This window comes from Prosopis cineraria, unplaced genomic scaffold, assembly GCF_029017545.1.
Source record: "Prosopis cineraria cultivar Desert tree isolate PC_DT_omini unplaced genomic scaffold, ASM2901754v1 PC8, whole genome shotgun sequence".
In the NCBI taxonomy this organism is placed as follows: domain Eukaryota; kingdom Viridiplantae; phylum Streptophyta; class Magnoliopsida; order Fabales; family Fabaceae; genus Prosopis; species Prosopis cineraria.
The window spans coordinates 33,291,307-33,363,395 of record NW_026555339.1 but is presented as its reverse complement, the minus strand read 5'-3'; the positions used below and the strand labels follow the sequence as shown (position 1 = coordinate 33,363,395).

The following is a 72,089-nucleotide window of genomic DNA, read 5'->3' as shown; positions in this document are numbered from 1 at the left end:
CTTATCATTGTGTTCATTGGCCATGCCAACCATCTGGAGGTTTTCAAGGAAAAGGTTCACTGTTCAGTATGTTATCATGAAACATTCTGACTGCCCAGTAGTTGTTTGTCCAGCTTTTGATTCACATAGGTGATATGTTATGCACAAACAGATTGACTCAGTTGTGACTTGTAAGTTGAATGAACCTATTATGTCGGATCACTGATGATGTCATTTGTTTTAGGATGGAGAAGCTTATGCATATTTGCTTAATGCTCTCGCTCCGGAGCATTCAGGTCCAGCAGCCTTGGCCACAAAAGATCCAACTGAAAGAGCAAACATGGTTCTTGAGCAGGCAGAGAAATTAGATTGCAAGAGATATCTCACTCCTAATGACATTGTGGAGGGGTCACCTAACCTTAATCTTGCATTTGTTGCTCAAATTTTTCAGCATAGGTGTGTTTTATTTTAGAAGCTTGTTAATGTTGTTTTACTCTATAGTTACAGTACAAGCGTTTTAAGGTTTATGTTCTGTAGATTCTCGGGCTATTTTCTGCCTTTTTCTTCACATGATGTTGCTATGGGGTGCAATGGTTTAGCTTTCTATGATGGAAAGTGAGATAATCACATCATAATTTGTATTTTCTTATATTTCATGATTAATTTGTCAAAGATATGACAGTGTAATGTAGTGTAGTAGATTCATAATATTTATATCATAACATGTGAATTTATAACAAAATCTTTCACTTATCTAAATCCAACAAATGGTTTGTACTTTTGTAGAAATGGCCTTGCAGTTGATAGCAAAAAAGTGTCCTTTGCTGAGATGATGACTGATGATGCACTGACGTCTCGTGAAGAAAGATGCTTCAGATTATGGATAAACAGTCTTGGAATTGCTACTTATGTCAATAATGTTTTTGAGGATGTCAGAAATGGGTAAGTTTACACTCCTTTATTTCTTTTGCTTCGCCCAATTCCATGTCATATTTTTTTCTCCAGTTATTTCTTGTCATTTTTTTAATTTTTCAAATCTCCATTATTGGTTATTTTTCTCAATTTCCTTTTACGTAGATGGGTTTTGTTAGAAGTTCTTGATAAGGTTTCACCTGGATCAGTAAATTGGAAGCAGGCAACGAAGCCTCCTATAAAGATGCCATTTCGAAAAGTTGAGAATTGCAACCAAGTTATAAAGATTGGGAAGGACCTAAAGTTATCCCTAGTGAATGTTGCTGGTACTGATATTGTTCAAGGGAATAAGAAGCTCATAATATGTACGTTTAACATTTATTTTTGGAACTGTTATGCTGTTTTACTACTGGAAAAAATGGTTTTTGTAATTTTTGTTGTTAGAGATAGATTGATGACAGTTTTACATGTCTTCTTTCACTCTTATTACTGGCAAATAGGTTAAAAATATGACATTTCTGCTTCAGCTATAGAGTTGACAATCCTGTCATTAGTTGGTGATTCTATTTACTTAGTTGAGACTTGAGACAGTACATGTACTCTGATACAGAACTGTTATTTTGAATTTCATGCTTGTTTGGTTTAGCTTGCTCTATGCCCATGTTCAGGCTGGTCGTATGCTTTTATGGGAGGTCTTTGATTCCTCTAGTCCAGTGACAGAATGATGTTGTGCTGGGGTTTTTGGTGAGTTAAAGGTAGTTGGAATAGATATCAAGGTCTTGGATTGTGTAAATGATATTGAAGAAACCAGTTTCCTCCATCACTGCAAACTTTTAAACTTCTTAGAAATCAACCCAACCAGCTTGGAATAGTGGGAGTAGCTTAGATGCTTATTCTTAAAATATATAATTTTTAATGAAGACCGTGATATCTGTTTATCCTGTAAAAAATATGTATTATTGATGAGCGCTAATAAAGTAAACAACCAAATCATGTTTAATTTTGATAAAAGAAATCCAAGGTTTAGGAGGTCTTCTTTTATCTTCTGATTTTGTCTTCTCTCTCATCCACTTTGAGTTGACTATAGCTTCTTGAATTTAGTTCTTGTGATTCCTATATCCATGATGATAATTATATTTCTCATGTTTCGTGAGAAGACAGTACATATGGGTACTTTTTTAATCTTTTTCTTTACGTGATTTTTGTTTTTTTAAATCACCTGGATACTCTAGTATATCGAACTAGGATATCCAATAATGATAAGTTTCTTACTTGTTGTTTGTCTGAAAGGATCTATTTAGTAGGGATGTATTTTTAGGGTAGACTATAGAGGAAGCCTTTTTGTGGGTTGAAGATGAAGAATGATGTCTTGTGACTTACATTTTAGGGAAAGCATGGTTCTTGGCCCCTAGAGTTTGGTCAACCTGGGTCAAGATCCTTATAGTTTTTTAATGGAGAAATTAATCCTTAGAATTATTGTCAACTTTGGTCAAGGTCCTTGGAGAAGACATATCACTAATGTGGCGGTGATGTTTAGTAACGCTAGGGACTTTGACTAAAGTTGACTACAATTTCAAGGATTGATTTTTTTTTAATGAAGAAACTAGAGGGACTTTGACGGTTTGACCCATATTGACCACAACTCTAGTGACCAAAAACTATGTTTTCCTGCATTTTGACGTGGACAAACTGCAGACTAGTACTCACTCGTGGTCATGAATGACTTTTTGGAATAAGTAATTCACTATTTAAAACAATTAAAACGTTTAGATGCCTGCTGACTTTATTACTATGTGGATATATATATATATATATATATAATTCTACTTTGTCCATATTGGGAAAACTCATCACAAATTCTTCTTCCTCCCACACAGCATATTTGTGGCAACTAATGAGGTTTAGCATGCTTCAACTTCTGAAAAACCTAAGATCACACTCCCAAGGTAAAGAGATCACCGATGCTGATATTCTAAACTGGGCGAACACTAAAGTGAAGAAAGCAGGAAGAACTTCCCAAATGGAGAATTTCAAGGTAACTAAGAACATGCTGTAATGGTTATTAATATTTTAATACTAAGTTCTTAATTTTCTACCTATCATATTTGTAATAATTCCAGTACTTGATTGATCATATTAGTCATCCATGAAAATAAGTTAACTTTACACTTATTTAAAAACAAGATTTCTTCTGAACTAAAAATTACCTGTGCATTTAGTGGTTAGATTTGCATTAAACCTGGTCCAAGTTTCATGCTATCTTATAACAATACAAAATTGTAATTTGTAGAAGCTTTTCGGTTGTGGAATTTTCCATTAAATATGAAGGCCAATTCAGAATTAAGTAAATGATATCTCCAATTCCGTGAGCTTTACACTTTTTGCCGCCTCAGAATTAAGGAAATATTGGCTACAGCAAATGGCAAGTGACATTGATTAGTTGAAACTGGGCAAATCATATGTTTCTGTGTTTCATTTTCCTTTTTATTTATGTATACAATTTCTACTCTTTAAGTTTTAATTGATCTAAAAAATTGCCCATCTTGATTCTTGGTTTGAGCACTTCAGATGCAAAGAGGTCATTTTAAGCTTTAGACGAATGAAACTGTTCAAGGTATATGCAGGCAAAACTTTGTGGCTTAAATCAGGCTCCAATGTATTTGTTTATGGAAAACTTAATTTTAAAATTGAGATATGCTTATTAATGCATTTTTCTTTTTTTTCTTTTTTTATTTTTATGGAAACATTATTGAGACACCGGTGTTGCATTATTATGGATTTGAAGAAGAGTTCTAATTATTTTTTCTTTTTCTTCATCAGGATAAGAGTCTCTCCGGTGGAATTTTCTTCCTTGAGCTTCTGAGTTCTGTGGAAGCAAGGGTAGTCAACTGGAGTCTTGTTACAAAGGGGGAGACTGGTAAGTAAACGTGGATAAATTGATGGTAGCACCTTGTAGTTTTCTGTTGATCTCTATGCTTTCGTACAGGCAACAATTTCACAAATTTTCTTATCATTTTGTTATTTGAATTGCAGAGGAAGATAAGAAGTTGAATGCAACATATATAATCAGTGTTGCTCGAAAACTTGGCTGTTCCATTTTCCTGTTACCTGAGGACATAATGGAGGTATTCTCGTCAATGCTAAACCTCAGCTTAATATAGCAAAACTATAATGCCCTGTTTGTTATTTGAAAGCGAGTTTTAAAAGTATTTTTGCTATATCTATGGAATATCAAACGGCTAAAATACCCTTGTCATTTTCTTTCCTTTTATATGAAGACCTCGAGGGGGGGGGCCCAAAACACCTCTAACGAGATTGTTGTCAACCACCTTCTTATCGTATGCCCACTCTCGGACCACTGGGGACCATGACTTTCACTGCCAAGAACCTCCGTCCATTTTCAGAAAACCAACTATCTTCGTCCCACAGCCCTTTTCTTCATTGGCAACTTGCAGCTCTCACCCTCTCTCAATTCTTCTTCATCATGGACAACAATTTCACGATTTCAGAATGCAATTACAAATAAGAAATCATCATTGTGAATTGTGAACAGAGAAAGGTATCATCAATTTTACCATTTCAGAAAGCAATTGCTTATAACAAAAAATGGAAAAGAAAACACAATCAATTGAACCTTCTGCCATTAATGGAAGAGGAAAGACTAAACAGATTGAACATATTCATCCCACCAGCCACACTACTGTCAGTCATGCTTCACTGTAATCGAAAGCTTGGAGGTGGTGCCACAGGAGGGAGAGATGCACAGAGCCAGATCGAGCAAACACAACCCTCATGTATTAGCCTTTGTTGGTGATGAGGGTACGAAGGATGCATTGTTGGGTTGCCACTATCACTGTTCATAGAAGTTGCAATCTGTTGCACTAGATGGCAAAAGTAAATGATGACAAGCATGCTTCCCTGGAACTTTGGCCAGTTCCATCGCTCAATGAATGGAAGCCCCTTTCATTGATTTTGATGGAAGTGCGCTTCCTTAGTGAGTGTGAATTTGCACAAGAAACACTCCACGGCGTTGATTCTATTCCCAGTTCCGTTTCCACAGCATTTATTCTCATATACCAAATGGGGCATAATTGTATGTTTGACAAGGGTGCAAGATACATGTATATGGTGGGAATGATAATGAGCTTGTGTAAATTTTGGAGCTCAAGTTTCATTCTAATGGAACTAGTGGATTATGGGGGTGGCGGGCCCGAGGGTTGAGTGAATGTGAGGAGAAGGAATAAACAAGACCAAAAAAAACTGCGAGGAGTGAGTTAGCAGAGGAGGGGTAGTAGGGGCTCAAGACAAATATGAAGGAAAAGGAGGATTCTATTAAATTAAATAGAGCAAGGATCTTACTCTACTGAACTTAATAGCCAAATAGGAGAATCTCCAAGGGAAAAACAAGGATTATTCATTCAGATCTCCCGCTGTCATACCAGCCAGGATATTTATAACCCGAAATTACAATTAAATAAATCAAATAATGCAGATAATTAGCCTAAAATCAGGAAATAACTAACTAGCACGTTGGTACCCCACTAACGCAGTGAAGGTCCTATTATTCAGCTACTAACAGTTACTAACAGTAAAACAAAACAATAATTAATTAAAATAACAGCAAAGAATTAATTTAAATAAGGTAAATCTCTCATAATCTGCATAACAGCATTTGATTCTGTTATCTTCCTCCTTTTTCTGCATTGATAAGTGATTATGGGTTTGTTATGCTGACTTGGACCCTTATCATTACTCCCCCCCTGAAAAGACTTGTCCTCAAGGCGGACATTGGGAAACTGTTGGGCAAAAAGATCATAATCTTCCCAACTCGATTCTTCCTCTAGTCTGGACGCCCATTTGATTAATAGCTCCAACTAAGAACCCTTCCAGCGATGAGATATAACAGTCTCAGGTTCCAGGACAAGTTCAAAATCAGGGGACAATGGCAAATCTGCTGGAGTATCAAGAGGGGACTTTCCGTGAGCTGGTCGCAGTAATGAAACATGAAAAACCGGATGAATTTTAGCTGTTGATGGTAGCTGCAACTCATAGGCCACTACTCTGATTTTGCGTATGATAGTATAAGGTCCAAAGAAACGAGGCGAGAGCTTGTCATACTTTTTATGGGACAATGAACGCTGCCTGAAAGGCTGTATCCTCAGGAAAGGTGCATCTCCCACCTCAAAAGAGAGCTCACGTCGGTGATGATCTGCATAAGTCTTCATTCTATGTTGGGCTTTGTGCAAATTATCCCTGAGGAGTTGTAACATGTGATCTCTAGTTTCTAGTTGGTCAGCAAGTTCAGCAATGTGAGTTTCACCCTTGATGAAAGGATGAAGTGGAGGTGGGTCCCTACCATATACCACTTTGAAAGGGGTAGTATTGGTAGAAACATGGAAACTAGTGTTGAATGAGAATTCAGCCCAACCTAAGAACTTACTCCATGAACGTGGTTGCTCATGTGCAAAGCATCGTAAATATGTCTTAAGGCAATGATTTACTACTTTAGTTTGGCCATCGGTCTGAGGGTGGTATGCAGTACTCATCCGAAGGCGAGTTTGACTTAGCTTAAATAATTCCTGCCAAAAGGCACTCAAGAAAAGTGGGTCTCGATTTGATAGAACAGAACGAGGCATGCCATGCAACCGGACAATCTCCTCACAAAAACGAGCAGCCACAGATTTGGCAGTATAGGGGTGTGCAAGGGGAATGAAATGACAATATTTACTCAATCTATCAACTACCACTAGAATAGTATCATAGCCACCTGATTTGGGCATTCCAACAATAAAGTCAAGAGAGATATCTTCCTAAATCTGTGTAGGAACCGGTAAAGGTTGTAGCAAGCCAGTTGGTGATAGGGTTTCATATTTGTTCTTCTGGCAAACAAAGCATTGTTGAACCAAAGCCTTTACATCATTTTTCATTTTAGGCCAATAAACCGTACCTGTTAAACGCTTGAGAGTTTTTAAGAAGCCCCCATGACCACCCGAAGGTGTTACATGTGCCTCTTGCAGTAGCTTAGAGCGAAGAGATGAGCTCCGGGGAATAACTAGGCGCCCATTAAAATACAATTTCTGCTCAACCAGACTATAACCGGGATGAGAACTGGAATTTTCTTTTAAGGCAGCAACAATAGGAGCTGTAAAAGAGTCGGTTGTCAAAGTTTCTTGTAATTCAAGGAAATCTAAAGGCACAGGAATCACCAAATTGAGAAAATCAGCATGTTGTGGCCTTCTGGATAGTGCATCAGCCCTAATATTCTCCTTACCAGCCTTATATATAATGGAGAAATCGAATGGAAGTAACTTTAGAATGAGACGCTGTTGAGTGTTTGTTAAAGTTCTCTGCTGCAACAGATTTTTCAAGCTACTATGATCAGATTTTACTGTAAAATGCCTTCCTAACAGATAATGACGCCACTTTTGGAGTGCCAACACTAGAGCTAATAGTTCCCGATCATATGCTGACTGAAATCTGTTAGAAAAAGATAACCCCTTGCTGTAAAAAGCGATGGGGTGGTCATGTTGCATGAGGATGGCCCCCACACCTTCCATTAAAGCATCGCACTCTACCACAAACTCGGCCATGAAGTCAGGAAGTTTTAAAACAGGGGCTGTAATAAGATAAAGCTTAAGTTTCTCAAAAGCTCTTTGAGCTTCTGGGGTCCAGCAAAAAGCATTCCTTTTAGTTAATGTAGTAAGAGGACGAGCAATAATACCGTAATTCTTGACAAACCATCGGTAGTAGCCGGTGAGTCCCAAAAAGCCTCGAAGTTCTGTGACATTTGTAGGTACTGGCCATTCACTTACGGTACTGATCTTTTCAAAATCTATTTCCACTCCTTGTGCTGAAACCTTATGCCCCAAGAAGGACACACGGGTCTGCCCAAATTCACACTTCTTGAAGTTGGCATTATACGATTGTTGCTGCAAGGTAGAAAATACTAATCGAAGATGATCTTTATGTAGGTTTGGAGTGGGACTATAGATTAGGATGTCATCAAAGAAAACCAACACAAATTTTTGAAGATAAGGATGAAAAAGATCATTCATGGCTGCTTGAAAAGTGGCTGGTGCATTGGTCAGTCCGAACGGCATTACAACAAATTCATAGTGTCCACTATGAGTTCGAAATGCTGTTTTATGAATATCTGCTGGCAAGACCCATATCTAGTGATAACCGGAGCGAAGGTCAATCTTGGAAAAATAAGTAGCTCCATGTAATTCATTTAGAAGTTCATCAATATTAGGAATTGGGTATTTATTTGGGACCGTAATCTGGTTCAAGGCCCTATAGTCCACACAAAACCTCCAGGAGTCATCCTTTTTCTTTACTAGTAAAACTGGACTGGCAAAAGGGCTCGAAATTGGCTGTATGAAACCTTGCTGTAATAATTCATCCACCTGTTTCTCGATTTCAGTCTTCTGGAAGTAAGGATAGCGATAAGGGCGTAAGTTGGGAGGTTGAGTCCCCTGTAGAAGATGAATGGCATGATAATGATCTCTGAAAGGTGGCAGAGAGGTTGGTTCTGCAAACAATCCATCAAATTCGACCAGGAGTTCATCCACATCCAATGACTTGATAGTGGAAGATCCCAATGTGAGCTCAGAGGAGAACATGGAATGTAAGCTGGCCTTCTGGTTTGAGGCTTGAGGTACTCCTTGAAGTTTATACTGTTTGCCATCAACCCAGAAAATTAAAAACATCTCATTCCAATTGGCTTGTATGGTATTTAAAGAAGCTAGCCATTTGATTCCCAGCACCAAATCTGTTCCCGCCAGAGAAAAAGGATAAAAATCTTGTTTAATGGTCAAACCAGGTAGCTTCACATCCACTTTGCATACACGATTTCCTCGAATTACACTACCATCTCCAATCTGTACGCCGAAAGTGGGAATAGAACAAATGGGCAAGTTCAACTCTTGCACCAATGAGTCAGAGATGAAGTTGTGGGTCAACCCACTGTCAACAAGGAGCAGCACATTGCGATTGAGCACCTGACCTCTTAGTTTCATTGTTGCTGCTGAAATATTACCCAAAATAGCATTAAAAGAGATTTCTGCACTTTCCGTAGTCTCGTCTTCTTCCTCTGCAATAGTAACAGGATTTTCTGGTATGGGTTGCCCATCCTCGTCGATCTCCATGAGTGAGAAGGATGAGGGTTTGCAGCGGTGCCCAGGCTGGAAGACGTCCCCACAACGGTAACAAAGTCCCTTATCCCTGCGACGCTGCTGTTCGGCATTTGAGAGCAGAGGTTGTGGCTGGATAGTGTTTGCTGGACTCAGATTTCAGATCTAGCTTTATACACTGTGCGAGGCTTCTGAATACGCACATCAGATTTCAGGTCATCTCTGAGTCCTCCCAGAAAAACACCTAACAGACAGTGTTCTGGCCAGTTATGAACTCGTGCTACTCGTTTAGCAAACTCCTGGCGGTACTCTTGCACTGATCCAGTCTGCTTGATGGTTACTAGGTGTTCATCAAGATTTTGATACTCTGGAGGGCCATAGTGTTCTTGCAGTGCTTTCACTAACTCCTCCCAATAAATCAAGGTACGTTCTGAATTTATCCATGAGAATAAATCCAAAGCATCCCCTTCTAAATACATGGAAGCCACATCAACCTTCAGATCTTCTGATGTTTGATAATACCTGAAATATTTTTCAGCCTTCAAAATCCAACCCCGCAAGTCACCTCCACTAAATTTTGGGAATTCAATTTTGGTGTGTGGTGGATGTGGACCCCTTCTATAGTCTGACTCTTCATCACTATCTTCATCCCAGTGTGAACACCTATGATAGCTTCCCACGGGTCTTTTTCCTTTGCTGGCAGATAACTCAAGTGCTTCAACCTTCTCTTTTTAATAAGTCAAGTGTTTCCAGTCTGGCTGCAATGCGGCTTAAAGGGTCTAATGCAAATGGATTTTCAGTATTCTGACCTTGAGGTGGGTTGTTAAAGGAGTTGGCATGGTCAATTTCATTTTCGGAGCATGTGGTCACTATAATGATCGAACGAGGCTCTGATACCAATTTAGTAGGGGCTCAAGACAAATATGAAGGAAAAGGAGGATTCTATTAAATTAAATAGAGCAAGGATCTTACTCTACTGAACTTGATAGCCAAATAGGAGAATCTCCAAGGGAAAAACAAGGATTATTCATTCAGATCTCCCGCTGTCATACCAGCCAGGATATTTATAACCCAAAATTACAATTAAATAAATCAAATAATGCAGATAATTAGCCTAAAATCAGGAAATAACTGACTAGCACGTTGGTACCCCACTAATGCAATGAAGGTCCTATTATTCAGCTACTAACAGTTACTAACAGTAAAACAAAACAATAATTAATTAAAATAACAGCAAAGAATTAATTTAAATAAGGTAAATCTCTCATAATCTGCATAACAGCATCTGATTCTGTTATCTTCCTCCTTTTTCTGCGTTGATAAATGATTATGGGTTTGTTATGCTGACTTGGACCCTTATCAAGGGGCAATATAGAAATTTTATTAGGATAACTACTGTTGTCAAGTAGTTCTGGGGAGGAGAAAGAAGCAGAGGGCAATATGTTTGAGGAAGGGTCTGTAAGAGGTAGGCAGATTCTGAGTTAGCTTTTGAGAGGTTCTAGCCTCTGCAATAGCTGGGAGCTTTCTTCCATTTTCTTTTCTCCTTTCCTACCTTAATTCTGACTCAACTGTCGCAATAGCTACATTTCTCTCAGGCCGTTTGGTTACTAAAAGAGAAGGGAATGAAATAGATTGAAAAAATAAAGGAAAAAATAGAATGATCCAAATCTGGAAAGGAGATAAGTGAATCATGTTCATGGGAGGGAAGGATACTTTAGCTCATGAGATTATGAGCCATAATTCATAAGGTTTATGGAGGGCATGATGATTTCCACACTTGTGATATATGGTATCAGGTTTTTATCATACTTATCATAAAGGGAAAGGTGATTTAGTTATTTTTTATGTTTTAATTCATTCCATTATCATCCTTTATAACAACCAAATGGACCTTCACCATTAGAGGAAAGAGCTAAAAGTACAGTTGATAATTATTATACGTGAGATTGAGGATTCGGTCACCAGTACATGGCAGTTAGTTGTAGTTAGATTAGTTGTTAGCTTGAGTGTTATAGTTTGAGTTAGCTTGATTGAATAGAAGTTCTGTTTCATTATTTTCTTGTGTGTTTGGTGCTGATGGGTACCCAAGTAGATTGAGAAATCTTATTCAAAAACTAGCTGTTAAGATGGGAGAACTAATCTGGTTATTAAATGCCTAGTTGAGCATCCCATACTACTTAATGTGAGACTTTCATCAATTGGCTGTCATGGAAAGCCAACATCCCAATAGCTGCACCTTATGGCATGCCAATTAATTAATATCTAAGTGGTATGGAGAATTCTACCCTAAAAGCTAGTTGTCATAGTGGGTAAATCAGCCCATTCAAATACCCCATTAAGTATCTTATACTACTCAATGTGGGACTTGATATCCCATACGACAAGTCTCCATTAGGTACCCCAATTATGATCCCTGATATTTGGTAGAAAATTGGAAACACTGGAGGTGGAACTAGGTTATTTGTTGCCGTAACCAAAAAACTCTTGTATTTGTGCTTACCATCTGAATTTGATTAAATAAACTTTAATAATTAACATTCTTATCATTGGATTCAGTTAATTGGCTTGATCTTAAGCTTATTTTGCTTCACCTTGACAGGTGAACCCGAAAATGATACTTATTTTGACTGCTAGCATCATGTATTGGAGCCTGCAACAACCAGAAGATAATAGCATCCCAGAAGTTACAGTAGATGAAGAAAACAAAACAAATTTGACTAATGAGATATCCAATTTGGCCATTGATGACAACGAGGACGAGGACGAAGATGATACTGTTTCAGAGAAAGCTGAAACCCAATAGTGGTTAAGAAAATACAAAATACAGTCTTCTTCATAGAAATAGCTTATTTCTTTACATTATAGAGAATCGCACAGAAGTGTCCTGTAAATTTTTCTTCAAATTAGAGCTTTTTGGTTGTTAGGCATATTCTTTGACGGGAATTTACATGCAATTGTTCCCAGTAATTTTAGATGGGGACAAAAAGGGGACTGTATTATTTTCTGGATTAATACCAAAATTACTTTCATTTATGCATGAACATGTTGAAATTGAAATTATATGAAGAATTGATCATGTACTTTTTCAGGCTTCCCGTTTGAAATTATATGAAGAATTGATCATGTGCTTTTTCAGACTTCCCGGGAGATTTTATGTTTTGATATCTAATGTAGACACTGTTCCATCTAGTTTCATTTCTTGTGCTTTTGGTTGCGTTTTTCTTTTAAACTTGTATATGAAATTTAACCTGATTTTGAATATATATTCTGAATGAAGATTTTTTTTTTATTTTTTAATTATTCTCTTGATAGAATTATTTTTGTTTAATTCTCTCCCGCTAGAAATCCCGTTCACTTCCCAGCGTGCTTGTTCTGCGGTCTTCACCTTTTGTAAACTCGCGAAAACGCACCGTTTCATTTAACACTTTCAAATATGATCCTTTAAACGTTGTCAGATAATCGCAACCGTCAAGCTCCTGACCGACGAATCCCAAAATCCCTCATCTCTTCTAGTTCGAGTCCCTTCTCTACGAACTATGAGCAGCGGCGTGCGACGGCGGCGACGATAGATCCAAATCTGGTTCAGTCTCTTCCTCTATTTCTATTTCGATCTGTTGCTGTCTACACGGATATGTTCTAGTAATATGTAGGACAGAAGGAAATTTGCATAGTCTCGTGTTGGCGTGAAGGTTATGCTTGTTCAAGTTTTTTGGTTGATTCATTGACTCATTGAAAGGGTGTGTACTTGTTTGATTCATAGGACAGAAAGGAACAATATTTGTTTGATTCATTGATTTATTATGCTTTGATTGAAAAGGTGTGCATTCAGTGATTTTATTAGTTTACCAGAGGCTATAGGATCACATTTAATCATCTGTACAATTTTATTTAACCTGAATGGTACTGCAGATTTCTTTTCATCGATTTCTCATGTTATTGTTGCTTCTTTTTTCCCCCTTTTTGGTCAAGTCCTAATCTGTATCATTGACAATTGATGGGCTGTTGAATTGAAGCATTGAAGCAATTAAAAGTAATTTGAGCAAAGCATCAAGCATACAAGATCCTATAGATTTTCACCGCACATTACATCTTTCTGTCCTGGGAGGATCGCCTGCCCTTTAACATATAAAAATCAGCGCTTGCCGCAAAAACTAGAGCTAAAACCAGGGCTCTCAATTGAGTACTCTCTCCAGTGCATTTTTTATTACTCATATTCTAAAAGGTTTCATTGATAATTTGTATACGTCAATGTCCTTTGTTTTCTGTAACTTTTATTTTTGCAATTTTAAAACTACCCTCCCGCAAATTCTTACCAAAAAAAAAAAAGCAATATTTCAGTATTTAAAAAAACTAAATAGTTTCCCGTGCGTTACATGGGTTGAAATTAAAGAATTTGCAACTAATATTATCGATTCAATTAATATTGATATATTTGAGATGATTAAATTTTTTAAAATTCTTCTATTCAATCATTTTCCTTCTTGAATATTTTATTTATACACATCTTGTCTTTAGCTAAATTTAAAATTCATTATTAAAAGGTCAAAGAGAAGAAAATGATTTGTGCCTAAGATGCATAAAAAAGCGTGCGCACGCGCGTGCATGTATTGTCTGCCAAATCGTTTTTGCCTCACTTCTTCAATGTAAAATGATAAACAGTCATCGCTTTATCTTGTCAGGGTGTTATGTATGCTAAAACATGCACATTTTGAAGGGTTAATACCACAAGATAAGGATTGATGATCCAAATTAAACTTAAACTTCTTTTTATTTCTCTTTTTTTTTTTACAAATAATGTTTATGGATAATATGGTTGATAAGAATTGATTAATATTAAGTACAGCAAATCAAGAAAATATATGAAAAATAAGAAAAAAAATTAAATGTCATTGATTAGGAAAATTGAAAAGGCATAGAAAAGTAAGTGAATGTAGAATGATAGCCTGATAGAGTTAATGCTAACAATCAGGAAAATTTGAAAATGAGACTGTTCTTGAATCAATGCTCCTATGAAAGTAGACTCAAAATATATGAAAAATAAAAAAATAAATTAAATCTTACGGATTGGGAAAATTGAAAAGGCATGGTAAAGTATAGTGAATGGAAAAGGATAGCCGGATGGAGTTAATGTTAACGATAAGGAAAATTTAAAAATGGGATTACTCTTGAATTAATTCTCTTGTGAAAGTAGACTAAAAATACATAAAAAATAAGAAAATAAATTGAATCTCATTAATGAATCAAAAGAAATTTTTATATTAACATTAGCCTAAAATTTATTAACCAATGAGAGTCAATTTTTTTTAACCAATCAAATTGAAGCTATGAGATTTGAATTCTTCAAGAAGTATGTGGATGAACCGAACATCCTATCTTCTTGACATTGGCTGAAAAGAAGCACAAAACTCCTCCACCTCGGCCACCCAACTCTCCACTATTTGCAACAAACCCATTTAGGAGAACGGTTGATCATTCATCGATTAGGACACATGAGATTGAAAAATGCAAAGATATTCTTGTATTGAGAATAAAAACTCTCTAATGAGACTTGAGAGCATGGAAACAACATAATTAATGTGTAACATCCTAAGTTTCCTAATTTGTAAAATTCATTGTTTTCAAGGGTAATTTAGTCAATTTGGATAAATTATTGATTTAGCGAGGTTTGTGGGAGACTAATATAGTTTTTGAATTCTTGGACAGCCTTAGAAGAGGGTTAGGTTGATGTTTGAACGGACCATGGTATGAAAGGGAGCTTAAAATTTTGTTGGACTTTTTGTGCCATGCACTACAGCGGGCGTGTCAATGCACCACGGCGCATGTGCAAAATCTGCACTTATCAGATCGCGAATCAAACTCAAAAAAACAAAAGAGAGAAATAAAGAACTCTAGAGCAGCGACGAAGAGAGACTTGTGGCTGCTAGGGCTTGCTTCCTACATGATTTTAGAGGCCTTTCAAGCTTCATATGCATTGGGTATGCCTTCCTTTCTTCTCCCTCTCCCTCATTGTGTGAAAATCTGGACATTTAGGGCAATGAGGGCTTTGATTTCAGTTTTCTTAAGTTTAAATCGAACCCATTGATTTATTTAAGGTCTTGAAGAGTTAAATGATTAACCCTAAGTTTATGAGCTTTGTGGTGATTGGAAATTTTTAGTAAGGGTTTGGACGAATCCTAAGTATAATTTAAAGATTTTGAGACAATGTGGGATATTGATTAGTGATTTTGGTGTGTGAGAATGTTTAATAGGATGGTTAGGGTGTTTGGGAATGGTTGATGTTGTTAGAAAAGAAATTTAGGTATTTTAAACACTTAGAACCTAGTGAATTCGGAGTTACCCAAAGTGATAATTGATGATTATCACTTGATTGTGTAGATTGAGCGTTGCTCGAGCTTTATCGTGCGTATAAAACTTGTAGAGCTAACGTTGAGCCATGAGTGTGACAAAGGGTTGAGGTAACCATATAGTTTATTGTGTTTATTAACTATTATAACTATGTATAAGTAAATACAAATGTGGAGATATTTTAGTGTGATTTGTAAAAGGTTATTGATATGTAAGTGAAAAATCCATTAGTCAGATTGGCACCATGGGACATCCGGTGCAGCATTATATGTGATTATTATCATAGGATATCTGGGCAGTCTAGCAACTCCCTAATACCTGTTAGGATGCGGTTAGAAGTCAATGACGCCTTTATCATAAGTGTGTGAAGAGAGAAAAATCATAGTCCATAAGTGGGTTAGATTACCTTTGGTCGGGTGGTTCTACCACCAAAAGTATGCTCGGGTCAACAAATAATTGATCTAGGAGAGCCTATGGTTTCATGTCGGGGAGTATTGGAGATTCGGTAGTTAAATGATCATGCTAGGGTGAAATTATGTATTTTGTTGTGAAAAGATGCACTTATTTCATAAATATGGTATACTTGTTATTACTATAGTTTCGATACTTTATCATGGTTATTTGTGGTAATAAACATTTGATGAATTATATTGGATATTGAGATGTTTATCTTACCCCTATGGGTATATTTTACAAGTGAGGGCTCTAATAAGGGCAAAGGGAAAGAAGGAGCATTTAGAAAGTGAAAAGCATATTTGTATAGCTCTTCCCTTCTTCTTCTTTTTAGGTATTGTAATGAATATTGTCAATATATAATGCCAATTTAGGAACACAATATTGTTGTAATTATCCTTTAATATGAATTTGTGATAAGGATGTGTGTATCTTAGTCTAAGGTTGATGTTGTGGATTAAGTATGTGTGCTTGACCAAGTTACACTTACATGTAATATATTTAAAGTGATTTGTGTGCCAAAATGACCAATTAACATGTGCATTGGATTTTATCCACCCCTTTGTGTTATTGCCAAATGGGGGTTTGGTGGTCATTTTGAACGTGATTGCTTCCTTGTATGATATGAATGAGTTGTTATGTTGTCTGTGGTCCATTTAAAGTGGTCAAAGTGTCTCTGGGGGCTAATGGAATTTGGTATTGTGAGTTAGACACCTTGGTGTGTGTTTTGTTGTGAAAATAAACCATTTTGAGTTCGGGTGTCCATCTTTTAAATGGATGGTTATTTGAGTGCGAAACTGGTGCCATTAGTTAGAAGGCTCAAAGAGCTTTGTATAGACACTTAAACCGCTCAAATCGAATGTCGAATGGTGAAACTACACGTTATGAAAGTTCGAGAGGCTGTCATGATAACAATCTGTTGTCATGACAATAGGTGCGCGCCGCGATGCATGGTTGTTGCACCGCGGCTCATGAGGCCTTAGAGGAACTTGTCCCTCTATGCCATCTGCCTCCACGAGTGTGGTTTACGCGGCGGCAGACAGACCAGAATTTTAGAAGAATGGTGTTTTAGCCTAATTTTGACATGGTTTGTTTCCCATGCTTCCATATTTGATCTAAATTGATTTTTAACCATGGTTTGAACTGAAACAATATTTTAGAAAGGGTTTTCTTAGGATCCCGATGTTTTTTAAAACTACTTATTTTTAAACCCTTGAGTTGTGGTAACTTTCTTATGGGATTTTATTTAATCCTAATTATTATAACGGTGTGTAAGTGTTATTCCTGATAATGTCAAGGCGGACATTACAATTTGGTATCAGTTTCAAGCATTCCGAGACTGGTATGTGTGGTTGTTGTGTTGGATGGTTTTGCTTATTGCATTCATGTCTAAAAGTTAGCATATATATTTGTTACATTTACCTTCCCTTTGCATAGTTATTTCTTTTAACGCTTACTCTTTGTGTAGTTACTTCCATCCTTAGGAAGGGAGAGAGGATGGCAAGAAGAAGAATCACCAGAACAGCTATAGGTGGTAACTCATCTAATACTGTTGTGGTACCAGAGACCAATGAGCTACCACCAAAGAATCATATTCCAGTTGGTCAGAACTTGGAACAACCGAGGAATTAGTCACAGGGTAATGAGGCTTTGCTATTGGAGATGAGGAATTTGATACAAGAAATATGTAATTTGGTGCGAGGATAAGGTATACTAAGGAATGATAGGGCAAGAGGAGACAGTAGAACAATTGAGAATGAAGAAGAGATGTAGGAGCAAGAAGATGAAGTTCATAAAGAGAGCACACCCAAGTAATCTGGAGCTGTAGGTGGTAGTAGTTCATAAAATTCCATAGATCGAGCATGGAAGAATTTCTCACGACTTCATCCGCCTACCTTTGATGGAACAATGAAGGAGGGAGAAGTTGAAGAGTGGATCGAAAGAATTGAGACAATATTTGAAGTGGTGCCATGCTTAGAGGAGCAGAAGGTGACTTTGGCCTCAATGTTACTTATAAAAGAGGGTGAACATTAGTGGAAGTCAGTGAGACTGAGGAGTGGAGTCAAGTGGACATGGGATGAGTTCAAAGTGAGGCTTTTGAACTTTTACTTTCCAGTAGCCTTTAGAGTAGAGAAAGAGGCTGAGTTCCACGAATTTAAGCAAGGGAATCTTGATGAAAAAGCTTTTATTGCCAAGTTCAATCAATTGTCAAAGTACTCTACTTACCTCATAAGAAATGATGATTCAAAATGGAAGGTTGAGAAATTACTTGAGAAGATGAGGCTTGGGTACCGATAACAGTTGGCCTTGTTTGAGATCACATCTTATGATGAGGTGTGCAATAAGCTGAGAATAGCTACAAGAAGAGGCAGAGACTGAGAAGAGAAGGGATAGTCAGGGTAGATTCTCACAGTCGCTTAGCCTTACCGGTGGAGTTAGCAAGAGATCCGATTTTAGCTCCGGTAGTTCTGGGAGCTTTGGGAAAAGGAAGACTTTTCAGAGGGGATCACAATCCCAAGGTTCCTTCTAAGGGAGCAATGGGCAAAAGAATAGTGCCAATGGTGCACAACCATCTCAATAGGCTTCCATAATGCCTGTGCCTACTTTTAGTACAGCCAGAACCCCTTAATGCTCGAAGTGTAGAAGATATCATGTGGGAAAGTGTTGGGTTTGCTTTAAGTGTGGCAAGATGGGGCACATAGCCAAATATTGTGAAAAGAACAGAGTGGGTGCCATAGAGCAGAGATCGACTATTCCTGGTAAAGTATTCGCGTTGACCCAAAAGGAGGCAAGTGCGTCTTCAAATTTGATTAGAGGTAAAATCTCTTTGCACAACTATGATATAGATGCTTTGTTTGATTCAGGTGCTATCCATTCTTGCATTTCTAATGAATGTGTTGAGGTTAAAATTGTTTGTGCATACCTTGCCATATGTGATTAATGTGTCTACGCCAGTGGGAATTTCTGTAAGAACCGACCGTGTTTGTCTGGGTGTTGATTTGATATTTGAGAATAGATCAACTACTATCAATTGGATTTGTCTGCCCATGATTGGAATTGATATAGTAGTAGGAATGGACTGGTTGTTGGCAAATAATACGATACTAGATTGTGCTAGAAAGATAATATCCTTGCCAATGTACATTACACCTATAGTGAAACCCAATCAGTAAAGATTCTTGTCTGTAATGCAAGTAGAAAAGTGCATTCAATAGGGTGAGACTAGTGCCATTAGCTAGAGGGCTCAAAGAGCTTTGTGTGGACACTTGAACCGCTCAAATCAGACGTCAAATGGCAAAACGGCGTGCTCTAGAAGGTCGGAGGGCTGTCATGACAGCAATCTATTGTCATGATAGTAGGTGCGCGCCATAGTGAGTGGTTGTTGCGCCGCGGTGCATGGGGCCTTTGAGGGACTTGTCCCTCTGTGCTAACTGCCACGGCGGGCACAATTTGCGCCGTGGTGGACGGACCAAAATTTTAGAAGAATGGCATTTTAGCCTAATTTTGACATGGTTTATTTCTCATGCTTTCATATTTGATCTAAATTGATTTTTAATCAAAGTTTGAGCTCAAACAATATTTTAAAAAGGGTTTTCTTAAGATCCTGATTTTTTTTTAAAACTAATTATCTTTAAACCCTTAAGTTGTAATAACTTCCTTGTAGGATTTTATTTAATCATAGTTATCACAATGATGTGTGAGTGTTGTCCTAGTAATGTCAAGGCAAACATTACATAATACTTTTGTGATAAATGACTTAGGGAATATCTGAATTAGAATTTAACACTCCCGTCCCGTGAAAAGATAAAAATGAATTAAAATAAATTAAATTCTGTCAACCAATTAGAAAAAATATTCAATCACATCAACCAATGAAATAGTAATATTAATATTAGACTAAAATTAAATTGATTATACAAAAATTAATGGATAAATGGGATAGGATAATTAACGTTATACCAATATATGTTGACCAACGGGAGAGAAGAGATTTGTGACCAATCACTTTCATTCTACAAGATTTGTAGATGCATATTGATATTGTTGATATTGATATTGATTCTACAAGATTTGTAGGTATATATTGATAATGATATTGATATTGATGATGATGATAATATTAATATTAGACTAAAATTAAATTGATTACACAAAAATTAATAGACCAATGGGATAGGATAATTAATATTATACCAATGTATGTTGACCAATAGGAGAGAAGAGGTTTGTGACCAATCACTTTCATTCTATAAGATTTGTAGATATATATTGATTCTTCTCACATATCAAAATTAAATCACTATTTTTTTAAATTAAGGGACAAAATTGAAAAGTGATTTGATTTTAAAATAATTTTATTATTCTAACTAACCATCTTGATGTTGGTGAGTTAGTTAGAAATTATTTATAAAAAGACCAGAGGGAATATATTCCACACTCGACACATACAATATCCCTTCATTCCTATGGCTTTTAGCAGAATTGCCAATTAGCTTATTATTTACTCTTTTTGTCCCAAATTATAAGATGATTTGAGACAATATTATGCATACTAATAAAGATTAATAATAACACTTCACAAACTTATGTTTTTAAAATAAAAATATAAACTTTTAAAATTACCCTTCATTTATTATAACTAAATCTACAATCATTTCAATTCTTTCTTCACTTGAGAGATAATATTAGAAAAACATCCTCAATGAAATCTTATTTTTATCAAATTATTGTATGGTTTGATTGTCTTATAATTTGGGATGGAGAAAGCATTATTTTATTGTGAAGTTTTCATTCTGTCATTACCCAACTTGCCCCACCAACTGTAACTAGCCTAGCACACATGTTAACTTTAGTAAGATTTGCATGCTCTATGAAACTCTTCCATGACATGTAGACATATAATTCTTTTATATAACTTGTTCTCTGTATTCTACTGCATGTAAGCCGAATATTTCAGTCTTTCAATAAGCTATCTATTTTAGGATTAATATGGAAACAACATTGGTCAGAGCTCAAAACACATCTTGGAGTCACTCAACCCACGTATTTGTTGAGATTACTCGATGCAGGAGTTGATTCGGTGGTTGTTCTTAGGTTTCGATCAATGGTCTTACAGAGAGCTCAAACCTTAATACGGTCTTGAAACCACCTGCAAAGTTTTATATTCTTTTTTGAGTGCCAAAAAGTACTCTACAGTGTGGTCTTGTTGCTCATAATACTCTTATTGATGGGTACTGTAAGGGCAAGGCTGGAAGAACGTACAAGGTTGATGCTTTTTTTTTTTTTTTTTGCCAACAAGGTTGATGCTATTTTGAAGGAAATGCTTACTAATAAAGTTTGTCCAAATGAGATTACCTTCAATAATATTGTCAATGGCTTTTGTACGGATGAAAATGCCATGGCTGCAGTGAAGGCTTTACATACGCTAATTACATACAACTCACTGATACTGCCTTTGTACTAGTGCAAAGCTAGAAGAGGCTATTGCTTTGTAGATTGAAATGGCGGGCTTAGGTTTAAAGCCCAATACTATTGCTTACAATGCACTTATTAATGGGTTTTGTTAAAGAAAGATGATAAAGGAAGCAAGAAAGTTCTCTGTGATATAATAACGCTTCAAGGGTTGGTTCCCAATGCTGTAACATTCAATACACTGATTGATGCTTACTGTAAGGAAGGAATGATGGAGGACGAGGCATTTGCACTGCATAGGTCAATGCTAGATGGAGGAGTTCTCCCAAGTGTTCCAAGCTATAATTGCTTAATTGCAGGTTTACGTAAATAGGATAAAGAAAAAAAGAAAATTAATTATTTAGTTTTCACTCGATTATAACTCAATTTTTAAATTTTAACTCTTCCAACTTAATTTTTATAATTTTAACAATTTCAAAATATTGGTCCTTATATTTTTAAAAATAAAATTCTAAAGATTAAAACTATTTTAAAATTTTAATCTTTATAAAGATTAAAAGTGTTTAGTGACTTAAAATAATTAGTCCTAAATTTTAACATAGTTTTGATATTTATAATTTTATTTTTTATAATATAAGGACTGATATTTTAAATGGTTAAAATTGTAAGGACTAAATTACAAGAATCAAGGTTTAGAAGTTGAGTTACAACTGAGTCAAAACTATAAAAATTAAATAATTAATTTTAATTTTATTTCTGCATTTAAAGTCCACAATAAAAAAAAAATGCATAAGACAAATGATGAAAAATTAGATGATGGATATTGCACAAATGGTGGGTGTGAAACCAGCAATAAAATTACCAATTTAATTTACATGGATGTTATTAAAAAGATAATGTGAATACTATATTTTGTTCGGCCATATTTTATAAAAATAAAAATAAATAACTAAAAAAATATTAAAAATAAAAAAATAAAATTTAATCCTTTTTAGGATTATATTTTCAAAGCAAAAAAAAACCTATAATTAATAGGTTTAAGTTTACTTTAATCTAGATAATCTTTTGCTGGTTAGGATTTTATTTCTTTCAGTTCATTATAATAATAAAAAATATAAAAATATAAAAATAAAATTTAATCCTTCTAAGGATTATATTTTAAAAAAATAATAATAATCTAAAAAATTAAAAATAATAATAATCTTGCTTAAGTCTTTGAAAAATCTCTCTCAAATTATCCCAACCATTTAAAATATTGGGAATCAACTTTTGAAAGTTTAACTTTTTAAATCTTATTGTTTTTCATAAAAAATAAAATAAAATAAATATATATTTTAAAATCAAATTTCTCTCTCTCCCCCCTTAATCTGATTAACACAAAAAAAGGCATTAAAATAATAAAAAAAACTACTTTCAGCCAGGCACAAAAGAAGCAAAACAGAGCAGAAGGAGCAACAAGCAACAAGAACGCGTACACACACAATTTCGACCAGCAGAAGAAAAGAAACAGAACTAGAGACGCATGCATGCATGCAGCAGACAGAGCACGAAGCTTTACCTCTGAAAAAGAAACGCATGCACGAAGAAAAGAGGCAGAAAACAGAGCTAGAGACACATGCACACATGTGGCAGCAGAAAAGAAGAGAACATAGTAGAGCAAAGCAAGAAAGGTGAAGCACATAAACTCTCTCCTCACACGTAAGCTTAAAAGAAAAGAAACTCTTCCCTACTTTTGCTTTAAAAGGGATGAAGGACCGAAAGAAAAAAAAAATGGACAAGGGGATTGAGAGTGAGAAAGCATCGAAAATAGATAGAAAAGAAACTAGAGGAAAACAAGATGGAGAGGAACTGACAATAAGAGTGATCTACTTCATATTTTACATGTTATACACTTGGTTTTTGGCACCAAATAGTGCATATTAGGGTTTGTTTCCCGATTTTTAGCTATGTTTCATACATTAACTATATAGACCCTAATAATACTATTTGGTGGATGGTTTGAGACTTTAAGATGCTTAATTGAATTTTTGGGCTTAAATTCTCATTTTCCTCCTTTTTAATTGTCTTTTTAGAATTTATTTAGTCTTGTGTTTTTATTTTCAGATTTGTGTAAGGGTGATTTTGTAATCAATGAGCAAAGACTTGGTCAACAATTTTGGAGAAGTCAAAAGCACATGTAATCTGATCCATGGAATTCATAGGATGACATCATCATTGGAAACAAAGAAATGCATGTTGTGCATGAAGTGGAAGTTGAACATTAGGATGACATCATGATGAGGCATCCCAAGAGCAATCATCACAGACCAAGGGACACATTTTTGCAACAAGACTATCTCCTCTTTGCTTCAGAAATATGGTGTTTTACACAAGGTGGCAACCCCATATCATCCTCAAACAAATGGGTTGGCCGAGTGTTCGAACAAGGAGATCAAGTCTATCTTCCAAAAGATTGTGAGACCAAATAGGAAGGATTGGAGCTTAAGACTTGAGGAGGCTCTTTGGGCATACCGGACTGCCTTCAAGACACCCATTGGGATGTCTCCATTTAGGTCGGTCTATGGTAAACAATGTCACCTCCTGGTGGAGATTGAGCACAAAGCCTATTGGGCTATGAAGGCTTGTGCATTTGGTGAGGAGGGTGTAGCTGCCTCAAGGAAGCTCCAACTTCAAGAATTGGAGGAGTTGAGATTGGAAGCATATGAGAGCTCTAAATTGTACAAGGAAAGAGCAAAAATCATTCATGATAAATGTATTTTGAGGAAGCATTTTTAAGTAGGAGATAAAGTGCTAAAGTTTAAGACAAGGCTCAAGCTCATTGGTGGCAAACTTCAATCCAAATGGGAGGGCCCTTACATTGTGGAGGAAATTTTTGACTATGGCACTCTCAACCTCAAAGATCCTCAAAGTGGCTTAACATTCAAGGCAAATGGCCACTTGTGCAAAAAGTTTCATGAGGGTGAATTTTCCACATTACTTGCTGAAATAAGATTCAAAGATCCTCCATGAGTCTTCAAAGGTTGTATCTCTCCTTCTTATTTCTTTTTGATTGATTTGTTTGATTCACAAAACACACAAGTGGAGCACTAATTGGGATATGCTTGCTGTCACATATGCACACATGTAGTACACCATTCTTTGCTTGTGTTTGTGTTTGTGAATATCATTTTGAGTTCAAGTGGGGGGGAGATGCAACCTGATTCATTAGGTTTACAAAAAAATGAAAAACAAAATTCCTTTTCCTTAGTTATGTTAGTTTTTGTTGTTTATTTGTTTTCCTTTATTTCCTTGCTGTTTAAGTGTGTTTTTTTTAAAAAAAAAACCTTTTGTTTTGTGAGCAATCTTGAGTTTTGAAGATGATCTTAGTTTTTGCATTTGAAGTTTGAACTTTTGAGATGTTGCTTTCTTAAGCTTAAATCTGTTTTGAAGCAAGAAACCATTTGGTTGAGTGTAATTGATTAAGAGAGGCAATAATAGACCATATGGAAAGGGCCTTCAACCGTTGAGAGTTCTATGTTCCTTGGTTTGTTAATCCTCTAGAACTTGTTTTCTCTCTTACTTGAGGCTACATTTGTGTATTAGTTGTAGGGAAAGTGATTATGGCCATCATCTTTAAAAGAAGATAAATGAAAAAAGCCTTGATTATGGGGCAAAAATAAAGATGACAACTTAAGAGTTAAGACCCGCGATCCGCGTGCACGATTCCATGAATTAAAGTGCCCAAGGCCTTTTAGCTAACCCTTGATTATTTGATTATCTCTTGCTTAGCCAAATAGAGCCTTTCTTTATTTTGTCATTTTAAACACTTGACCTATTTTGGATAGATTGCATGTATTTTTATTTGGTATGTTTCAATGTGCATTAACTATTTTTAATTTAACTAGTAGATAACATCTATTGGGATCTATTTCATTCATTCACATTGGCCATACCATTTCATTTTTATGATTAGGAACATTTCTTGAGTTGTACCCAAATGTTAGAAGTTATGCTTGAAAAAAAAACAAGAAGAAAAAATAAACGAAATCAAGAAGAAACAGCAAGAGAAAAACAAAACAAAGAAAGAAGAAAAAGATTGTAGAAAGAAAAAAAAAGAAATATATTTGAGAAAAAGAGATCCAAAGTGGATCAAAGAAAAACAAAAGAAAGAGTTTGAACAAGCAAGTTTCCTTAGGTTTGCTATTTGATTCACTTATTCTTATTTGTATATTATCATTTCATCTGATTCTTAGCCATTTAGTCATTCCATCCATGATCCCTATTATGTTATCTATTTGGTTTAGTTTGAGTGGTTTTGTATATTGAGCATACCTACATTGTGGCCAAGACAAGTTTTTTGAGCCAATCCCTACCCTTTTCACATGCAAATCTAAATATATCCTTCATTGAGCACGTTACATCCTTTGAAAGTCCATATGATTCTTGAGAACCCTTACATGTTCATAATGGTGAGATAGAGGGATTACAAGCTTATGATAGGATGACGTGCCAAGGAACTTGAGTGATAATTGTGCCCTTATACACTGCATGCTTGAGTGAAACACTAATCCGATGAGGTTTCTCTTTGAGATTACATCCTTGCAAATGGTTTACTTGTGATATATTAAGGTTTTCTCTAAAGATTACAACATTGATTTGGTTCTTGTGATAGTGCATTAACTTTAAAAATTGGATTTACTTTTAAGAGCTTGTATCTTTGTGTTGTTTACTTGTCTAGGTTTTGAGAGAGTTTTGCCTAGAGAGCAAAATACAAGTGTGGAAGAATTGATCTACTTCATATTTTACATGTTATACACTTGGTTTTTGGCACCAAATAGTGTATATTAGGGTTTGTTTCTCAGTTTTTAGCTATGTTTCACACATTAACTATGTAGACCCTAATAATGCTATTTGGTGGATGGTTTGAGACTTTAAGATGCTTGATTGAATTTTTGGACTTAAATTCTCATTTTCTTCCTTTTTAATTGTCTTTTTAGAATTTATTTAGTCTTGTGTTTTTATTTTCAGATTTGTGTGAGGGCAATTTTGTAATCAAGGAGCAAAAACTTGGTCAATATTTTTGGAGAAGTCAAGAGCACATGTAATCTGATCCATGGAATTCATAGGATGACATCATCATTGGAAACAAAGAAATGCATGTTGTGCGTGAAGTGGAAGTTGGACATTAGGATGACATCATGATGAGGCAAGCCAAGAGCATAATAGGTGTGAATTCACATCTGGATTCATGAGAAGTTCACGTGGCAGCTGAAGCAATATTCAAATGAAGTCATATAGTCTATGCTTAGTCACATTGTTCATGCTCTCATCTCCAGCTCATTTTGGCGCCTCATTCCCTCTAATTTCTAGAATTAATTTTCAATTTTAATTCATTATTTCTAGTTGGAATAACTGATTCAATTTTTGGCCTTGGAATTATCACTATTGGATTAGAATTAGTTACTCATACTTAAGCAAAATTTTCAGATGGAGACCTCATTCTACACATTCATCCTCTCTCTCTAGGTCTGAATTCTCTCATCTCCAGCCTCCATAATTCACGCCATTCCTCAAGCATTGGGAGTTCCAGATCTGGTTCTCCTCCATTTCTAGCTCCAAGTTCATTTTTTCCAGCATCAATTCCTCATCTAATTTCATTTTTCTTCCATTCTTAATCCAGATTGTTCATCAAGTGTTCATTATCAATTCCATCATTCCAGATTTGTTCCTTCATTTCCTTCATCATTTTTTTCTTCAATTTTCGTTCATGTTCTTCCTCTGTCCAGACTTGTTTGTTATCTCTCCTCTTTGATTCTTCCACCTTGTGTCATTCTCTTCCCCATTCTTCATCAATTTCATTCCTCATCTTTCCAATTCTAGCATTAATTTCGTCCATATTCAGTCACATATTTTCCAGATTCAAGATGTCTTCTCAAGTTTAAAGTCTGATTGGTTTGAAGATGAAGAACATGAGAGGCTAATTTTCCATTGAGCTTTAAGGAAGATGAACCTGTGATTTGAGTATTTCAGAATTGCCTTCCTTATTTGTAATTTCAATTCTGCAATTTCTTCTATTTTCTTTCAAGGATTCGAAATTATGGTTCAGGTTGAATTGTGATTTTGATTCCAATTACATGTTAGATTGAAGTTGTGGATGTTGGATTGATATTTGATTTTGTATTTCAGTTCTGGAATGTATGAATTCAATTGAGTGTTCTTGAATGTGTTCATATGTTCTTGTTCAAATTTCTCCATATTTCAAGCTAGATCCATATGTGTTTATATGAATTTGGTTTGAGAAGTTTTCTGCCATTTAATTTAGTCTGAATTGAATGGCTATGAACAAGGCTGATTTACATTGTTAATTTCACTCCACTTGGCTTAAATTCATAATAATCATTGGATGCAATGTTTCACAACACTTTAAAGGTTTTAGAGTGTTCTTTATTAAGCTAATTGTTATTACATGTGTAGTTGCAATTCTAGAATTCAAGGATTAAGGGATTCTAACTTGAGCTCATCATCTCATTCATTCACATCAACACATTTAAATCAGGAAATTACAAACATTTAGTTCTTGTATTCTAGACATAGCTGAAACATATCTTCATTCCCTTAATTTGTTGGCAATTGAACCATAATTTGTGTGCATTGCTCTCTTGGGAGATGACCTAGAATGCTCCCGACTATATTCTAGTTTTCATTGATGGCCTAAAGTGACTTAAGGTTTCATCAAGGAGCATAGAAGCAACATAAAAAAAAAAAACTCAACGACAAAGGAAAGAAACAGTAGAGAACTAAGGTGAGCGAGGGAGAAACCGAGAGAGGGAAGACTGATTTGAGACGGAGATGAAAAAAACAGAGCACAAAGGAGAGAAGAGAAGAGACCGAGAAGGAGAGAGCTAGACAATGATGAGTGAGATCCAAAGAGACCGAGGAAGGAGAGAAAAGGGAGTTGAGGATCTGAAAAAGGAGAGAAGAGATTGAGAAGGAAAGAAGAGACCAAGAAGGAGAGAGTTGGACAGTGATGAGCGAGATCCGAAGAGACCGAGGAAGGAGATAAGAGGGAGTTGAGGATTGAAAAAGGAGAGAGAGATAGAGGTGATGAAAGCGTTGTTTTGAGAGGAAGAAGAATGCATGTATGGAATTACAGGCTGCTGCAACTCGAGGACGTGGTCATTAGTAGTTAAATCAGGTAATATTTAAATCATGTCATTTCCCTTAATCTAGATTTTTTGATGAACATATACATACATACATACATACATATTGATAGATATTAAGGGTGTGGATTGATTTAGATATATATTTAGGCATTAAAGATTCATGGATCAAATGTTTTTATGTAGAATTTAAGACATACCCAAAAGGTGTTTGACAAAAAAAACCTGTGAGAATATTATTGATAATTTGTGAGATTGGTTGTGGTTTGAAGCTATATCTATCATGGTTATGATCTTGCTAAAAGTTTATGTCAAATCTAAATTTTTTTTAAGAATATATCCTCAAGTCAAAAGAATACTGAATTATCAAAATAGTTTATTTCTCTATTCTTTCCATCGCTTTTATTGCATAAATTCTTTAGCCAATCATAATATTATACACCGATTGCAAATGCAAATATTTTGATTATCTATTTGTCATGTGAGATTTTAAGAATCTCTGTAGGCATTTAGAATGATTTCATACTGTGTAAATTAATAAGATTTCATAAGTGTGAAGATCAATTTTGTTTACATTAAATATGGGTTCCAATGGCCTGTTATTCAAATTAACTCTTTTTTTTTTGTATAATTTATTTAAGTCTTATGTGAGATTTTAAAAATTTTTATAGTGGCTTGAATTAATCACATTATCATGTGAGATAATAAATCCTCACAAATATCGTGATTTTCATTTTATATAGAAATAAATAAAATAATAAACGTCTTAAAAAAATATTAATTAATTAAATTAATGTATTTAAATAATAACCATTAAATCTTTTGGTCATGCAAGATTTTTGAAGCTCTGTAAACCTTTAGGATAATCGTACTACCGTGTAAGTTAATAAGACTTTGTTGGTATAACGATTAAGATTTCTATATTTAAAAATATATATTGTATAATTACGCATTAAAATATATTTAAAGTGAATATTATTTAATCATTTTATTATGCAAAACTTTGAATCTTTGCAGATATCTAGGATAATCTCATATCATGTAAATCAATAAGATTTTGCAAATATGAGAGTAAAATTTATATGTTAATATAGGTTCCAAAGGCCTATCATTAAAATTAACTCTCTTTTTATAATTCAAATTAATAATTTATTTAAGTCTCATGTGAGATTTCAAGAATCTTCATAAAGACTTAAATTAGTCACATCATCGTGTAGGATAATAAGTCCTTACAGATATAGTGATTCTCAATTTCTATAATAAATAAATAATTTTTATAAATAATCATATAATACAAAATTTAGAAAAATTAATTAATCAAATTAATGTATTTAAGTTATAATCACATTTACCGATTATATTTTTTAGTCATGTGAGATTTTTGAATCTCTGTAGACTTCTAAGATAATCGTATTATCATATGAGTCAATAAGACTTTGCAGATATAATGATTAAGTTTTTTAAAATATATATAAATTATATTAAATCAATCAAATTAAAAATGTACTTAAGTGTATATTATTTAATCTTTTATCGTGTGAGATTTTGAAATTTTCACAGATATTTAGGATAATCATATTACCGTATAAGCCAATAAGCCTTTGTAGGTATGATGATTAAAATTCTTTAAAAGCATATATATACATGCTTAAACAAATTATTACTAACACTTAAAAATATAAATAAATTAAGTTGTTAAACTTTTTTATCATGTGAGATTTTGGAATCTCCGCAGATATTTAGAATTATTAAATTATCGTATGAGCCAATAAGGCTTTGTAGGTATAATAATTAAATTCTCAATCAAAAAATATAAAAAATAATAATTTTAAACCCTTTTATTTCCTTATTCCAAAAATTTAAAAATTGAGAAAATAATTGAAATTAAATTACTTTTGCAATTTAAAACATACATATCCAAATTTCAGAAATTATTTTATTTGCAAAATGATAAATTATTTTTAATTAATTTCTCTTCAAAAATATTTTCACTAATAATTTTTAAGCCCGAATTACGTGGACTTTGATTCCCATCATAGGGTACATAGGTCTCAGAGTCTGACTTTGAATCAAGCCCTCCCTCATAAATAAATAAATATTTCTCACTTTATTATTATTATTTTTTAAAACACGTGAATAAAAAGGGATAATTAAAATAACTTTAAAACCATATTAATTCAGCACCACAAACTTCAGGTAACTCGTTTTCATAAACGGGATATTGTGGGGTGCCTAACACCTTCCCCACACTCAATGGACTCCCGAATCTATTTTTTATTTTTGCAGATCATCCTTATCCTCCTTTAATTGGTTTCCCAAGATTTCTCTCAAAATTTTGATGGCGACTCCCTTTTCAATCAATTCCCGCCCCGAAGGCTGGAACTTCTACTCGCACGCCGTCCACATCACATTTTTTGAATGCGATAGATAAGAGTGCAATTCTATAAAAAATTATTGTTTTATATTTTAATTTACTTGTGATAATAAATTCTAAATAAAATATTTTATTGTTTTTATTCTTATTAAGAACAAGATAATAAAATGTAGAACAAAATACATTTTGGAAAAATTACATTCAGGTCCCATAGAAAAAAGTTTATTACCAAGAGGTCTTGTGAATTTCACAAAATAAATTCTGTGCATTGACAACTTGACTAAGGGCATTGATAACTAGGCAATGGTCATTTATAACATGATATTATAAATTATCATTTTCCTTTATAAATTATAAATGACTACTGCCTAGTTATCAATACCCTTAATCAAGTTGTTAATGTATAGGATTTGAGACTTGAGAGTATTTTATAAAATTTATAAAAATTTTCAGTAATAAAATTTTTTATGTGGTACCTAAATGCAATTTTCCCATAAATTTTTATACTTTTAGAATGTACAGTAGTAACAAATTATAAAAATAATTTGTTTTTAAATAACTTCTAATACAAGGGGACATAAGGTAAATTTATATTTTCCAACTTAAAACACTATTATTTGTTGTAGAATTATCAAAGACAATCTTTAGTCAATGTTTAATTTAAATTAATTTTTATTCATGCTTGGTTGGAGGGGGATGAATGGGAGTGGAAGTGAGAATAAGGGAGATTTTATATCAATATCTTGTAAAAGTGTTTTATATCAAACACTACAGACAATATTTTTAACATAATATTAAAAAAAAATTATATCCGTGCTAATGGATATAAAGAAATATTTTTAACATGATATTATTATTATTATTATTATTATTATTATTTGGGTTTAATTCTCTCATCCATTAAAACCAATGTTTTTAAAACCGGACCGGATATTGAACCGGAGAGGACAGCGGTCCGTGGTTCGCATGGTCCAACCGGGTTGGACCAATGGTCGAACCGGTAACGTCATAATTAAATTTAAAAATTATATATCTATAAAATAATATAAACAAAATATCAAATAATTAAAATATCAAGATAAATAGTCAACTTCAACTTCAACATATGACAAAATAACAACTAATAAGGCAATACAACACAACACACCAACAATTTAAACAAGCATAACATCATATTTATCTATTCATGACTTATCAAAGATTGGTGGATCCTGATTAAGCCAAGCATGAGTTTCCCGTAAATCATCATAACTATAAGTTTCAACATCTTCTTGGGCAAAAGATCTCAAATCAAGTCCTTCTATGATTGAACATCCACCCCCAGACGAAACCTCATTGCCTCCTCCTTCATTATTACCTTTATTGAATAATGTAACAAATCAAATATTAAAATTAATAAGTAACACATATTATAAGAAAAAAATAACATGACTAAATACTAAAAAATTTCAAAGATCAAACCTTCATCTTGATTGATAGAAACTTGTGGAATTATTGTATCATCATAAAGCATAGCTTCTTCTATCTCATCATAATTAAGGGTGGGAGAATCTTCATCTTCCATGATCCAATACTCAATGTCACCAATACTTTCATAATCAATAGGATCAAAAGATCTTTTCTTGTTATAAACTCTAAAACACATAACCAAAGTATTAAAATTTTAGAAGTTAACTTACAATTAAACTCATGTTAAACAAAGTTTAGCTATAATTAAATGATATACCTATTTCTCAAACGAAGGTTGTAATGAATAAACACAAGATCATTTAACCTTTTATGCTCCAACCTATTCCTTTTTTTAGAGTGTATTCTTTCAAAAACACTCCAATTTCTTTCACAACCAGATGAAGATGAAGTTTGGCTTAAGAGTCTCATTGCCAATTTTTTAACATTTGGTGCACTATCACCAAACATTTTCCACCATTCATCTGCAAAATTTAGCATCAAAAATAAACACAAGTAAGAACTATAAAAACTAAAAACTATTAAAGTTAAATGAAAAAAGCATTAAAATTTACTTGGCCGCAATGAGTTTATAGATGAAATGGCCAAGGAACGACCGAAGCTATCAACTCTATCTTGATACAACAAACTTTCTTGTACAAACTTGGTTTTGTTAGAAGTGATTGTCTTATCCAAAACATCAAGAAATCCAGCCATAACCTCTGGCTTTTTAGAAAAGCTCTGCTTATCATAAAAGAACACAGGATTTAGGAAATAAGCTGCTGCATGAAGCTTCTGACGAAGTTGAGAATCCCACCTTTTCTTGATAATCCTTGTGTAAGGCTTATACAAGGGCTTTTTATTCATTAATATATTCTTGATAGTTTTTCTTGCCCTGTACATGCCATCATATACATACCCAAGTGAAGGCCTCTCATCAGCATCAACAATCCTCAACAATCGAATAAGTGGTGAAACAATTTGGACTACAATTTTACAATCATTCCAAAATTGATTGTCTAGCACTATTAAAGTCGCATCCTTTGCCTTTTCTCCTTTTGAGTATCTAGAATCTAAAAATACTTTGCTAGTTACCAAGGCTTGCAAATCATGTTTATGCTCATGAATACTTTTCAATGCAATAAAAGTGGTAGCAAATCGTGTCACCCCAGGGCGAATAATTTCAGTCCAACCTTCTCTTTTTCTCAGCCAAGCAAGCAAAAAGGCATGATTATAAACAAACTTTGTCACCATAGATGCACGTGTTGCCAAGCCAATCACAATATCCGTTTTACCGATATCTCCTAAAATCAAGTTCAAACAATGTGCAGCACAAGGAGACCAAAAAATAGAAGGAAATTTATCACATAATAACCGCCCAGCAGCTTTATAATTAGCTGCATTATCAGTTACCAAGTGCACAACATTTGTAACTCCAACAAAGTCAACCATTTCAGTGAATAAGTTGCACAAATTTTGGGCATCCTTGACTATGTCTGATGCATCAACAGATTTAATAAAAACAATTCCCCTAGGAGAATAGACAAGAAAGTTAATCAATTGCCTATTTGCTTGATCTTGCCAACCATCGGCCATGATTGTACAACCAGTATCATCCCAAAAGTTTCTAAAACTATCAACCATTAATTGAACTTCCTTTTTAGTATCAAGCAGTAATTTAGTTCTCATGGCATGATAACTTGGCCCTTTATAACCAGGGCCAATAGCTGTAAACGCATCAATCATAGGTTGAAAGAATGCTGAATTGACAACATTCAATGGGATACAACAATCATACATCCACTTAGCAAAAGCCATGTCTGCCCTACGTATAGGTTCTTTACCTGCAAGCGCACTTCGTATCCCTGGCTGTGCTCCTGGGGTTGTTCTTGGTGCAAAATATTTGTCAATAGGAGCCTTTCTTTTTCCAAGTTGCGTTTGACTTTGTGATTGAATTTCCTTGAGGGTTTGAGATTGAGGAGTAGAAATTTCTTCTGAATTTCCATCATGACTTTCTAATGGTGTGACATTAGGGCCATATGGATTGTCCTCTTCATAACTATCTTGCCTTTTGCCTTTATTCTCCCTAATCTCCTTTAAATTTTCTTCAAGTCGGTAGCGAACATCAGCAGGCACCTTTTTGCAACTTATTGCATCCCCTTTCTTTCCAGCAAGATGTTGTTTCATTCTATGAATCCCTCCACCAGCAAATTCTTTTGCACAGTACAAACATTTTAGGCGAATTTTGCCATCTGGGAGCTTGACCTCAGCACAATGCTCCCATGTAGGATCTGTCTTTGATCTAACAGATTGTGTTGATGCAGTAGTTGAAGCATTTTCAGATGTCATTTTCTACAAGGCAAAATTTAGATTTGTCATTAAAAGACCTAATCAATTCAGTAAAGTCACAGCTCTGGAAAAAATAAAAAATTCAGTGAAGTCACAGTGGGAAGCTTGAAATCGAAGCTCAAAGAAAATGTGTCTGTGGCTCTGTGCTGACTGCTGAGTATATTCCCGCTGCATTAGGGAATTGCATGCGGACAGATGTTAGCTTAATAAAACATGCTGTTTTAACAAATTAGCAACAAGAGATGCTATTTAAATAACAATGAAATTTCACCATAATCAATTGGAGAAGTAAGAAGCAAACAACAACATAACTCAATCCAGTTTCAATCCAAGTTACTCCCGGTTTTCCAATTGATAACAGCAAGGGTCAAGAATTATATAGAAACCAAGAGAAAATGAAATGGGGGGTCTTTAATTTTTTTTAAGAAGCCGAAGTAACCAAGAGAAAGATTATAAGCGAAGGATAATTCAATTCACTTAGACCACATGTAAATCGAAGTTGAAGAAGAAAACAGCTTTCATTACCCATGGCAAAACATCCCGTGAGAGCCCAAAAAATAGCGGATAAAATCAATTTCGATACAAAACGAAATCTTCCAACTCTTTCAATCTCTTCAGCTTCCATAATACTGGAAATTCCTGTTAAATCTCTTTCAATCCTTAAGAAGTCAATGCACACACAGACACACTCACAAAACCGCAAATAATCAAAAATGGAGAAGCAAAATAAACAGATAAAAATTAAAGAAAAGTACTCAGCAGTCAGCACAGAAACCTTAATCAAATCCCAAATCAGAAATTTACCAGATGCGCCGACCGTGAGTCCGTGACTTCGCAGTTCGCAGCTCTGAATTGAAACCGTGAAACCGAGAATAGAAACAAGAAGCCAAACCAGATGCGGCGATCTGAAAATCGGTACCGAACGGTGACTTTGTAGCTCAAAGAGACGAGAGATCTGAAACCGTGACAAACTTGCGAGCTGCAATCTAAGAGCTGAGCGTGCGTGCGGTGCCGGTATCCCTCTGTCTGCGACTCTGGTTTGTTCTGCATTCTTTCTAAAATATATGGGGCAAAAAAAATAGAACCGTCCGGCTTTTAAAAACCGGACCCGGTTCGCGGCCCAACTCCGGTTCGCGGCCCAACTGACGGTTTTGGCCGGCTCAACCCGGCTCAACCTATCACACGGTTTTTCCCTTCTGGCCGAGCCGGAATGTGGACCGGCCGACGGTCGGACCGGTCCGACCGTCCGGTCCGGTCCGGCTTTAAAATCATTGATTAAAACACTCTGATGCCGCTGTTTGCTCCAGTCACACTTCACACTGACCACGTTTTGCTGGTTATGCCTATTGCGTGCTAACGTGCTTGCTAAGGTAGGTACTTCCTCCTCCTCCTCCATATTTGTCCCCTTCCTTGCATTGCTAGGGTTGACATCAATAAGGTTTCGGATGAAATAGGAGAGACAATCGAGCTACTTCATTTCAGTCTTTTTTAGTTTTATGTGCGTTGTGCTTCATTTTCCTTCCTAAAAAGGTAAGTATAACAAAATGAGCTTAGCATTTCGTGTGTGCAGCGTGTTTTGCAGTTGGAAATGTAAAGGATGCTGGAGTTGACAGTGTGTTGTTGAGTGGTTTTCTGTTTTACTTTGTTTGGTTGCCGAGAAATCATAGGGAAGGTAGGAGAAAGTGGGATAAAAAAAAAAAAAATAGAAGAAAAGTTCTTACCCACCCATTTGCTTTGCACGAGGTGATGAGGTGATGCCGAAGAAATCATGTGGGGTAGTGTGGGGAACATCGGAGTGTCGGGTGGAAAACGAACTATTCCTTGGAAAGCGAGAATCAGATTTTCCCTACTTTTAAGTAGAACACTACTTTCCCGTTAAAAAAAAAAAGAAAAAAAAAAGAAAAGAAAAGAAAAGGAACACCAGTAGAGTACTTTTGTCATTATTTGGTGAAGGGCAAATGAGACGAAAATGTTTATCCTAATTTCTCTATCTCTTCCCAATTCATTCTTGATTTTTCTTTTGAATCTCTTGCTCTATATTAGTATTCCTCAGCTCAAAACCTTTGTAAATTTCAATTGCACGCGCTTAGAGATGTAGTTTTGTATATTGCATGTATATATGATGTGGTAATAATAATGTATGACACTAGAGTTGTTACCCCGCAGCAATGAGCTATTAGAACTCATGTGCTTCTTGTTATACAGGATACTTTTGGATGTCCAATGGCATCATCAGATGAAGAGGGTGAGATCATCCCAGTGTGTGTTGATAATTATTATTTTATTGATGATAAGTATCAGCCTGTTTCACTTTCTATTTTACCATTACACATGAGCATGGATGAGATTAGATGTGACTCGGGAACGACAATATACTTGCGTGGCACTGCTGATGGTGGCCTTAAAGAAATTTTTAAACAGATTATAGCTTGGAAATTTGAGCTTTCCTCTGTGCAGCCTGAGATTTCAGTACTTTCAAAAGACAAAGTTTGGATAACTCTCCAAAGGCCTAGAGAAAGCTTTGAAAGTATAATTAGGACATTCTTGGTCACATTATATTGGCTGCATTTTGTGAGAAGGAATCCAGAAGAATCCAGAATATCTGTTTGGAAAAACTTAAAAGAGGTCTTCAGGTATTTGTATTGCCATTTCCAGATGTCTAATGTCCCACCTGCCATCTTGATTCATTGATGATGTCTATTTTGCAGCTCATCTGATGTTAAACCTTCTGAGAATGACATTCGAAATCATGTGTCATTGATTAGAGAGGCTGCTGAAAGAGACAAAGATTTTGCAAAATCTGAGGTTCTTATTCTGTTTTTAATTAATTAGCATTGCTGGCTTTGCCCATTGATTTTGCCAAATGTGAGGCTTGATTATAACTTGTTACGAGATAGACACTCTTTTCAAATGAATGTGAATGATTTTGTTAGCTGATGAACAACTTTATTTTTAGTTTTACTTACCTTGAGCCTACTTTCTCTGAATTTATTTTGAACTTTAACTTTGTTCAGTAAATTTTGTTCTACAATGTGCAGTATCTACTTACTTTCATCAAAGATCCATGGTGTAATGAAGTCTTCCGTGAGGTCAGTGTTAGTTACTTGCTTACTGTAGATTCCTTTTCAACTTATTTCTTGTTTAAAACTGTTGGTGGATTTATTAGGATCATTCAAGAAGGAAATCAAAATTTATAGTTGATTCAGAAGAGGATGCTGATGATTCTACTGGTGAAGAATCCAATGTTGATGGAAATCATTATGTTGGATCTTATGATACTGTTTGTGCAATTTGTGATAATGGTGGTGAAATCCTTCCGTAAGTCCTTATCATTTTGTGCCTATGATATAAAGACATGCTCCCCTCATATTACTCTTCCTTATTATTTAGTAATTAGACCTTTGTTATCTTTTGCATTAGTATTTTTCTTTTAATGATGCAGTTGTGAAGGGAAATGCTTGAGGTCATTCCATGCAACCATAGATGCTGGTTTATATATGTGTGAATCTCTTGGCTACACTAGGGCTGAAGTTGATGCAAGCACTCTGTCTCACATATTCAGTGTCCTCTGTTTTTCATTAATTCGAATTGTCATGTTCTGATGAAAGGAAATCTTGCTTTTACAGGCCATACCAAAGTTCTTCTGTGCAAATTGTAAGTATAAGCTTCACCAGTGCTTTGTTTGTGGCAAATTGGGTTCGTCTGATGAATCTTCTAATGCAGAGGTATTTTTCAGATCTTATTTTCCCCTTATCTTGTGTCTTGCCTTTCCACTGTGGGAGAATTTCATATGAATAATATCCAAGGATGCATAATTTTTATTTTTCATTCTTCACAACTGTTTCTTTCTATTTCTTTTTAATTAGGTTGTATCCTTTAAGAAATTTATAATTTTCAGTACGATAATATTAAAATTCAAACTTCTTGTTTCTTCCCCTTTCGTATTGGACCCATAATGTAAAAATTTCTCAACAGATTTTTTATTCTCACCTTTCAATATATAATGAATAATACTAAATCTTAGTAGCAATAAGTATGTGTCTTGTGAAAATAGATATGGTGATGAAGGTATACAGGCAGATGAAGTTGTTGCAGTTGTTGGAAGAGTCATAGCTTTTAGGACTTAGTCAGATGATTTTCTTATGAATCTGCAAGAATTAGAATCCTTGTATATCTCCATTCCTGCATTTTGATACATTTCTTTCATTTATCACGTGGCTCTGACATGTTCATGTTTCATTTTGGTTCTATTTTTCCTTTGGTATCTAGAGTCTAAATATCTATAAATTTTTGTGCTCTTGAAATTTAACTTGCTTTTTTTTTTTTGGGTATACGACTAGTTATTTGCTTTATAGGTTCATAACATGTAAAGGCAAAGTACTTTGTTGTTTGATTGTAGGTATTCCGATGCATTGTTTCAACTTGTGGCCGTTATTACCATCCAGAATGTGTTGCAGAGTTACTGTCCTTCGGTGTTGATTCTGAAACAGAAGAAATAAGAAAGAATATTGCTTCTGGGAAATCATTCATGTGTCCTCTTCATAAATGTTCCTTGTGTAGGAAGGTTGAAGGCAAGAATGTTCATGACTTGCAGTTTGCAATGTGCAGACGTTGCCCAAAGGCCTACCACAGGAAGTGCTTACCCAGGTAGGTCTCCCAGTCTCCCACTCTCCATCCCCTCTTTGTTGGCCATTGAAAAAGTTCTTTTTGATTGGAGGTAAACATGTAAATATTAATCTGATAAAAAAAAATGTGAATATTATTACGTGCTACTTTCTGATAAGAAATCTAAAGATTGAATGTAGCATGCCTTTGTGTTTGCCATAATCTCTCTATGTGCATCTGCTTTCTTAAAGCAGGGAGATTACCTTTACGGGTATTGACCAAAGAGCTTGGGAGGGTCTATTGGATGGTCGAATTTTGATGTACTGCATGTAAGTTCTTGTGATAGTAGTGTTGTAAAAACTGAACTGTGAATGCTTGCTTGGGTTTTATTTGTCTCACAACTTATGCTATATACTTTTCTACTCATTCAGGGATCATCATATAGTTAGGGAACTTGGGACTCCTATTAGAAATCATCTAGTATTTCCTGATGAGGAAAGAATAAAGAATGAAGGCTCTTACAACTTACTATTAAGCAAAGAGAAGGCTGCTACTTCATCGAGGCAAGAAGATATTACTGCTAGAAAAACAATCATAAGTATAAACTTGCCAGAACTGGTAACAGAGACAGGCGGTAGCATTCGAAATGGAGGTTCTGCAGAGATTATTGACAAGTGTTTCAGACAAGATATAAGTTTCTCATCAAGATCAATTAGGTTTGATGCAGCTAGGAAATATTTGAACGATGAAAAGAGGTTTATCCCTGGTAATTCCTTTCAACCAGCTGAAAACAAGTCGCCCATGAAAAATGGTAACCTAACTTGTAGTCCAAGATTACATCCAGATAGGTCTCCACAGCAGAAATTGTCTGGTGGAAGAATTGATAAGATCATCCTGGAAAAAACTGTTGTGAAAAAAGCCAAAACTTCACATCAGCTTGCCAACACTGATATGAGAAAACGGTATTCTGTTTGAAAGTTATATTTTTATGCTTTATCTGATAAATTTACAAATGGTTCTTGCTTTTCTACCTCAGCTGCTTCCACTGGGGCACAACTGTTTTAGGTCATGTTTTATTGCTTGCAGAATTTTGTCTTTGATAGAAAGATCTACAGCTGCATTTAAAGAGGAAGAGTTCAAAAAGAGCCAGCTACTCTTGGTTACGAATTCATGTTTCTCAGAAACTGCATTAGATAAAAATCTTACTGAAGGAAAAGTAGAGGGTTCAATTAAGGTATATCTTAATTTTAGCATCTTCCAGCTGAGATCATACAGAATATGAGAATTTATGCTGAACTAAATGGGGCATAATTCTTTTAGATAAAGAGTGTCTGATTTTCTCGCAGGCTATTCAAACTGCCTTACAAATGTTAGAAGGTGGAGGTGGAGGCTGTATTGAGGATGCTAAAGCTATTTGTGAACCGGGGGTCCTCAATCAACTTTTTATTTGGCAGGTTGAAGCAACATATCTCAAATTACCCTTCTTCTTTTTTAGGTAGAAAGTAAAACTTACACGGCTTAATTTGCTTCAACATGTCAACTTTTATGCTTGTTCATTGGAATTTTATTTATGCTGCCTACTTATTTCCTTCAATTAAGCATGGAAAGTTCTTTCATTTTAAATTTATTATCATACAGGCAGGACTTATTTTTTCTGTGTTGGGCAATAATTTTGACAATACAGAACTTATCTGGGTCATATCATCCAATCCAATACAATTAAACCGACTGCTGTTTGCTTTAAAGCGTGAATAATGTCAGCTGTGTTAGTGTGGCAGTCATTGTTGATAACCAATACTGTAACAACACTGTTGATGTGATGGGGAACATAGTTGGATTTGTTTCATGTTCTAGTGATTTTATGTCCTACTAATTATTTTTATTTTAAAAGTTAGTTTTTTTTTAAATTCATTTTGAATTAAGCTTTATCTTATCTTGTCTAGGTTTTGCTCAGTTCAAATCATTATTATCTTAATATTTGTACTTAAGGCTCTATAATCTGCTCTAGGATTATTTTGATTTTGGACCTTTAATTGAGTTGGGATTATTTTCATCAGAGCCTCCCCCAATTTCTCTACTTCTTCCCCCACCTTCCCCTTGTCCTACATCATGACATGTGTCTACGACATACATAGGCATGTTAAGAAACTGGGCTTAGACATATATTCGATATACATACAACTTGGATATGGATTCCTCCAAGAAAGGGGTTAAGGTAAAAAAGTAAAAGGCAGATCGAGTTAGTCTATAAACCCAACTTTGACAAGATAATAAAAACTTCTTTCTCTAACACTAGAAAAGTAATAAAAATTATGTTATAATGTTTTTCTTGTACATGCATAATTTAGTACATGTTTTTATTCAGAAGTTATTAGGAAAAGAATAGTGCAAGGTACTAAAAATATAGGAAATGTTGCTAGAGTCTTTCTTTAGAAACAAATCTGGTTAGGAAGGCTGATTACCTAATAGGAGATTAATTGGGTCTTTACTAACTTCTTAAAACGAAAACTTGATTGAAAGACAAGTAAAACCAGCATATAAATCAGTTAGAATTTGATAGAACCCGTTATTTTCCTAAGACTTATATGAGGAAGACAAAGAAGGTGAATGACTCAAGTGGAAACACTTCGACTAGTCCAGATGTTTATCCTTCAGATCCTAGTCATAAGGAATAGTGACTTATGATCTTGTGTTATGATTAGTATCTTTTTGGGCGGTATGGGCTGAGGGGAAGCCATGCTGTAACTACTAGAAGTCTTTTGCTGGTATGGGGGGAGAGATGTCTTTAGTGAGGGATTTATGAGGAGAGACTGGCCTCTCGAATGCCAGAAGGAGTGAACCCTCTTTTGTGAGGTGTATAACTTGTAATGCTATTACTTTTGTGATCTTTCAAGAAAGATAGGTTTTTGGCCAGAATCAGAGGAAGTCTTGTAACTCTGATTTGGTTTCTCTCAAACTATTAATATCAAAAACCTCAGTATTTTTCCCTCATTTATTGCTGTTTCTGTCTTTTGGTTTCTGTTTGTTGTGATACTGGTTTGGGTCTCATTAGAATTCTAAAACTTAGTAACTGATGAGATAGTACAAAGAGTTTGAGATGACACTCAAGTCACAAGAATTTATCTTGTTTTTGTTTAACCACTAAGTCTATATCCAGTCCCTAAGATGATTTTGAGATTTATCCACTAATATTTCAGGATTTCAATATTCTCTTGCAGGCTGCAATCACTACAATGCTTAGACTTACCTGGAGTGTTAACCAAAGTTGTTCTCTATTCACACACAACACAAGAGCAGTCCAATCCCACTCAAAGATCCCTTATCTTGGAGTAAATTCCTAGAGTAAATATACAAATGAATCACTAAATGAGGAAGATGAGAACAATGAATGAGAATTCAGTGTAATTCATGTTTTTGACTTTTGAGAACTTGAACAATTTTTTCTAAACTTTCTATACTTGAATTAGGCTTATATATATAGATTTCATGAATTTTTAGTTGTTAGAAATTATCCCAACTTAGATTAATTAAGAATTAGCTATTGAATTGCTTCATTCAATGCTTTTGACAAGGTACTAGTCGACTGCTATGTGTAACTTTGTCATTTTTATGAAGTCTAGGGTCTCGACAATTGACTGCTATAGGTGTGCAAGTCAACTATTACCATTACAGTGAGTAATCTCATTTACTTATAGGGCAATAGCCAACTAGTGTCTTTGAGAAGTTGGTTGCTTTCATCATAAAACAAATTTTCCATGTGACTTGTCAGTTGTTCAAGTTATACAAGTTGATTGCTCATTAACCCAAGGGCAAGACTAGAAATCACAGTTGTTAGTTGACTGGAACAAGGACAACGATTGACTGTTATAATTTTAAAGATGAATTCTAAAAATCTTTAGTTGGACAATTGACTGCTAAAAAGATGCAAGTCAATTGCTAACACTCAAGTGTTGAACATAGCTTTTGGAATGAATCAACAGTTATGGACAAAGGAGTTGATTGCTCCCTTTTTAACGTGTAATATCACTTTGAAATTTCTAAAAAAACATTTGGAAGTTTGATTTAACATTGTTTTAAACTAAATCACTTTAGAGTATTTCTAGTTCCAACTTTTTGAGTTACATGTGCAATTACTTGATTAATAAGATAATTTTTATTGTATTTGCATTCTTTAGGAAGTTCAACATTTTCACTAGCTTCGTTTTTCTCATCATTTTCTTTTATTTTGATATTTTCTTCTTTAGATGAATTAGTTTAAGCTTGTCTTTTATCTAAGGTTATTCTTTGAATTGATATTGTCATATCATTTTCATAAATTTTCTTATCATCTTGAAGGCTTGGGTCTATCAAACATCACATGACTAGATTCTTCCAGTTATTAAAGTCCTTTTATTTTCTAAATGCTTTGCTTTTATTGGAATAACAAGCTAAATAGTCGTTACATCTAAGAGCTAAGTTTTGATACCAATTGTTTAGAAGATTGATCACCCAAGAGGGAAATAAATTAAATGTTTATTAAATTTTTAAAACAAAAACCAGATTGCAAAAAAAAAATAAAATTAACACATAAGTTAGTTTAAGAGAATTTTAAAGCAGTGCCACTAATAAAATAGTGGAAAGAGTATAAGAGAATCAAGATACAAGAAATTTTCCTGGTTTGATTTAATTACTAAGCATTTGTCAAGTTTCTAAGATTTCTCTAGATATTTTTCTATTAATCTTGTAGGATTTCATTAGACTCTTGTAGCCACTTCAATACTTAGGCTTACCTAGAGTCTTAACCAATATGGTCACTATTCTTACACAAGAGCATCCCCATTCCACTGAAAAAATCTTATCTTTGAATAATTTCTCTTAAAACAGCAACAACAAGCCTTATCCCATTAGGTGGGGTCAGCTACATAGATTGCACGACATCATTCTACTTTATATCAACCAAGATTTTATGAATATTGTTAACTAAGAGGTTTTATTCAACAACTTCCATAAGTTTTTTCTTTAGTCTTCCTCTAACCTTTATAGGGCTCAAGATTGTCTATTCCACACTTCTTACTGGTGTCTCCCACGACTTTCTCTATAAATATTAAAATTTTTTACTATTTTCCCCTCAATAGATGCCACACTTACTTTTTCTTGTATATGTTCATTTCAAATTTTATCTTTTTGTGTATGCCTGCACATCTATCTTAACATTCTCATATCTGCTACTCCAACATTATACTCCCATTGTCCATTTAAAGCCCAATTTTCATTACTATATAACATGATTATTTTTATAATAATTCGATAAAACTTTTCTTTAAATTTATTAGGTATCTTTCAATTACGAATAACTTATTAAGCATGGATATGCTATTTTTGGTGGCATATCTGTGTCGGATACGTATTGGACATGGATACTTGCTCCATGCAAGTGCGTCCATGTCAGACACTTTCTTTTTTTGGCAATACGACAAGACATAGCTTCAACAGGGCGTGGACACAGGACGTTGCATTTTGCTGAATTTTTTTGACTAAAGCCCTAATTTTCAAACCCCATTCGGTTGTCCAAACCCACTTGAGTTTTAAGACCCTCCATTCTCTCTCTAGTCTTGTTCATCGCTCTCTTCTCATTGAGTCCACAATTGTCGTGTTGTCATGCTCCTCTATAGGCCCATGGAATGAGCTGCCATGCCTTGTTTGCTCAACTTGTCATCTCATTCAATTTGCTTAGTTTCTCATCTTGTTGGTGTCCAAGTTCTCTCTTCTTTGCCTTCTGCTTAAACAATCTCATGCTTTGTTCTGTCTAAATCTCATGCTTACTCTCACTCAATTTAATTCTCTCGCACATTTTGTGGCTCAATCTCTTGTTTGTCACTTTGTTGACAAAAGCTAAAAGCATATTATATTATTATGTTGTTTGGCCATTTTTGTATTATTATGTTGCTCTCGTTTGAACCCATTATATTTGACTATTCTCTTATTTTTTTTATTTCTGCATATGCATAGAACACTAAAGAAACCATATATGGGGCTGTTAGTGTTACTTTGTTTGGCCATCACATTTGCTTGCTCAATCTGATTCTCATGCTCGGTTCTGTTTCTGTTTCATTTTAGTTCATTTGAATTTATTTTTTTTTCTTTTTTTTAATTAGATATGGCTACCGCTAGTAGTTTGGAGAGAGTGTTAATTTAACAGCCTATTATTCTTCTACAAATGAGCTACAAAAAGATGGAACTCCCTTGTAGTATTATGTCACTTTAGTGAATAAAAAAAGAGTAGGGGAAAATATACTAGGGGGTGAAAATAGATATTGTAAGTTTAATTATTGTAACAAAGAATATAATAGCTCTTACTCTAGAGTTAAGTGGCACTTGTGAAAAACTTTTGGCAAAGGAATTGCTATGTGCTCGAAGGTTGATGATTATTGCCTAGCTGAGATAGGAAAAAAAATTAGAAGAAGGGGGTTGATGATAAGACAAAATCAAAGCAAGTGCCATTACCATACCCCCAGCTAAGGGCTCATCTCCTTTAATTCCTATTCCAAGTGAATGTAACCAAGGCAATATGAGAGCAATAAATCCATTAGAAAGTGCCTTCCAACAAGGGGATAGGGAAAATCTGCATGCTGAAATTGCAAGAATGTTTTATGCAAGTGGTTTATCTTTTCATTTGGCATGCAATTCATATTTTATCAGTTCATATCAATATATTGCCAATAATGTAATTCTTGGATATAAACCTCTTGATTATAATGCACTATGGAGCCCCTTGTTGCAAAGAGAAAGAGCTCACATAGAGAAATTATTTGAGCCAATTAAAGGGACTTGGAGTGAAAAAAGGGGTAAATATAGTCACAGATAGTGGGATAAATGCTCAAAGGAGGCCATTGATTAATTTTATGGCTGTATCTGATGTGGCTTCTATGTTTTTGAAGGCAATTAATAGATCCAAGGAGTATAAAGACAGATATTTATGGTTGATCTGATATGTCAAGTGATTGAAAAGGTGAAGCCTCAAAATGTAGTTCAAACAATCACTAATGATGTATTTGTTTGCAAATCTATAAGTAGACTTATAGAAGTTGAGTATCCTACCATTTTTTGGATGCTATGTGGTATGCATATGCTTAATCTTGCATTAAAGAATATGTGTGGCAAAGAACACAAAGGCAAATAAAATTGTGTATGAGAAATTGTGCAAAGATTAGAACATTTATCATGTGTCATTATATGCAAGTGATAATTTTTAATGAATTTGTGTCATTGAAGTTACTTGTCATAGTTGACACTAGATTTGCATCCACAATTATTATGCTCAAGAGGTTCAAACTCATTAAAACTAATCTTTGCACAATGGTGATAATAAAGCATGGAATGCTTATAAGGAAGCTGATGTTGGAAAGGCAACTACAAATAAAAATTTGATTTTTAAGGACTTTTGGTGGGATAAGGTTGATTATGCTTTCCTTCACAAGACCAATTCATGAGATGCTTAAGATTATTGATACAAATTAATAGGAATATTTAATATTTAGTGCCTCTTATTGTATAGCCTTTATTAGTATTTATTAGGCATTATCAACAATTATTAGTATATATTCCCCTTGTTGTATATATAATCAGTATGTATCTTCATTTTGTATCGATAGAAATATTATTTTCTCCCAAATTCCACATGGTATCAGTGGGAGAGTGTGCGAAAAAAAAAGAAATAGGGTTTGAGCTTTAACGCTAGGGAAGCAACGTGAGGATAAGTGTGAGTCTCAACAAGGAGGGTGATTTGGATCTCATTGCCCATAGCAAGACCTCCGGTAACCTTCGATCGGCCTAAACCCAGAATGTCGTTACCGTTGGCGATGTGTGTGAGACACATGCACTGAAGCTTTGTTCGGCTTTGGGGAGTGCACGGTGGCGCGTGGTAGCACGTGAGGGATCCAAGTTGACGGCGACACCTTCCTCCATCGACAGCGTGGCATTTTCGGCATGATTTCGACGTTCCCCAAGTCTAAGGAGTCTTTTTTCAATGTTTCTTTGTCATGAGCTCCTTGTTCTGTTTTGTAATTGTCTTTGCACATCATTTGTTTGTGTGGGGCTATGGTTTCTTACTTCTCTTTGGTATGAAAATATTTTTATGATCGTGGGAGTACTAATGTGGGTCCTCCTAACATTGTCTCTATGTGTAACTAGAACTAAAGCTCAAGTCTTGGTAGCAAAAAAGGGTGAGTTTTCTTCATGCACTAAAGACATCCTGAGGTTCCACTATGTGGATCGTTGACTTAGGAGCATTTAATCATATGATCAATTGTCATCAGTTGTTTACTACTTACATTCCATGTACTGGGAATGTTAAAGTGAAGATTGCGGATGGTTCCTTAGCACTTGTAGCGGGAAAATGGAGTATTTGAATTTCAAATTCTTTAACGTTAGAATCTGTACTTCATATGCCTAAACTTGATTGCAATTTGCTTTTGATCAGTTAATTGACCAAGCAGTCAAATTGTTATGCTGAATTTTTCCCATCCCATTGTGTATTTTATGACCTATCATCTAGAGCGACAATCAGAAGTGCCAAGGAGTGTGAGGGGTTCTACTATTTCGAAGTCTCCACTTGAGTGGGTAACTCATCGATTGTCTGTAACTCTAAATTTACCTTTAAAGTTAATAGTTTCATGTTGTGGCATAAGAGGATGGGTCATCCTAATTTTCATTACTTTAAACGATTGTTTTCAACCCTTTGCCCAAACTTGAATATTAATGACATTCATTGTGAAGTGTGTGAACTCACCAAACACCACAAAACTTCCTTTCTTAGAGCCACATACACACCCACCAAACCTTTCACAACCATTCATAGAGACTCGTGGGGACCTTCTTGTATTCCCAACCATACTAAATCAACACAGTTTATTTTTTTCATTGATGACCATACTTGTGTCTATTGGGTCTATCTTTTAAGAAACAAGTCTGAGGCTTCATCCACATTCATCAATTTCTTCAACATGATCAAAACTCAGTTCAACACTACATCCAAGTCTTATAAACCAATAATGGTATTGAGTACTTTAACCAATCTTTGAGCACTTTCCTCAAATGCATGGTATTGTCCATACTAACCACCCAAAAAAATTGGGGTTGCTGAAAGAAAAAATTGCCATATACTTGATATTGCTAGAGCACTTATGTTTACTTGCACTGTGCCCAAATTTTATTGAGGGGATGCTATTTTGACTACAACCTACCTAATCAACTGTATGTCCAGTCAAATCTTATTCTTTGAAACTCCTCTCTATAAATTGCAAGTGTTTTCTCAACATCCTATATTGAAACTAATCTTTCACTTTGTGTGTTTGGGTGCACAACCTTTGTCCATAACTATCAAAGCACCAAACTTGAACCTCGTACTATCAAATGCATTTTCCTTGGCTATTTTGTTACTTAGAAAGGATATAAATGCTTTGACCCTGTCTCAAAACACACATTTGTCAGCCTTGATGTCACCTTTCATAAAGATACTCCATTCTATCCCAATCCTTCAATTCAAGGGAAGAGCATGGGTCAATCTTAGACTTGGGATTAAGCACTTAACCGAGAACTAGTACTCCTTGAACCATGGTTTACACCAACTGAGCCAGTACTACTATCACCTCCTTAGCAACCTTCACCTATTCTACTTGCACCACCATCTCCTCTTATGCCACAACTTGAGGAACATAGGAAGAGAGGAGGAGATGTAGGAAAACCACAAAAGGGAGAATTGCTTGTTTACACTCGGAAAAAAAAATCAAAAGATGGTGAGCAACTTGTACTTGAAGCACTAAGAGAGTTAGAACCAGAGATAGCTCCTAAAGCGAAAACTTATGGAGACTTAATATTTGGGGCAACTTTTGAAACCCCAAAGATGGATGATACAGAACAAGTAAGTGAATCTACTGATCCTGATCTTCCTATTGCTTTGAGGAAGTAAACTTATTCATGTGCTTTTCATCCAATAGAGACATTTGTTTCATACAATTCATTTTCTCCTCAATATCGGGCCTTTGTTAATCTTGATAAGTTGAAGGTACCTGAGACTATACAGGAAGCTCTAAGTATCCCTGAATGGTGGAGTGTTGTCATGGAAGAAATGAGGGCCCTAGAAAAAAATGGGACATGGGAACTCGTTCAACTACCTAAAGGAAAGAGAACAATGAGTTATAAGTGGGTGTTCATCCTCAAATATAAGGTTGATGGAACTCTTGACTAGCTGAAAGCACGCTTGGTTGCAAGGGGCTTTACCTAAACATATGGCCTGGACTATGAAGAAACATTTGCTCCGGTGGCAAAATTGAATACTATCAGAGTCTTGTTATCTATAGCAGCTAATCTTGAGTGGCCTCTTCACAGGCTTGACATCAAAAATGTCTTTCTAAATGGAGAGTTAAGGGAAGAAGTCTATATGACTCTACCTCCTGGGTTTACTAAAGGTAGAGAAACTCAAGTCTGTAAACTGAACAAGTCTATATATGGTCTGAAATAGTCACCAAGAGCTTGGTTTGATAAGTTCTCAAAAGTCCTAAAGTCCAAAGGTTACAGGAAAGCTTTGTTAAATCATACAATGTTTGTTAAAGTTGAGGGAAGCAAGAAATGTATCCTTATTGCCTATGTCGATGACATAATACTCACTGTAGATCATCTTGAGGAGATAGAAAGAGTAAAGGCTACCTTAGGCAATGAGTTTGAAATCAAAGATCTCGGGAAACTAAAATATTTCCTTGGGATGGAAGTAGCTCAGTCACGAAAAGGAATCCATGTGTCTCAGTGAAAATATATATTGTATCTTTTGAAGGAGACAGTTATGTTGGGTTGTAGACTTGTTGAAACCCCTATTGAGATTGAAAAACTGAAGCAGCCTAAGAAAAAGAAGGAAAAAGGAAAAGATTCCAAGGAGGAAGAAAACTCGAATGAGGAAGGCGATGAAGAAGAGGAGGGAACCAAAGAAAAGGAAGAAGAAGCTGACAAGGAAAGATATCAAAAACTTGTTGGAAAACTAATATATCTTTCCCATACGAGACAAGATATAGCATGTGTTCTTAGCATAACTAGTCAATATATGAGCAACCCAATGAAGAGTCTTATAGAGGCAGTTTACTGGATTTTGAGATATCTAAAAGGTACTCCTGGTAAAGGGTTGTTCTTTAGAAAACATGAGCAAATATCTATTGAAGTTTACACCGATGCAAGTTGTGGTGGAACTTATAAAAGTCAAAGGCCAACCTCTGGCTTTTGTTCATTTGTGTGGGGAAATTTAGTTACATAGAGAAGCCAAAAGCAAAGAGTTGTTTCAAAAAACAGTGCTAAATCTACGTTGAGAGCTTTGGCTTAAGGAATAATAGAGGAATTGTGGTTGAGACGAGTATTGAATGAAATCCAAGTTGAAGCAAGCTCACCATTAAAACTTTAATGTGATAATAAGGTAGCTATAAGCATGGCCTTAAATCCAATGCAGCATGACAGGTGTAAACATATAGAGAGGGATCGACACTTCATCGAAGAAAAAGTGGAAGAAAGAATTCTATGTTTGACATATTTGCCAACAAAGTTGCAAGTGGATGATGTTTCGACTAAAGGGTTACTCGGGCCTGCTTTTGGGAATTGCATAAGCAAGTTGGCCATAGTTAGCATCTATGATCCAACTTGAGGGGGAGTATAGGAATATTTAATATTTATTGCCTTTTATTATATAGCCTTTATTAGTATTTATTTCCCTTGTTCTATATATAGTCATTATGTATCTTTGTTTTGTATCAATAGAAATATTAGTTTCTCCCAAATTCCACATAGCATACACTTCGTTTGATTTATGAAATGTAGGATTCAATGATAGAATAAGTGAAGGAGCCCATTTATAAGCATGAGAATAAAGAGCTTTTTGAGTTGTTTAGAAAATCATTATTGACCGATAGACAAAGAGTTGCACACCTCTTCATTGTCTTACATTCATTGAATCCTTGGTTAGTAATAGTAATATTACAATGTTTATCATTCATGAATCATTTAGTTTTGTTCTTAATATTTTTTTTTAACCAGTTGCTTTAGATATTATACACTTTAATGGCTTAATAGTGTTCCCACTAGAGTTCCTCTTCATTTAGATACTGAAATATCAATTGAGAGTAACATGCCTTCAGAAAGGCGGTCTTCTAAGAGTTCTCAAAATTTATTGAAAGTTTAGACTTCTATTTATCATTTAATTGCTTACAAGATAGGTGGAATTTATAACTTAAAAAGTGGTGGTTAAATTATGGTTCTTTTACCCTGTTCTTCAAAGGGTTGCATTGAAATTTCTTATCAACCGTGCTCTTCCTCTTGTTGTGAAAGAGATTGAAGCACTTACTCTTTCATTCATTCATTGAAGAGAAAAAAAATCACTCCAAGAAGAGCTAAAAACTTAGTTTATATGCATACTAATTTATAACACTAGACAAAGTAGAATGTGAGATATCAGTGTGAGACACTATGGAGCCATTTGATGGTGTTAGTAGTCTTGAGGTTGCAAATGTATCACTTGATAAACCCATTTTAGAGCAAGAACTTATAGGAGAGACTAGTAATATCATGGAAAATGAGGAATAATTTAAATTTACCCTCATCATTTTGAAATGTAATGTATTTTGTAATATTTTGTATTTTCTTGAATTGCTATGCTCTTTTAATTGTTCAATTATTGCTTACATATATATAAAAATTTTTATATACCCCCATACCTATATCCTAAAATTTTTTAAATTTGCCGTATTGCTATATCATGTAGAATTGTATCCAATACTTATACCTGTATCAATGCTAACTAGCAAATAACTTGTTGAGGCTTTTTCCATTAAACTGCCTTACTTGCATCCTTTGTGCAACATCCTCAGCAATTTGCTAACGTTGAATAATTGCTTCTAAATATCTAAGCTTTTTCACATGAAGTATAATTTAAACTCTCAATCTCACTTTCAAATTACTACTAAATGAGCTCTTATCAAAATTGCAATGCAAATATTCCCATCTTACTCCTACTCAGGCAAAAACCTTTCGACTTCAAGGTGAGCTCCACAATGTTAGCGGTTCACGATTCGCATGATCCAACCACAATCAAATCGATAACATAATAATTAAATAAAAAAATATTATATATATAATAATATAAATATAAGAAATAAACATAAAATTGCTAAAATTAAGGCTAAATATTCCAAGTTAACTATGAGTTAATAAGCCTCATGACATAACATAACATTAAATAATTCAATACCAACGCTCACAATAGATATCCTTGTACTAATTTAGAATTTTTTGACTTGAATATTTATTCAAATTAAGACATAAAAAAATGAAAATGAAGGTATTATTTGATATAGGGTTAAAATTGGAACAAAGTGTACAAACCAAATTTGTTTTCACTTTCTCAAAGTGTTTGAAAAGTAAGGGAGGTTTTTTTTAGGGCTAAAATTTGGAACAAAGTGAAAAAAAATTTGAGCCATCTAGTTTTCACAAAACTACTCCTTTTTGCAATTTTTTAATGGTTCCTAATCTAACCACCAGTTTAAAGTGACCTAATCTAATTCAAAAGATAAAACAGTTTTGTGGTTCAAATCAAGCCAAAACAAGGACCAGTTGGTAGTCCAACCAATCGAACTATCCGGTTTGGTTCGGTTTCCAAATCTCCATAACTCAATTTGTAGTTAATATCTTCTCTTGTCTCTGTAATAATAACTATATCATTTACCAAAAGCATGCAATTGGGGATTTTTTCTTGAATATGCTTAGTCATGATCTCTGATGTAATCTAATCTTTATCGAAAAGTCCTTTGCCTTACCACTAAATGTTCTTATACCGGTTGTTGTCCCCTCATATATAGCTTGTATAGCTTTAATATAAGCAACCTGAACTCCTTTCTTTTCTAAGGCTTTCCAAAATGCTTCTTTTAGTACATGATCATAAGCTTTTTCTAAATAGATGAAAATCATGTCTAAATCTCTACCTTTACTTTGATACTTTTCCATTAATCCCTTTAGTAGATAAATCATTTCTGTAGTTGCCCTACTCAGCTTGAAATTAAATTGATTCTCAAAAATACTAGTTTCTAATCTCAACCTATGCAAAATTGATTCTTAGAAATGAGAACAAAACGTAAGAAAAACTCTACATAAAGATTAAATATTCAAAGTACTTCACATTTAGAGCACTTTAATAATATTTTCAACAACTGCAAAGCACTATATTTTCATATGTAGTTTTAACTTGTTCATTATCTCATTCTTCCATATACTGGAACTGAAATTGTTGTGTATTCAATAATCTTTCACTTTGTGAAAGTTTAGCAAAAACATTGGAAATCAATATCCCAAGAGTTTCATTTTGTGGAGCACAATTGTCTACTATCACAAGTTTGAAAGTAGAGTTTAAGTCTGTATCCAACTTCTGTTATAAGCCTTTTTTGTAATATTCTCATAACTTAGTTTCACCATTCTTGTTTTTCCTATTAATTCTATTCATTTTTGCATTTGTATTTTCATTTAAAATAACCGACCTCACCTAATGAGATAAGGTTTGTTGTTGTTGTTGTGTTGTATTGTCATTTAAAATAATGCACAATTTTAACTCAACCTACATTGTTCAACAGTTAAAGTCATAGGTTGTGCCTATCCTCTCTCTCTCTCTAGTGGTTGTGTTTGCTTTTTATGCTTGTCATCTTGTATTTATATAAAATAAGGGAGAACTAATGTTTGTAAGTTGTATAGAGATGCTTAATCAGTTTATATTCGTTGCCATACATTGTATAACTTTTAACATTATGGATATTCTTATGGAGTTCGTATTATAGACATCAATGACTGTATACCTGTCAAAATGACTAGAGGCTTTTTGGACAGAAAATAGTAATACTAATGATTAGTATGCTTGCAGAGGCAGCTCAAGGTCTATTTAGCTCCTTTTCTTCATTGCAAGAGATATACTTCTTTTGGTCGCCATTTTACAAAATTCGACAAGCTTAAGGAGGTAAATACTTCTGAATTACTAACAAAATAGTTGTTAGGAAGATGAATTTTTACTATTAATTATTGTGAATTTAGGGGGATTTGAAATATAGTCGGTGCAAAATATTGAGCTACTACAGTCATATTTATAATCATATGTACAAGACAAAGGAGTAAAGAGTATTAATTACACAGATCTTCTAACCTAATTCTAGTTAGTCCTAGTAAATACAAGGAATATTACTAATTTTTTACACTCTGCCTCAAGCTGGTGTGTATAGATCATATGCTTTAAGCTTGTTACAAATGTCTTTGATCTGAGGACCCTGAAGAGCTTTAGTTAGTATGTCTACTAGTTGATCATTGGAGTTAAAATATTTCATAGCAAGACATTTGCATTGAATCTTCTCTCTCGCAAAATGACAATCTACTTCAATTTGTTCAGTCCTTTTATTAAATACTAGATTTGACGCAATGTGCATTGTAGCTTGGTTGTCACAAATTAATTCCATTTTAGTAATATTCCCATATTTCAATTCTTGAAGAAGCTATTTTAACCAGATAAGCTCACATGTAGCTAAGGCCATGGCATGATATTTTGCTTTAGCACTAGATCTTGCAACGATATTCTATTTCTTGCTTTTCCAAGAAATTAAGTTTTCACCAATAAACACACAATATCTTGAAGTAGAGCATTGATCAATTAGGCATCCAGCCTAGTCTGCATCACTATACCCAACAATTTAGAATATCAAGAGCATACTTCCGTAGTGATATAGCAACTCCAGTTGATGATTGGGCTGCCTCAATACCTAAGAAGTACTTGATCTTGCCCAAATCCTTCATTTAAAAGGATGTCATTAAATGATGTTTGAGTTTAGAGATCCTATCCTGATCATTTCCTTTAAAAACAATGTCATTCACATAAACAATTGGATAAGTGCATTGACTAGATGATGAGTAGCGGTAAAAAATAGTGTGATCTGCGGCCCTACTAGTTGTGGATTTTGGGAGAAAAATAATATTTCTCATTTATTAGAATATTGAGTACAAGTTGACTATATATACACAAGAGAAAATAAATATTAATAATGTCTAATAAAGCCTAATAAAGACTATACAATATTTACAATAAATATCAAATATTCCCACACTCCCCCTCAAGTTGGATCATAGATGCTAATCATGTCTAACTTGCTTATACAATCTTCAAATGTAGGGCCATGTAGTCCTTGAGTCCAAACATCAGCTACTTACAACTTTGTAGGCAAATATGTCAAACATATAATTCCTTCTTCCACCTTTTCTCTGATGAAGTGGCAGTCTCTCTCCACATATTTAGACCTGTCATGTTGTATAGGATTTAAAGCCATGCTTATGACAGCTTTATTATCATAGTAGAGCTTCAATGGTAAACTTGCTTCAACCTGTATTTTATTCAAGACTCGTACCAGCCATAACTCCTCTGTTATTCCTTGAGCTAAAGCTCTTAACTCAGATTCAGCGCTACTTCTTGAAGCAACTCTTTGCTTCTACCTTCTCTATGACTAGATTACCCTACACAAATGAATAATAGCAAGAGGTTGACTTTTGATCTTTATAAGTTCCACTCCAACTTGCATCCGTATAAACTTATATAGATCTTTGCTCATGTTTTCTAAAGAACAGCCTTTTATTATGAGTACCTTTTAGATATCTCAAAATCTTGTAGACTGCTTCCATATGACTTTTCATTAGGTAGCTCATATATTGACTGACTACATTGATAGCGAATGCTATATGTGGCCTTGTATGGGAAAGATATATTAGTTTTCTGACAAGTTTTTGATATCTCTCCTTGTCCGTAGCTTCTTCCTTTTCTTCTTCATACTCCTCATCTGAGTTTTCTTCCTCCTCAGAGTCTTTGCTCTTTTCCATTTTTGTTTTTAGGTTTCTTCTTTGGTTTCTTGACCTCAATAAGAGTTTCAAGAAGTCTACAACCTAACATACCTATCTCAGTAAGAAGACCAAGTATGTATTTTCTCTGAGAAACATAAATGCCTCTCCTTGACCTGGAACTTCCATCTTAAGAAAGTATTCTAGCTTCCCGAGATCTTTGACTTTAAATTCCTTAACAAGGACCACCTTTACTCTTTCTATCTCCTCAAAGTGATCTTCAATGAGTGTTATGTCATCAACATATATAATAAAGATACATTTCTTGCTTCCCTCAACCTTAACAACGTTGTATGATCCGACAGGGCTTGCTTGTAACCTTCAGACTTTAGGACTCTTCAGAACCTATCAAACCAAGCTTTTGGTGACTGTTTCAAGCCATATATAGACTTGTTCAATTTACAGACTTGATTTGCCTTGCCTTTATTAAACCCAGGAGGTAGAGTCATATACACTTCTTCCTTCAATTCTCCATTTAGAAAAGCATTTTTTATATCAAGTTGATGAAGAGGCCACTCAAGATTAGCTGCCATAGACAATAAGACTCTGATGGTGTTTAATTTTGCCACCGGAGCAAATATTTCTTTATAGTCTAAGCCATATGTTTGGGTAAACCCCCTTGCAAGTAAGCGTGCTTTCAACTTGTCAAGGGCTTCATCTGCCTTGTATTTTGGGGTGAACACCTACTTACAACTTCACTGTTCTCTTTCCTTTTGGTAGCTGAACAAGTCCCCATGTCTCATTTTTTTCTAAAGCCCTCGTTTCTTCTATAACAGCACTTCACCATTCAGGGATGCTTAGAGCTTCTTATATAGTCTTAGTTACCTTCACTTTATCAAGATTAGTAACAAAAGCCCGATATTGAGGAGAGTGCGTTGTATGAAACAAACCTCTCTATCAGATGAAGAGTACATGAGTGGGAAGATCAGTAGATTCACTTACTTGTTTTGTACCATTGAGCATTGGGGTTTTAGGAGTTACCTCAAATTCTAAGTCATTATGAGTTTCTGCTTCAAGAGCTACCTTTAGTGTTGACTCTCTTGGTGCTTCAGGTACAAGTTGCTCACTATCTTTCGATTTTTTTTTTAGTGTAAACTAAGAGTTCTCCCTTGTGTGGTCTCTTTGCATCTCCTCCTGATTGCCTGTGTTCCTCAGATTGTGGCATAAGAAGAGATGGTATTGGAAGGGATTTTGGAAGGGTAGATGAAGGTAATAGCTCAGGTTCAGTTGGTGAAAACCATGACTCAAGAAGCACTAGTTCTCTGTTAGATTCTTGTTCCCAACTTTGAAATTCACTTGTGCTCTCCCCCTGAATTGAAGAATTGGGATAGAATGGAGTAGCTTTATGAAAGGTGACATCTAGGCTGACAAATGTGTTTTGTGATAGGGTCAAAGCATTTGTATCCTTTTTGAGTAGGAGAATAGCCAAGGAATATGCATTTGATAGCTCGAGGTTCAAGTTTGGTGCTTTGGTGTTCATGGATAGAGGCTGTGCAACCAAACACACGAAGTGGAAGATTGGTTTCAATATGGGATGTGGAGAAAATACTTTGCAACTTGTGGAGAGGAGTTTCAAAGGATAAAATCCAACTAGGCATACAATTGATGAGGTAAGGTTGCAGTTAAAATGGCATCCCCCCAATAAAATTTAGGCACATTACAAGTAAACATGAGTGTTCTAGCAACATCAAGTATATGACAATTTTTCCTTTTCGTGACCCTATTTTGTTGGGGTCTATGGGCATAAGAAATAGTATGGATAATATTGTGCATTTAGAGAAAAGTACTCAGAGATTGGTTAAAATACTCAGTGCCATTATCTGTGTGTAAGACTTGGATGGTGGTGTTGAACTAGGTTTTGATCACGTTGAAAAAAGTCAGGAACATGGATGCAGACTCAAACTTGTTTCGTAAAAGATAAACCTAACTAACACGAGTGTGGTCATTAATAAAGGAAATGAACCATGTGGCTTTAGTACAATTAGGTGTATGGGATGGTTCCCACAAGTCACTATGAGTGGTTGTGAAGGTTTCGTAGGTATGTATTTGGTTCTCGGAAAGGATTTTCTATGGTGTTTAGCCAGTTCACACACCTCACAATAAAGGTCATTAATATTCAGATTTGGACATAGACTTGGGAACAATCGTTGAAGGTAATGAAAATTAAGATGACCCATTGTCTTATTCCATAATAGAAAATCATTAACTTTAGAGAGAGATGCAAAGTTACCAATAATCGGGGAGTTACCCACTCAAGTGGTGGCTTCAAAATGGTAAAGCCCTTCATACTCCTTAGCAGTTCCGATTGTCGCTCCAAATGATGGATCCTGAAATGCACAATGAGATGGGAGGAATTTAGCATAACAATTTGACTAGATAGTCAATTGACTGATTAAAAGTAAGTTACAATCAAGTTTAGGCACATGAAGGACAGTTGCCAACACTATAGAATCAAAAATTTGAATGCTCCTTTTTTTTGCTACAGGTTCTAAGGAGCCATCTGCAATCTTGATTTTAACATTTCCAGTACAAGGAGTGCAAGTAGTAAACAACTCATGACAACAAGTCATATGGTCAGAGGCTTCCAAATCAACAATCCAGACTATGGCATTGTGAGATATTTTTAGGGCCTGAAGAAACATTCCTCTTTTAGCAATTGTTGCTTTAGGCCCATATTTTGCCATTGACACTACGGTCATATATCTGGTCAACTTCATCAGAATATTTAGGAGAGTGCAAATAACCACTCCTAAGACTTCCCATGAGATGAAACCCATATAACAGAGAAGAATTAGTAGCTATATCCCAAGAGCACTCCAAATTCCTTCAAACAGACTCCCAAACACATTGTAAGGATAAATCAATGTTGAGGAAAAGGTGCCCAATCGTGGATGAGGCCTGGATCTCCCCAGAGAAGGGTCTACATTGCTAGAACGGAGGTGGCACACGCTCCCACGCGTTGCTGGGCTTGTTCTGATAGCGAAGGGCCACATGCGTTGGCAATCGTCACGTCCTCCGAGGGTTTCATTGATTGGAGCTTTCTGAAGACACCTAGGGGCAGTGAGAGCCACAACGGTCTTGACCAACACCTGCATCACAGCCCTAGGATGCTGTACAGAGTACCTTACACGAACCATAACCCAAAAAACCATAATGACAATTTTGGATCATTTGCTCTGATACCATGTCGATTTTGGGAGAAAAATAATATTTCTCATTTATTAAAATGCTGAGTACAAGTTAATTATAAATACACAAGGGGAAATAAATACCTATAATGTCTAATAAAGCCTAATAAAGACTATATAATATTTGCAATAAATGCCAAATATTCCCACACTAGTCATCTCAAATTCCTACAGGAATGTATTGAATCTATTGAACCAAGCTTGAGGAAATTGTTTGAGTCCATAAAGGGATCTACGTAGCCTACAAACTTTCCTAGACTCCCTTGAGCAATAAAATTAGGAGGTTGCTCCATATACTTCTCTTCCTCAAGTTTGCCATGAAGAAAAGCATTTTTGATACTGAGATGGAGAAGAGTCCAGTGATTGATGGCTGCAATAGCTAAGAGCAAGCAAACAGATGCAATTTTGGCAATTGAAGAGAAGGGTTTGTCATAGTCAGTGCCAAATATTTGAGTATAGCCTTTAGCAACTATGCCTTCAATTGGTCAATAGATCCATCAAGAGCAAACTTAACGGTGAACACTCATCAACAAGCCAGAGATTGTCCTTTAGGTAAAGCAACAAGATCTCAAATATGATTAGTATGGAGGGCCTCCATTTCATCAAGCATTACCTGCCGCCACCTAGGATGTAAAAGTGCTTCATTGGTGTTCCGAGGAATGGTAATAGAATTCAAAGAAGACACAAAAGAAGTATATGATGGGATGAACGATGATAGCTCAAAAAATTATAAATAGGATGAGAATTATGAGTAGAATGAGTACACTTACAAAGAGCAACAGGAGCATCATTAGAAGGAGGCAGGACCTGAATAGGGGCTGGTGCTAGAATGGGGGGCAAGTCCACAAGTAAATTACCAAGGCTTGTAGTCGAGGGAAGGTGAGAGCGACATTGGTAAGATTGAGTGATGAGAGTTTTGTTAATTGCGGGTGGATCAAAGTAAGGAAGAGGAAGGACTTTAGACATAGATTGTTGAGAATTAGAGGAGAGAAAATAAAAGAGTTTTCAAAGAAGGTGACATTGGTAGAGACAATGTACTTGATAACAACCAAACACTAACCAAGCACAAAATTCCTAACATCACTTTTCAGAAAAACCTGGAAAAGTCATGCGAACACATTTCCCTGAAACAAAAACAAATCTGAACAAGTTATATTATGCTTCCAAACAATGAGTTACATGCTAGATAATTATATATAATGTAAGCCCACTTGGCAATAACAAATTTTCCAAGCAACAATATGCATTTCCAAACAATAATGTTTTCTAAACAACATTTCATTTCAACAAAACACACATAATCAATCACAAAACAGAAACCATGGCACATTAGTAATCGTTACCTTTACTCCTTGCTATTAAATTTCCTAGACAAGCGAGTTATCACTTTCAATAGTGTTAACACTATAATCTACATACAATACAATGCTAATTATTAGTAATACAAGCATTTAAACACTAATCACACCCTAATCCTAAGATTAGATTAATTAACATTATTAACTTAAACACTCTCCACATACTTTAATCATCAAACCTAGTCATGCTCAACCTCTTTACACTTAATCATGAATTTAAACTTTAATCACCCTAATCATCATTAATCATCACCCACATAGTCTAGGGTTTTCGGATTTAATCATCCTATTTCCATAAACAACATTAAAACCACCTAAACTATACTTATTTAACTTCAAACAACCCATAAATTTGAATCCAATGGCTGGGTATCCTTAAAAACGAAACTCTTACCTTAATCCAAGCATAAACTAGCCTAATGAAAGGATTAGAGGGTAGGAGATAAGAGCCTCAAACACGCATGAAATTAATGTCTCCACCAAAAGTTAGTAGAGCCTTAAATTTGCAGCCTTCAGTTTTTCCCCTCCCATGTTTTGTTTTGAACAGACATTAAATGGCAAAAAATGTGTCATGTGTCGCGGCGCATGCCACAGTGCATAAATCCTCACTTGAGCCCAGAACTTTGGGCTAAAAAATCCGGCTCAATACTCATTTTGGACCCCGAACAATCCTCATACATGATCCTAGGCCCAATTTTAATTATAATTAAGTGCCTAAATGTTTAATTAACCTTAATAAGCCTCAATTAGTAATAATTCCTCTATTAAATTCTCAATTACACACATGTTTCCTCAATTAAATTTCTAACTTAAAATTTAGGATGTTACATTCCTGTTTCAAACTAACAAGAGTAGTGATCACATCATAATAATGATGAATATCATTGCTATATAAAGAGGCAGCCTTACTCTAGACATCAAAAGTAGTCTCAAAAGATGGTAAAGAGGAAGCTACTTGGGATCAATAGAGTTCCACAATAAGGAGTGCAACTGAGCATCAATTTTGACCCAAGCAGATTGCTAAGCCTTAGGAATATCTGAATCTCGCTTAATCAAGTGATCCAAATGGCTTTGTCCCTTAAACCAGAGATGAACTAAAGCAGCCCATGGCTTGTAGTTTGAAGTTCCACATAATGTTTCAGTGGTAATGATAGGAGTGCCACTGAAAATAGGAGGGCACTAGACTTTGAATCTAAGACAGACATCATAGACATAACAGCCTGAATGAGCTAGAGAAAAGAGATGGAAAATGCAACGTGGTGGGAAAAAGGAAGAACGCGCCTAAGATTAGAGAGAAGGAGGCACGATGATCATGACAAAGCAAACAGCAGGGGAAAACACAGCCAAATGTGCCAGTAAGGCGAGACTGCAGAAAAACGAAGGTGATGCATGGGAGCACTTGTGGTGATGGGGCACTGGGAACTAACTGATGGGCAGCTTATGGACACGATGAAGGGGCGTGTGTGGGCATAAAATATTCTAGCAAGGGTGGGTCTGAACTCATTGACGAATGCAGACAGTAACTTTTTTTTTCATGAAAGGAAAGGGTTGGAAGGAAACATAAACCTAAAAAGAATTAAGAAGGATGGCTTTGATACTATGTGGATTTAGAGAGATTTGAAATGTAGTCAGTGTAAAATATTGAGCTACTACAGTCATACTTATAGTCACATGTACAAGACAAAGGAGTACAACAACAATAACAATAAGCCTTTATCCTACTAGGTGGGGTCGGCTACATGGATTGCAAGGCGTCATTGTGCTCTATCATTTACCAAACTTTTAGAAATACTATTAATTAAAAGATCGCGTACAACAACTTCCAAGAGTGTTTTCTTAGGCCTTTTTCTACCCCTCTTAACAAGGCTCAAAGTTATATGTTCCACTCTTCTCACTGGTACCTCTCGCGGTCTTCTTTGCATATGCCCAAACCATCTCAAACGATTTTCTACCATTTTTTCCTCAATAGGTGCTAGTCTTACTTTTTTGCGTAGGTGCTCATTTCGAATTTTATCTTTACGTGTATGTCAGCACATCCATCGTAACATTCTCATCTTTGCTACTCTAACTTTATGCTCTTGCTGCCCTATTAGAACCCAGTATTCACTACTATATAACATAGCCGGTTTGATAGCAGTACGATTAAACTTTCCTTTGAGTTTATTAGGCATCTTACGGTCACAAATAACTCCTTTAGCTTTTTTCCAATTAAACCACCCAGCTTGAATTCTATGTGAAATATCCCCATTGATTTCGCCGTCATTTTAAATAATGGCTCTCAAATATTTAAATTTTTTCACTTGAGGTATAATTTGGTCTTCCAATTTCACTTTCAAATTACTGTCAACTAGTTTCTTACCAAATTTACAATATAAATATTCTGTCTTACTCCCACTCAGACGGAAACCTTTCGACTCTAATGTCCTCCTCCATAACTCAAGTTTACAATTAATCTCTTCTCTTGTCTCTGCTATAAGAACTATATCATCCGCAAAAATCATACATTTCAGAATTTTCCCTTGAATATGTTCTGTCAAAACATTTGGGACCAAGTTAAACAGATAAGGATTCAAAGATGATCCTTGATGTAGTCCAATCTTTATAGGAAAGTCTTTTGTTTGACCACTAAACGTTCTTATACTAGTTTTTATCCTCTCATATGTATCTTGTATAACTTTAATATAAGCAATCCGTACTCCCTTTTTTTTCAAGGCTTTTCAAAGCACTTCTTTTGGTATACGGTCATAAGCTTTTTCTAAATCAATAAAAACTTACTGCTCTTCTAACCTAATTCTAGTTAGTCCTAGTAAATACAAGGAATATTACTAATTCTTAACAGTTATTATCCCTTTTTTACTGTAGAAAAATAGAGCAGATGGCTGAACATTCTGACTTTTATTGGTCTTGAAGCAGTAGAATAGAGTACATATATAGAGGGGAGTTGAGAACAATCCTTTCAATCAATCCCAATAAATCAGCAAGATTCAAATAGAAAATAATTCCCAGTGAAAGTTAATAAAATCTAAGAGTCATGATGCAGTAAAGTAGGAAAAAATTTGCTAAACAAAAAAGATCCAAGAAAGAATAAAGCTCGCATTCAGTTCTCATATCTTAGCTACCTTTGCTATGTCTAGCGAGGTTTGTGTCCTAAATAGCCTCACTCCCCCTGTGATGTCCACCATGAGCCCTGCAATGGAGCTGCTCATGAGGTACTACTCCTATAGCTTGACTTTGCCAGTAAGTTAGGCATGCTGGGCCTTTTGGGACTGGCCCAAATACACATAAAAGCCCAAATAGTGAAGCTTAGCCGAGCTTTTGGCTTGTACTATGGCTTACTCACTATGGTCAGGTACAAGCATAGCAATTACAGATAGGTCAATATTAGTTTAGTTGTTATATAGAAATGATCTTGTTTTTTTTTTTTTTTTAATGCAGGTTGTTGATAGGCTTCATTGCTATGTGCAAAGTGGTGATACAGTAAGTTTTATTCTTTATGCTTTATTTGGGTTGTAATTAACTTTTTCCCTTTTGTCAATATGAATTGGCATTATTGTAATGAAACTGGTCGCAGTAATCCTAGTATGCAGTTTTGACTTGTTATCTAGAGGTCATAAGTTTGTAGTTTCATCATCTAGTTACTTTATTTCTTTTTCTTCTCAGAGACGTTGACATGCTTAAAAGTCTCGTAGCAATTGAATCATAAACACATAATACATTCTACTAAAGTGTTTAGACTCAATATTGTTGTCAGTTTGTTCAAATCATCAGTTAACTTCTGTGAAGAACTGTAAATTCCTGTGGCTTATTGGAATAAGAACATGGGATTAAAGTCTCACAATATAACAGTTGCAATTGTTTTCAAATTCAGAAGGGCTTGTCCTGATATTGACTATGGCTGTATCATTTTAATTAACTCGTGTCATCTGTACAATTACGTGGTATCCTTGGCAGATTGTAGACTTTTGCTGTGGTTCTAATGACTTCAGCTGTCTGATGAAATCAAAGCTGGATCAGATGGGGAAATTCTGTTTATTTAAAAACTACGATATCTTTCAATCTAAGGTTTGGCTTCTGTTCTATTGGTTCTTTTCCATGGCTTCTCTTGAAAACTGCTAATTTGGTATTGAAAGTTTGTAAGCTTTGAGGTCACTCCAAAGTTTGTGTACTTGAAGGCAAGGACCATAAAAGTATGTGGCTTCTGTGCATATGCTATGGAGACAGTTTCTCATAAATCAATCAAATCCTTATGTTTATCTCCATGTTGACTTACTTGAACAATTAAAACTTGTAAACTACTGTGGACATCAATGTTTATGTAGATGACAAATTGATTGGATTTCAATGTTCGAGAACATGGTTAAGTCTGAAGATGGTAGGGCTTTGAACTGATAGTGATAATAAAAAGGAAAAGTAACTCTAAAAAGAGAAATAGAGCAAGAATCTCACTATTATTTCCTTAATAGCCATACTGGGAGAATCTCCAAGACAGACAAACGGTAATGTTTATTACTCAAATAATCATATTAAGGAAATATCTCACTCAATATGACTATTGTAAATGCTGAACTGAAATATCTCCTAATTCTCTTAATTAACCTGGAAACTGAAAAGGAAAGTAGAGAACCTCTCTAACAAAATTAAAGGTCCACTTATTCAGCAACTAACAATAAATAATTAAAATAAGATTAATTCAAATAATCAATATCCCTAAAAAATTTTATAACAGCATTCACTTCTGTTATATAACTTGCAGAATCTCATGTCTTGACCGCCTAAATATATTGCCCAATATCTTAATAAGCCTAGACATAAATGATGACAAATTTTCCCTTGATTTCTGTGCTGGCCTATCATGGACTAGTCTACAAGTTGGATCTTTTGCTCTACTTTGTGGCTGCTTTCTGCTTCAAATTTAGACCTCAGATTCTTGCAGTGTTCATTTAATCCTTAAGTAGATTTGTTATCTCCCTCGCTGTCCTTTTCCTTGCTTAACATGCTTTGGTTATTTCTAATGGTTGTTATGCTTGTAGAATGATTTCTGTTTTGAGAAAAGAGATTGGATGAGTGTCAATATGGAAGAATTGCCCAACGGTTCTCAACTGGTAATTCACAAGAGTTTTGTCTTCCGACTTCCAAGTTTATATAAACATGAATACCCTTAATCCCTTATGAATTGTGAGTTGATTTTTACTTTTCACTCCCTGTGTTGCTACATGAGTAGATCATGGGGCTAAATCCTCCTTTTGGAGTCAATGGTTTTCTTGCAAACAAATTCATTGACAAGGCACTTGAGTTTAAGCCAAAGCTACTGATACTTATTGTGCCAAAAGTAACTAAACGGTTAGTATATCCTGTTTCATTTTATTTTAGCTATTTCAGTATGGTGATTTAAAAACCAATGTCTCGTTTGTTTCTGCTTTACCTTACCAGACTTGACCGAAAGAAAGTCGGATATAATTTAATTTGGGAGGATGATGAAGTGCTTTCTGGAAAGGTGTGCTGACAAAAATTTCGTAGAGGTCTTTTTTCTTGGGGGCAAAAAAAAAAAAAAAAACTCTTTTTGAAGATTACTCATTCCGATCCCTATTATAGGGTGCTTTCTAGAAGGATTCTTTTGGTCCTTAATATAAGGCACTTAATGAGACATTAATTATATTTTTTTAATATTACCTCTATTTAAACTCATTAACTAGGAGAGAAAATGTAATGCAAATTTAAAAAAATTTCATTTAAGTAGGGGTAAATTGAAATTGTATTATATTTTCAGACAAGGTTAATAATCTAGCCACCTCTTCTTGGTTCCGGTGAGATAGTTAGAAGTGCCTTATAATAGGGAACAGAAAGAGTATGGTTTAGAGGAATTTGAAGCATGTCATTAACTTCATTTTCTTTATTCAGTCATTTTATCTGCCTGGATCTGTTGACATACACAATAAGCAAATGGAAGACTGGAACCTGAAGCCTCCGCCACTATACCTCTGGAGCCACCCTGACTGGACGGCCCGGCACACAGAAATAGCTCTGAGGCATGGCCACATCAAGGGACAGGATGCAAGGCACATGACAGGATTGGGATATCATGTAAACAACTACCTTATGGAGGAGAATCATGATTGTTATCAGCATTACTCTGGCTTGCATGCACCTGATGATGTCTGCACCATATTGGATGGTATTCCAGAAGATAATGGCGATGCTGCTTTGCCTGATTTTGCAAGAGACAACAATGGTGAGCTTTTTCCACCCAGAATTGGCATGATGGGTTACATTGTGAAGCCAAGGAAATGATAAAAGATATGGAATTGTCAACTCCATAGGTTGTCTCGGCACTAATCTATGCTCAAAATGTTTTTGTTGAGTGTGAAAACAATGGCCTAAAAATTATATAACTTGGTAGTAGAATTAAATGGCGAATTCATCTTCAGTACAAATATTAGATTAGCTGCTATTATCTATAAGAGTACCAGCCTAACATTCAGGAGTACTTGTACCTGCCTGTCATCTGGTTCGGTGGGCTCTTATGTTGGTACTCTCCCTTGAGTAGTTTCATCTGTGAGAAACTTTATCTTATTCATTAGAGCCTGTAAGTTAAATAGTCTAATTATTTTAAAATTGGTCATTTATTGAAGCCCGCCCCTTGTTGATCGGGTCAGGCGGAGCCCATAAGTCGTTTTTTAATTTGTTTTCATTAATAAATATTTTAATTTTTTAAAATTTAATTTATATATTATAATATCACATTCATTTTCTAAAATACAAATTGTAATGTTTAAAAAGTAAAAATAAGTAATATGAATTTTAATTGTAAAGTATAAACACATTTTAAAGTATAAATTTAATTTAAAAATAAAAAATATCTCAGTTTTAGGAATGAAATTAAATAGTCTTAAACAAGTAGATCGAGTCCCAGGTTATTCTTGTCAAGGTTTAAACAAGCTGGGCTAAGCCTTTTGATATAAAATATCTCAATTTTTAATGCCCAAGTCCAAAAAAGGGGACTTAAATGAGTCATCTAATAAACCTATCTTGTTTTATTGACTACATTGTTTATGCAATGCAAATAAACTCTACGTATGTGTATATTTCTCTAATTTCTATTATAAAGTGCTTTTTAAAAGAATTATTTAATCATTAATATAAGATATTTGATGGGTATGATCATTCTTTGTTTAAATTTACATGACCCATGCCCACTTTTGATATATTGGGCATTAATATTGCCATAGCAGATGTTCACTTTTCTTGGGCCTACTTATCGTCTCAAACCCATTGAAGATCAAGGATAGACTTGAAAAGATTTGAATTTGATAATTTTATTTAATATAAATATTGAGTGTCTGTACTATCTGAATTATTAAAATTCAAATCAATGATTATAAATTTATACTTCACTTGATATTAATAAATGAGTGAGTTTATCTGAACCGTTAATTTGAATTTTAACAACTTAAATAGTACAAGTGCTCAATATTTGTACTAAATACAGTCACCGAATTCAAATCTGACTCGAAAATAATTTTCGCATTGATCTTTGATCCCAAAAAAAATTTCAGATCGACTAAGAAAAGAAATTTTATATAATTCAAAAATTCCATATTTTGTTATCATCAAAATATTTAAGTAAAATATAATTTTGAATTCTTACATTTTACTCGAATTTTGCTATAGGTTCATACACTATTTTTTCGGTATTTTAGGTTGACTTAAAACATCAAAAAATAAAAGTGTAAGGACTAGAATATTGAAAAATAAAAGTGTAAGAACCTAAAATACAGAAAAAATAATGTAAGAATTTATAACAAAACTCAAGTAAAGTGCAATGACCTAAAATAATATTTTTTAAAATATTTAATTTAAAGGCTTGTCATGTTAACTGCCACTTCAATATTTCTTTTAATTATACTTTTTTTCTTCATTAATTTTCAAAGTTAAAAGAAGCATTACTTCTCCAAATGCTAGCGAGTAGATGCTAGATAGTGTTGGCCGCTCCTGACAGTGCATATATGCTTTAAAAGTATGCTAGAGGTTTGACCTCAACTATATGAAAAATTGAGGGGAAAAATAAGGTTTTGGTCCTTATAGTTTCAGTCAATGCTGGTCATGGTCCCTGAAGTTTATTTTTGAAGAAATTAGTCTCTAAAGTTTGAAACCATTAAGATGTTAGTCTTCTAACGGTGACAAACTACGATTGCATGGGGGAAAAAATAATGTGTTGGCATGTATTTAATTATTTAGCTAAATGACTTGGCAAAAAGTGCCAACCTTTGAAGGAGATGAAGCACGTCAATTGGAGATCTGGTAATCATTACCTTCACCTTCTCTTTCTCCATTTCATTTGTGGTCATTTTTTTTCTAAAACCTATAATTGGACAGCCGAGTTTATTTGGGCTAAGTTCAATTTTTGTTAAGTTTAGTTAGACTAAGCTTAAAATATCCTAACATATCAAAAAGCTCATATATTCAAGCCTAAACCAAAACCTTATTTGTCTTTTTTTTACAAATACCAAATTTGGCTATGGACAAAATGAACTCAAGAAGTTGGGTAAAAGTCCAAATGTTGAATTAAATATTTGAAAGGATTTGTTTAAAAAAATATATGTTTGAGAGGGTCATGATTTTGGAGTGATAATATCTATTTCGCTAAAAAAACCAAAATGCCTTTTTACTTTTTTTATATAATTATTTGATTGAGTTAAATTTAAGTATTGCTAAGTTCAATTAAAAGTAACTTTCTTGAAAGCATTTTTTGCTTTCATATGAGTTCGAATTTAAAACATTATGTTTAAATAGTCATAATCACTTATATTAGGATCAATGCATGTTGGTTTTAATTTCTTTATTTATTGCAACTCAATTGAAGGGCATTTTAGTATTTTTGTTGAAAGAAATACTGCCGATCATGATCTCTTCTGAAATATTTAATTCAACTCTTAAGAGTTTTGCTCAAATATTTGACCTTTTGATCCTCATGGCCTAAATTTACATTGAAATGATCGAAATGCAGTAAGTTTGATGATGACTTATGTTAGATGCAATAAATGTTTTGAAGTTGATGATGAAAGTTTAAATGGTTTGGAAATACTAAAAGGAGTTTTATGTGAGCTGGTTATATGCTAGGTATTGAAAGCCGTATTGATTAATTAATATTAATATATTTAACTAATCTATGAACAAATTAGTTTTCTTCAATATTTTTATTAAAATTTAAGAAAAAAGTATACTTTTTCTATCCCTAAATATGTCATATAATATTGAAAATCATACAAATTAAGGAAGTACCAAAATCTAAATCTGTGTATCATGTAAAAATTAGTTTTTCTTTTTTATTTTTACTCTCTAATTCAATGTCACAATATTTTAAGCATCAATGGCTAGAAAAAAGTATTAACTATACTTTTTTTTTATATCAGGTATTAACTATACTTAGAAGAGATATCTTTGAAAAGAAAATAAAAATTAGGACTTATATTTATCTTGTCGAGATGAAATATAATTTACACGTTACATTATTGCATTATACTCCTTTCTATCCAAAATATTAATATTTTCTTTTAGCTAATTTTGATCCAAATAAAAGTAATTTAGTATTCGTAAAAAAAAAACTTTCATTTTTCATCTTGTATTTTTTTTTAACCTAGATTTTCGTATTTGTAAACTTATAATCTTCTTCTTACTCATCATAAATTGAAATTGAGAATAAAAATAAAAATAATATATATTTTTACGAGAATAAAGATATTATTGATATGTAATTTAAAATATATAATGAGTTAAAATATATCTATATTTTAGATAGGAGGGAGTATAAATGAGTTGATAAATTGAATCTTATTAGAAGAAATGCTTATATTTAGTGTGTGGTCGAATGTAGAATTGTCTTAATATAATAACCAATAAAAAATTTTGGATAAAACAAAATGAACCACATAGGACCAAGATATTTGGAGAGACAACAATTAAATGCAGTTTGTTATCAAAATTATGGACCACATTGGAGTTTGGCATTCTCAAGCCGGCTCGATAATGATAATGATAAGAGTTGGGGGCGACGTCAACCGGCCGGTCCGGCCCACAGCTCAAGGACTGGACAGTGGACACACGTCCACGTGAAAACTGGTGAAGGTTCGGCTGTGGTTGAAGATCTGCTGCTTTGTTTCCACAGTAAAACTCGTGCAACTGCACATTCGGTTATTAATGACAATTTCCATCTGCTTCGAAATGTTGGTAAAATATTGTATCAAGTCTGAGTTTGATTTAATTTAAAAAATGATAGTGTATAATTTTAAATTTCTATATTATCATAAAATTATTAAGATAAAATATAATTTGAAAGAAAATGTGAATTCAAATTTTAAATCTATTAAAAATTGAATTAAATGAGAATTTCTTTATATATATATATATATATAGAGAGAGAGAGAGAGAGGAGCATATAAAACCTAAATTAACTTTTAGTGCAATATTTTTTTTCTTAATTTTTAAAAATAATACAATATCACCCTTGCCATTAATAAAAGTTAATGTTAATCATTAGTTAAGTAGAAAGTGATCTTAAAAACTACAAACAAATTATATAAGAAGATTCAAAAATTACATACAATCACTCAAAAAATAATAGAAAATAACCAATAAAATTTTATTAGTCATTTTCTATAATTTTTTGCCAACTAACTGTCAAAATTAATATCTATTAATGACATGAACTATATTGTATTATTTTGAAATATTGAAGAAGAACATTATATTAAAAACGAGTTAAAAATCTCAAACACTCATTGACCTATAATTTAAAGACCAATTTATCATTTAATTCTATAATATACATAAAGAATTTTAGTACAAGAAATAGATATAGACTCCACTGATAGTAAATATTTTTCTTTAAGAAAATACCAAGGCAAAGATAGACCTCTTCAAGCTTATATACGTAAATTCTTTTAAATATTGAAATAAAATATAAGATATTTTAATAAAAATAAGGCTTTATTAATGATACGACTTTTTTGATATTACTTTTTTATTATATTATCTCTTTAATATTATATTTTAAATGAAATATTAATTGAAAAATATTTTTAAAATTTTATATTTTTGTTTTAAAAAATAAAATTATAAAGTATATTTATTGAGTTTTTTTAATATGTATGATTTTATTTATAAGTATCTTATAAATTGAAATGAGAAAATTTTGTTGGGCTTTGTATAATAGTTAAACACTCTGATGTACAGATTTAATACATAGCAAGGAATTGTTATTCTATTTTGGCGGAAAAGGCATTATTATTGCTTTTTCTATTAAAAAATATAAGGTATTTTTTATAAAGTTAGATGTTATAAATATAAGACATTTTTAATCTTTTGAGGTGTAATCATTGTCTTTTTCTTAAAAATGCCCTTAGTAATAATGCCTTTATATTTATTATGGGGTATTTAATAGGGGTAAATATGAAAAGATAGTGTTAGTTTGAAAGTAA

At 34.3% G+C, this 72,089-nt stretch overlaps 3 protein-coding genes across 8 annotated transcripts in view; 2 read left to right on the top strand and 1 right to left on the bottom strand.

Annotated features, from left to right (window-relative positions):
• LOC129317784 (fimbrin-5-like) overlaps positions 1-12,158 on the top strand; it is a 14,877-nt gene extending 2,719 nt beyond the window's left edge. Inside the window, 7 exon segments of the mRNA XM_054962161.1 lie at positions 224-435; positions 766-921; positions 1,057-1,256; positions 2,769-2,926; positions 3,712-3,808; positions 3,925-4,016; positions 11,623-12,158. Coding sequence (XP_054818136.1) covers positions 224-435; positions 766-921; positions 1,057-1,256; positions 2,769-2,926; positions 3,712-3,808; positions 3,925-4,016; positions 11,623-11,826 — 1,119 coding nt within the window. The 3' untranslated portion in view covers positions 11,827-12,158.
• Positions 12,159-31,933: 19,775 nt separating this feature from the next.
• On the bottom strand, positions 31,934-35,724 carry LOC129317546 (uncharacterized). The gene is made up of 5 exons (XM_054961858.1): positions 35,349-35,724; positions 32,771-34,547; positions 32,476-32,680; positions 32,211-32,383; positions 31,934-32,106 (listed from the first exon to the last, which is right to left on the bottom strand). The coding sequence occupies exons 1-5, from the start codon at positions 35,592-35,594 to the stop codon at positions 31,934-31,936; spliced, it is 2,574 nt and encodes an 857-aa protein (XP_054817833.1). The 5' UTR covers positions 35,595-35,724.
• A 145-nt stretch (positions 35,725-35,869) lies between these two features.
• Positions 35,870-67,242, top strand: LOC129318527 (protein ENHANCED DOWNY MILDEW 2-like). Of its 6 annotated transcripts, XM_054963353.1 has the most exons (20): positions 35,870-35,914; positions 36,750-37,177; positions 37,253-37,349; positions 37,583-37,633; positions 37,711-37,862; positions 37,987-38,080; positions 38,171-38,269; positions 38,944-39,191; positions 39,401-39,478; positions 39,581-39,915; positions 39,994-40,111; positions 40,236-40,383; positions 40,496-40,603; positions 54,064-54,156; positions 64,051-64,092; positions 64,567-64,677; positions 65,646-65,717; positions 65,837-65,955; positions 66,046-66,109; positions 66,514-67,242. In XM_054963353.1, the coding sequence occupies exons 2-20, from the start codon at positions 36,768-36,770 to the stop codon at positions 66,901-66,903; spliced, it is 2,829 nt and encodes a 942-aa protein (XP_054819328.1). In that variant the 5' UTR covers positions 35,870-35,914; positions 36,750-36,767; the 3' UTR covers positions 66,904-67,242. The 6 variants fall into 6 exon arrangements, with proteins under 6 accessions (XP_054819328.1, XP_054819327.1, XP_054819325.1 ...); XM_054963352.1 differs by having other exon boundaries at positions 39,404-39,478; positions 39,581-40,111; XM_054963350.1 differs by having other exon boundaries at positions 39,581-40,111.
• The last annotated feature ends 4,847 nt before the right edge of the window (positions 67,243-72,089 follow it).

Bases quoted from the DNA above. Each gene is read 5' to 3' on its own strand.
- LOC129317546 (XM_054961858.1), bottom strand. From the start codon at position 35,594: ATGCAGAACAAACCAGAGTCGCAGACAGAGGGATACCGGCACCGCACG. The intron at 32,384-32,475 runs GTATATCATTTA...TATGTGTTTTAG, and splicing joins AACCTTCGTTTGAGAAATAG to AGTTTATAACAAGAAAAGAT. The intron at 32,107-32,210 runs GTTTGATCTTTG...TATTCAATAAAG, and splicing joins TTCTATCAATCAAGATGAAG to GTAATAATGAAGGAGGAGGC.
- LOC129318527 (XM_054963350.1), top strand. From the start codon at position 36,768: ATGGCATCATCAGATGAAGAGGGTGAGATCATCCCAGTGTGTGTTGAT. The intron at 37,863-37,986 runs GTAAGTCCTTAT...TTAATGATGCAG, and splicing joins AATGGTGGTGAAATCCTTCC to TTGTGAAGGGAAATGCTTGA. The intron at 64,678-65,645 runs GTTTGGCTTCTG...TTATGCTTGTAG, and splicing joins ACGATATCTTTCAATCTAAG to AATGATTTCTGTTTTGAGAA.